The sequence below is a fragment of the Octopus sinensis genome, linkage group LG4 (genome assembly GCF_006345805.1).
Source record: "Octopus sinensis linkage group LG4, ASM634580v1, whole genome shotgun sequence".
Classification (NCBI taxonomy): Eukaryota; Metazoa; Mollusca; class Cephalopoda; order Octopoda; family Octopodidae; genus Octopus; species Octopus sinensis.
Window position 1 is genome coordinate 86,848,446 of NC_043000.1, and position 72,089 is coordinate 86,920,534.

The following is a 72,089-nucleotide window of genomic DNA, read 5'->3' on the forward strand; positions in this document are numbered from 1 at the left end:
ACAGGACAGGAGGAGATATATGGGATGGAGAGTCACTGGAGAGGTCACAGGACATGTGACAAAAGATTTAAAATAAAGGACACTGAAATAAGAACAATAATAAATCTGAAGTGATGAACTAGTATATAGTGCATGTGTTTATTTGGCAAAAAAAAAAGACCATCCCAAAATATAACAATATATATATAAGCTACTACACACATTTTTTCCTCTCCTTGTTTTTTTCTGTGTATCTTTCTGTAGAAGAGCGTAGGCTCGAAACATAAAAGGCTTTTTCTATTCCTGAGCGCTATACTAATACATCTGTTTGTTTGTACACCTTTTGTTTATCTTTTGTTTATTTTCGTAAACTTTCCCTGCACGGCTCAGTGGTTAGAGCGTCGAGCTTACGATCGTGAGGTTGTGAGCTCGAATCCCGGACCGGGCTGCGTGTTGTGTTCTTGAGCAAGGCACTTTATTTCACGTTGCTCCAGTTCACTCAGCTGTAGAAATGAGTTGCGACGTCACTGGTGCCAAGCTGTATCGACCTTTGTCTTTCCCTTGGATAACACTGGTGGTGTGGAGAGGAGAGGCTGGTATGCATGGGCGACTGCTGGTCTTCCATAAACAACCTTGCCCGGACTTGTGTCTAGGAGGGTAACTTTCTAGGTGCAATCCCATGGTCATTCATGACCGAAGGGGGTCTTTTATATATATATATATATATATTTATACATACATACATACGTATATACACATATATATGTATTATATATGGTCTTGAAGAAAACTGAAATAGTGTCTTCTACCTATGAATGCTAAAGACTTTATTCTAGGAAGAAAAATGAAATTACTTAAATATATAAAGTTTATATGCAATTTTTTTATGCAATTTCTGAACAAAAATCTTTTGTAATATTTACATATTCGATGTAAATTGGATTAATAAATTTATTTATTTATTTATTTATTTAATTCATTTCACTAAGAGAAAAGTGAAATTAATTCTTGGTGCAGGCATGGCTGTGTGGTAAGAAGCTTACTTTACAACCACATGGTTCCAGGTTCAGTACCACTGTGTGGCACCTTGGGCAAGTGTCTTCTACAATAGCCTCGGGCTGACCAAAGCCTTGTGAGTGGATTTGGTAGACAGAAACAGGAAGAAGCTCATTGTGTATATATATGTATATATTTGTGTGTGTCTGAGTTTGTCCCCACACCATCGCTTGACAACTGTTGTTGGTGTGTTTACATCCCTGTAACTTAGCAGTTTGGCAAAAAAGACCGATAGAATAAGTACTAGGCTTACAAAGAATAAGTCCTGGGGTCGATTTGTTCAACTAAAGGCAGTGCTCCAGTATGGCCGCAGTCAAATGACTGAAACAAGTAAAAGAATAAGTGTTATTTTCCCCTTGCAATAAGAACCAAACAAGCAATGAATGACTAGCTTACAATGCTACTAAAATTTTTGTGAAACATCTGTGTTCTATGCTCAGAAAAGGTGCAAATTTTATTGTGAGTGTATCTGTACTGAGTGATCTACTATTCAGCTATGTATGTAGAAGTAACATATAGCTGAATTCAGCACTTACAATAGCTAGAATTAGGTATATTTTCCTTATAACAGTACAACTGGAGATGGCTTGTGTAATAACTACAACAACTGTTACAGTTACTTCATCAGGGAAGAAGATTAGTTGGAACTGTTTCAACCAATTTCTATGTTTAAGTGTGTGTAGTGGGGTACAATGATGTTTTCATATGAGTAACATTTATGTTTCCTTACTGCTGAAAGTGACATGATTATCAAATCACTATTGAAGGATATTTTAAGAGTTTCTGTTCATGGAGTCAGTGCAAGTTTGGTGGGTGGTGTCTACTGCTGGTGGATGATGCCTGGTTGGGAAATGCTTGGGAAGCATGAAGGGTAGTATCATTGTACAGATGGCATGAGAGTGAGTGTTGTTGGAAGTGGTAGCAGGTAAATCATTAACATATAGAAGAGAGTGGATGATGAAAGCGAATGCTGGACATAGAGGAACAGAAGGAGCCTGAATATGGGAAATTTCAATCAGAGATCTGCATGCCAGATGGGTCAAAAACTTTGCTGATGTCAAGGGCATCTACATTATTTTCACCAAATGTCTCAAAGGTGAGAGCCCACTGGTAGATGATGCAGGACAGTAGGTCACTAGTGGATCTGGCTTTACCAAAACCATAATAACGGATGTGAAAGGCAAAAGAGACAGATCCAAGTTGTTGGCAACCATCATTGTTAATGATTATTATTGGAAATGAGTGCAATAGTTTCAAAGTTAACATGGTTAGAACATTGCTTTTTGAAAATGGAACATATTGTCTGTGTTTAGGTTCAGAGACTTTGCAGTGCTCAGACATAAAATAAAATATATAGTTTTGATATGATTGACTGGAACTCTTCAATACTATTTCTTTAATCGATTTTGTATCCCTTTGATTTTTTTTTTGTTTTTGTTATGCATTGTTTTCTTCATCTTTCCATATTACTCTTCAGAACTACTTCTCACCCACACATATAGGTTTCAAATTTTGGCACAAGGCCAGCAATTTTGGATGAGGTGGGTAAGTCAATTACATCCACCCTAGTTCTCAACTGGTACATTTTTTTTATCAACTTCAAAAGGAAGAAAAGTAAAGTTGACCTTGGCGGAATTTGAATTCAGATCATAAAGATGGATGAAATGTCACTAAGCATTTTGCTTCGCATGCTAATGATTCTGCCAACTTGCCATCTTTCCTCACATACACATTTAACTTAGATATGTAAACACTGTTTGGCTAAATGGTTAAAAGTTTGCTTTGCAACTGTGGGCTCCAGAAACTGATTCTACTACATGGACAATTGAGCAAATGTCATTTCTGATTATCTCAGATTGTCTCATATCCTGTGTGTGAAATTAGGCTGACAGAAACTGTGTGAAAGTCTGTCAGATGGATTATACCAATATTTCAAAGGTACAGCCTTGTTACACACTGTGAGTGGTTGATCCTGTTTGAGAATTATGTTAAGGGTACATGTAACTGTGGAGTACTCAACTATTTACATATTAATTCAGAAACAGGTAATCAGTTATCGGGCAAGTGACTCATCATCATGGAATGACAGAGAGCCACTTCTAATGTATATGGGACAGTAGGCGAAAGGATCTGTTAAATTGCTCAGGTCTGGTTTGGTACTGATCTCCAAGTGGAGAAATACTGGGACAAGCTAATGGGCAGGGTGGCCAATCTCAGAAATGGCCTGAGAGAAAGTTGTCTCTGAAAGGTTGGGCAAAGATGCATGTAGAGTGCTTGAGCTTTGCTGACTTACGAGTTTATGTTGAACACCTGTTGTCAAATTTAGGACAGATCTGGCTATCAGTTGAGTCCATTATGAAGATCATTCCAATGCCTTCCTTTGGCTGGGAAGGGCAGGCAGTGTCTATTTGTCTGGTGGCCTTAGTGAAAGAGGTTGTGTGGTGGACCAGATTGAAAGATAGATACTTTCCTTTTTGGCCAAGTCACATCAACTTTTCCAAGTTTCACTTGAAAAGGAAGGTGAAGATAAAGAGGGAAGTGCTGCCTCCCAGCAATTTTATTGAAAGGTAGGTGAATGTGGCAAGAATGGTCTGTGTAAGCAGACCTACTCTAAGCATATACCTGTAGGTTGAAGGCAGACAATGTGGAGAGGGTGCTTGTTCTAATGATCAGAGCAACTGTGGTTTTGTGGTGTCTTCACAAGCAGCCCTAGGAAGTCTCCCATTTTTTGGGGAATTTTTCATTTTTAAAATTTATTTTATAATTTTCAGTTTACACACCTCTCTATGTAATCCCACATTGTACTGTATTGTCCTCAATGTTTTTTTTGGCGGTAAATAAAGAAAGTGGTATTAGTAGGGTGGAAAGCTGGTTGAATTGCTAGTATATCAAGTAAGATGCTTGCCAGCATTTTTACTGGCTCTTTCTTTATATTCTAAATTCAAAACCTGCTGAGGTCAACGTTGGTTTTCATCCTTTTATGGTCAATAAAAGAATGTAGCAGTCAGGTTGATGTGATCAACTAGTCCCATCTCCCTCTAAAATTTCTGGCTTTTATGCCAAAATTTGAAACAATTATTAACGACAGGAAGACCAGCTCTTTATGTTCTGAGCTCAAATTCTGCCAAGGTGAGATTTACCTTTCACCCCTTTCAGAGTCAATGAAATAAGGTATCAGTCAAGATTAACCCCTGCTCAATCCTTCCCTCAAAACTGTTGATCTTATACATAAACAAGAGACAATTATTTGTGGACTTTTTTAATAGCTGTCACGATTTCATTTTAATTATGACAGCTGTTCTGAAAGTTCATCCAATTATTAATGGCAAAAATAATCCATTTGCTTTATTTTATTTTATTTTTTTAATTTTTTACCTTCTTGCAGTTTAATTGCCTAGTTCCATTTCAACCAAGTGATGACTAATAATTGTGTTATAATTACGACAATTCCAGATTCTTCTTTAAGTATGTTAAGCTACAAGTCAAGAATGCATTTGAAAGTTTTGTAACTGAATTCTTTCTTGTCTTGCATTCTTCAAATACTTTCTACCTGATGTATCCCATTTTGTGACACTACACATTACATAGTTATTGTTTTTGTTTGTTATTTTTTTTTTCCTTTTTTGTTAATTTTTTCCATGGATTCTTACAACTTGTATCAACTTCATATTACCTTGGTAACTGATTCAATGTTTCTTCTTCTTCTTCTTCTTCTCCTCCTCCTCCTCCTCTCCTCTCCTTTCTCCTTTCCTTTCTCCTTTCCATTCTCCTTTTCCCCTCCTACCCTTACTCTTCATTTTCCTCCTTCTTCATACAGCACCACCCAATTTTTTTACAGAAATATCCCAAAATTTTACCATAGTTTTGCAAACTAAAATTAAATGTAAAATATAGAAATCTTATATATTTCCACACATTCCATAATGTCTTTTTGCAAAGTTTTAAAACACCAAGTCATCATATGAATACTTATATATATCTTTGAGTATTTTAATATAATACCAATTATTTTTGTAGACGCAATAATTATGCACAGTAGTGTGCTTATATATGTGTGCCCATATACTTATACATACATACATACGTACGTATGTGCATGCATGCATGAATGCATGCATACATACATACATACATGCATGCATGAAGACCAAAGCTTTGTGAGTGGATCTGATAGTCGAAATCTGAAGGAAACCATCATATATATATAGTATATATCTGCATGTGTGTGTGGGGTGTGTAGATATGTGTATGTTTATATTTTTAGTGATATTTAAGAGAATTAACAGAGTGACTATTTTGATAAGTGCCAACACACAAAACTCTCAGACCTTGAGTCACTCTGTTACTTCTGCTAAATGTGTGTGTGTGTGTATATATGTGTGTGTGTGTGTGTGTGTGTGTGTGTAGATAGAAATATATGAGTATATGTATATTTTTATTAATATTTAAGAGAATTAACAGAGTGACTATTTTGATAAGTGCCAATATATATATATATGAATGGTTTAACCCACTCACTAGACTTACACCCAAAGACATGTCACTCGCTCACTTTTTTTCTTATGCTCTGACATGAACAATATTCTTCAATGTATCCTTTATGTTTTTTTAAGATGCTACAGTGTGATCTAAGACATATTTGATTGCTATTTCTAGCAGTTAAAGTGATGCTATTAAGAACTCTCTCCTTAACTCATATTCTTGAAATTTAATGTTTATATCTATGCAACCATTAATTAAAAACTGGTACTGACCAAGAATTCTTCACATAGCATTTCAATGAATATAGCTTTCGTCACTGAAATGCCATGTAAAGAAGAATTCTCAGTAGAAATTTCAAGTGACATAATAATGGCACTAATAAAATTGTGATGATCATGAACATAGCAACTTCCTATTTCCTCTCTTTATAAGTGTGTGTGTGTGGCATGGGTGTATTATGTTTGTGTCTATATATGTCAGTCTGTCTGACTGTATATATACATGTGTGTGTGTGTATATATATATGTGTGTGTGTGTGAGAGAGAGAGAGAGAGAGAGAGAAAGAATAAGTTCAAGTAGAACAATTGAAACTTCTGGGGGAGTCCAGAAAGAAATATTTCTAATAAATATTCATCATATCAAAATGATAGCCTGCTAAAGCAAGCAATTAAAATATGAAAATAACAAGTAAAAAGTTTGTTATAGGCATGTATAGGATAAAATCTTATATAAAACACTACTAACAATTATAAAAATGGAGAAGAGATGTTAAAAGTTCAAATTAGAATTTAATTTCCACATACAACCGTTTCAAATAGCAATACAAACATGTAAGAAAAAACATTAATTATAATAATTATAATTTAAATAGTTTGTATTACCATTCTCATCAGTGTAAAAAATTGTGTTATAATTCTCAGTGTAAAAAATTATATTACCAGTTTGTATTACCATTCTCATCAGTGTAAAAAATTGAAGGAAAACATCTTTGTTTTTTCTTCTAAATTATTTTTGGTAATACTTTTTTGATGTTTCCCTTTAATTTTTTACACTGACGAGAATGGTAATGCATAACTATTTTAATTATTATTATTATAATTAATGTTTTTTTTTACATGTTTGTATTGCCATTTGAAATGGTCATATGTGGAAATTAAATTATAATTTGGATGTTTAACATCTCTTCTCCATCTTTATAATTGTTAGTAGTGTTTTATATCAGATTTTATCTTATACATGCCTATAACGAACTTTTTACTATATATATATATATATATATATATATATATATATATATATATATATATATACATATATATGCATATATGTATAAATACACATATATATATGTATGTGTGTGCATGTATATACATACATGTGAATATATGTTTATATAAATGTCTATATATAAATATACATCAAGTAGGTACTGTAAATTTAGGGTGAATACTTGATAAGTGTAAGCACCTGCATATGCCAGATATTTATTTTATATAAATATACATCTGTATGTGTTGTGTGTATTTATATTGATCTATCTATCTATATTTATGTGTGTGTGTCTGTGTATATACACAAGGGGTGCTGAAAAGTTGCTGGCTTTAAGGGCATCCCGAAAGGCCTGGTTGGAGGCCCAAACTTCCGAGTTCTTTTACAGGGCTTAGAAAAACTAAGGGACCACCGCATTAAGCCTGTGAATCTGAGAGGGGAATATGTTGAGTAAAATCGTAATTAATTGATTCTCCTGCATTTTCTTTTACCCAAAGCCAGGAACATTTCAGCTCCTCCCCATGTGTATATATAAATGTGTGTGTGTGTGTGTGTGTGTGTGTGTGTGCATATTTGAGGGAGATTTCACTGGAATTTGTAATAGATCCAGAAGCTACATAGGAGCTCTGCCACTGATTGTTATCTAGCCCCAGGTCAATTCTGACCAAGCAAATCTATGATCACAATCATTCAAGTTATGACCACCCCATCCTTTTGGACAATATCTTTGATCACTACTTCATAAAATACATCCTTCTATGTTTTCTTTTTTTTTTAAATCAGTTGGGTATAATTCCATGGAGATTCAGTTACCATTCCTAATAAGCCAAGTTACAATATTGTGTCAGTTATAAACAATGGTGAGAATCAAACAAAAACATCTACTTCTTGAAAACCTTAATAATGTTTGTTGTGTCGAGGGAGAGTCATTATACCAATATAATTAACACACACTGGTTCAATTGCACTCCTTTTCTTTATTATTAGTCAATTGCTTAAATATCCAACTAACTAATTTGTTTTTCTCTTGAAGTCAATAGTCATTGAAGAGGTTGCTAGTAACAACTGAAGAGCTTTGACAAACAAAAACAAAACAAATTAGCTGGATATTTAACCAATTCACTAATAATAAAGAATAGGAGTGGAATTGAACCAGTGTGTGTGTTGATTTAATTATATTGGTATAATGACTCATGTATTGAAACAACAAAATTTGTTTCAAAACATGAATTCACATAAAAAATCTTGCAAACCAGATACAAAAATGAAGCTTAATAATGTTTCTGTGGAAACATATTTTCCAAAGAAAACTATTCTACTTTTCTTGTTAATGGATATTTTAACTTGTATGATTTAATAGCAATTAATGTTAAATTCCTTTTGTTTTGATTTTGTGTATTTGTTCATCTGTTTATTTCTCTGAGTGTGTTTTGGTTTGATTTATGTTTATCACTATACTCTTACTCTGTGATCTGTTTATACATCTTTGTTGATATACCTCTCAATGTGGACAATTATCTTCTCCTTTAGCACCAGCCTGACAACACCTTGTGTGTGAATTTGGTAAACAAAAAGGAAGCCCATAGTGTGTGTGTGTGTGTGTGTGTGTGTGTGTGTGTGTGTGTGTGTGTGTGTGTGTGTGTGTGTGTGTGTGTGTATGTGTGTGTGCATGTCTGTGTTTGTTTTGCTTTGTCTTGATATCACATGATTGTTGTAAGCAAGCATCACCATCATACAAGCAGTGTCCTTCATTTCCAATCTTCCATGAAGAGCACACTTAGCCATGGTGAAATATTACCTTGCTTTGAAAGAGGTGAGAGTTGGTGACAGGAAGAGCGTTTGGCCTTTAAAAATATCTACTCCACTGAATTTTGTCTGATCCATGCAAACATGGAAAAATGGATATCCAAAAGATGATCATGATGATGACAATGATGGCAGTGGTGATGACATTGATGATGACATTGATGATGATTTAAGATAAAAATAAAAGAACCTACTTCTTGACACTGAGATTATAATATATTTCTTTTATATATACTGTTCAAGAATAGGAACAGCTCAACATTAAAATGGTGAACAGACTTACCTGTTGCATTTGCTACATATTTATATACATGTTTCATATATGCTTCTACACTCATAGAGCACGTGCACATACACACATGAATGTATGCAATTTATCCTTTAAATTCTGGAACAGAACTATCTTATTTCATACCTGCTGACTTACCTACCTAATGGCTTGGCAGCTTTCCTAATTTCTATTTTGTTTCTTGGCTCAGAAGGGTAAGTTAATATTCTGGTGTAAGGAAAGTTTCCTTTGTTCCAATAACTTTGCAATTTAGGTAATCGGCACAAAAATTCCTTTGCCAATTTTTTTGTATTTTTTGTTCTATTTTAATTCATAATCTTTCTTTATGGCTAATGCTTTCTTTTAATGTTAGCAAGTACTTTCTAAGTTATTTTTCTAACATTCAACATTTAAGGCTCCTGTATGATGGGCTTTGTCTTTTCATTAGTTGATGCTTGATACACAAAGATGGAAAATTGGCAAATTTGTTAGGACATTGAATAGTATGCCTAGCAGTATTTGTTCTAAGCTTAAATCCCACCAAAGTCAACTTTGCCTTTTATCCTTTCAAGGTTGATAAAAAAAAAATACCTATTTGAAAAATGAATTACCAGCAATGTTAGAGGAATGAGACAAGATGCTTTGTAGTATCTCTTCTGATTCTTAGTGTTCTGACAGCAATGACTGTCACATCACTTGTCAAACACTTTCCTTGGATGAAAGAGGAGACTTGCATACATGGGTATCTACTTGTCTCCTACAGAAAGTGAAACCTTGCCTAGACGTGCACATATAGGTGTAAAAATACATGACCAACACTGATTGATAGAGACTCTACCTTGATCCAAAGGGATTATTTCTAAAGTTTATAGCCTTAAAGAAAATGAGAAACAATGTTTCTACCTGGATAACATAAAAGTAAGAAGAATAGAACTTAGTACTACCAGCCAGTGAAATATTCATTAATTCTAGTGTAAATTGTCTGACGACAGCAATCAGCAAGTTGAAGCAAAAACTAATGAAATACCCTTTGCATAAGGGCTTCTCAATTTATGAGAAATAATAGCCAAATCTCCCTCTATTTACGCCCTGAAATCATAGCAAAACAGGTGAAGGTTCGCACTAGGAAGGGCTGTTGAAAACCTGCCACTTGACTGCAGAAAATCTGCCTTGATGAACTCTGTCTGACCCATGCAAACATGGGAAAGTGGAAAGTAAAACAATGATCATGGTGGTGGTGGCGATGATGATGATTTTGTCTTATGTGCTTCCAATTCTATCTATGCACTGCCATTGCCAGTCTTTTACACTAATTTCAGAAAGTAACTCTATTTAAATAATATCTACTTTATACACAACACACCTTAAATTACAAGAACTGGTTCTTCTGGTTTATGCTGTGTTGTGCATAAAAATAATATTTCTTGATCAATAACAAACTGTCAAAAGCAAAAATATGCAAATTAGTCTAACCACTTGTATGCTAGCAAAATTTTAGATTTCTTTATATAATAGTTGGTCTATGGTATATTATTTAGTACATGCTCTGAGGAGTGGTCACTAACTTATGGAATAATTTCAGGAGATATGTTCTTTCTTTTTTTTTCTGTGCATCAGTTGTATAGAAAGAATGTATCTATATTTTATATTTAACCCACAGTGAGACTTTATAATATTTAATATCTAATTAGAGGTGCACTAAGCAGTGTTGAATGAGAGCAATCATTTTGAACATGTTCACATACACTTGGACATGGAAATATATACAGTGCAGAAACTGACTCAAGAGGAAAAAATTCTCCTTATTGACTATATATGTGCAAAATACACCATTGTGTTATGCATGATGTCATCAGACTGTAGGACATGTGTTTCTGCCTCCTTTACACATTTGTCTGCTATGAGTACCGAGTTTTCATGCATATCCACTAAGAACTTCTTGTTCTTATATCATAACAGCAATAGTACATTTGCTGATGTGTCCAGCTTTGTCAAACTGGAATTAATTAACTAGAGGTGCACTAAGTAATATTGAATGAAATATAGGTATGTACAATCATATTTAATATGTTCGTGTATGCACAGATATGGAAATAAATACACTACAGACATTGTTTCAAGAAAAAAATTCTCCTTATAAATAATATGCATGTTAGACAGCCATTGGACTATGGATAATGTCAATGGACCATAAAATATATGTCTTCCTGCATCATTACACATTATCAGCTACAAATACTGAGTTATTATTCATAGCCCTAAGCAAAAAGGCAACAAGCTGGCAGAATTATTAGCATGCCAGGCAAAATGCTTATCAGCACTTTGTCCATCTTTGTTCTGAGTTCAAATTCCAGTGAGGTCAACTTTGTCTTTCATCCTTTTGGGGTTGACAAAATAAGTACAAGTTGAATTGACTTAGCCCCTCCCTTGAACTTGCTGGCCTTGTGCTAAAATTTGAAATCTATATTATAACAAGCAATGGTGCATTTGCTGATGTATGCAATGGTGCATTCACTGATGTGTGCAACGGTGCATTCACTAATGTGTGCAAAGTTTTGTTATGTTGGAATTAAATAATTAGAAGCACACTAGATAATTTCTGCAGTGTATGGCTTGCCATGTACACAAACATGCTAAATATGATTGTATACACCTATAATAAATGCTTTACTTTACTTTGGCTGTGCTTCCACCCGGCCCATGAAGACAAAGTCATTTTGCCAAGCATCTTGATCTACCATCACTACCTTCAGTTTGTGAATAGAATCCAATCTTGTGTCCTTTTTCAGATAGCCAATAAATATCAGACAACATCTCCCTCACCATGCTGTAGTTCCCAGAGCACAAGTTTTACCTCTTCTTCTTTCTGGTGCTGCAAGCAATGACCTGATATGCAGAGATGATATTCTCTGATCTTGTTGGCTATTTTTAACCATTTTGCATCCAGGGCCATTCATAGCATCCTTGTATATATTAAATAACTCTATGTATTTGGCAGGCTTAAACTTAATATGAGAGGAGCAAAAAGTTGAAGGATTTCATTTTTTTTTTATTACTATTTTATATATATAGATATATATATATATATCCCTTAATAATTTTGGCCTCTTTCTTTCTTTCTATCTAGAACAATGCTGAAAGGAGTGGCTGATTTTTTCTTTGGAACTGGCTCAGCAGATTCAGAACAGCAATGTGAAGAACTCAATATAAAAACTCATGTGACTGAAGAAGACTGGATTTTTGTTGAAACACAAACTCAAGGTACTCTAGTTTTCCAAGCTCTCATTTAATTCATTCTAATTTATTGAAAGGAAATGCAAGCAATAGAAATTATGATTATAGTGTGGGAGTATTTATATAAATATGTATATATGTATGTGTGTATATCAATATGTATATGTGCACACATAAATATGTGTGTATATGTATGTGTGTGTGTATGTATGTGTGTTTGCATATGTATGTTTGCATATGTATGTATGTATGTATGTATGTGTGTGTATGCATGTATGTGTAATAGGATAACAGCATGAACTGGCAAAACAACTGATATCAGTTAGATTAGGATATTTATATCTTTAAACATGATGGTTGAGTCATCACATAAGTATAGATCATAAGAAGAAAGGAAGTGATAAGGCGTGTAGAAAGTCTCTTTATGCTGTTTGAAGAAATGATGCACAGATGGTGCTGTTCATATAGCAGCATTCTGTTCTATCATTGGAGGGAGAATGAGATACAGCAGCAATCCATTCCATCATTCGAGCTCAGACATACACAGATAGGTAAATTGCAGAATAGTTGAGAGGTTCATTTTGCAATGATGAGCCCCAGATTCAGTTCCACTACCCTGGCATCTTCGGAAAATGTTATTTGTATACTCTCAGGCTAACCAAGACCTTTTGAGTGAAATTGGGTTGAGGAAAACTGTGTACAAGCCTATTGGATGGAATGTGTCAATAATTCAAAGGTTCAGCCTCACTGCTCATTCTACCTATGTATTTCACAGACATTTATACCTTAATTACTGATATAATTCACAGGGTAGATGTGTCTGAGGAATACTCATTCATTTATATGCTGATTCAATGAGTCTGGTAATTTAGTTGATTGACCAACTCATGGTTGGAAATTCTGGCCAAAATCATTAATTAGTAAGTGAATAGAGACTACCACTGTAACAAAAAGACATATGTCATTTGTAAATTTAAAATTTTATCTTTGAAATTTATTTTCTAGTTATTTATTACCTACATATTTAATTCTATTGCTGATTTATATTTCAGATGCAGTCGATGAATCGCTACCATCTGTGACCTTAGAAACTGCTGATAATACTGCTGCAACAACTGAAGATATTCATTTAGATACTGCCAGTTCTAAGCAAGACTGTAGTAACAACAGTAAATGTGATGAGCTGGAGGACATTACTGTGGTTCATCCACATCTAGATTTAGTCCCAATAACAAAAACCTGTACAAGGGACACTGCCCTACCTGCAGAACACTCACTTGTACGGCACTCAGATTATATTTGTATATTCTCGGTCTGTCCAAGTGAGAGCTGGATTGTAGATCCACCAGCTTGCTTCACTGCCAGTCAGAGAGGCTCTGAAGAATCTTCAGTTTTACAAACAACAATGGAAAATCTGTTGATAGAGCATCCTAGTATGTCAGTATATGACTCATATTCTCGAAGCATCAACAGTGATGGAGACGATGATGATGGTGATGATGAGGATGATGATAATGACGAAGAAGAAGGAAGGGTTGTGGCTGATAATGATAATGTTGAGCATATCACTGCTGTTAATCTTCATCCAGTATCATCTTTTAGAAATATTTCACTGCCGTTAACCAGATCTCAGCCTGTACACAACAACCAAACCGGTCGTTGTCATCAAAACCTTACCAATGCTCAGCCACTTCTAACCAAATTAAAAACATACCGTTTGATGTTACAAAAACAATCATATGAACAGAGCCATCATTACAATAAAAAGTACTTAAATAGAAACAATAAGTTGGTTGAATATAGCCACCTTGGCAAAAGGCAACGTCATCGTGCTCGCTACCAGTGCCCAAGTGGTCGTATGAATGGTAGAATTGGACAAAGGAGAGCTTTCTAAACATGAATATTTTTTTTAATAATTCTGTCAGTTGAAATGTACGATTGAATTTTTGAGAACTAGATAAACAAAAATAATGTCTTTATTAATTTAGAGGAGGTAGTGTTTGTACCGTGATGTAGTCTCACTTTGTGAGAGACAGATAAGATAGCATTATTTAGTTTTTAAATATAAATTCATTGATTGATTCTGTGACTTTTTTAAATTTTATTTTTATATCTATACTGCACTGTAACAGAAGGTACAACTGCATAGTTCCTGACACTTTTTTTCTAAAATCTTAATCAAGAGAATTAATCATTATATAGAGAACAATTTAGATAAAGTTTTAGATAAGAAAAATAAAATTATTTAAAAGAAAAAAAAAATTAAAGAAAAATACTTATTCTGTTTGATTTCTGAGTTCATCAGTAATATATTATATATTATCTTAGTTTTGTAATTACTTTATTATAATGTTTTAAACAAATATAGAAATATTATTCATGGAATAACTAAAACAAAAACAAACAAAAAAATGTTTTAATAAGTAATTATTAACATTCTTTAACAGACATCATTTTAATTTGAATAACCCAACTGTAAACTTCAAACAGCTTAAATAACAGTATCTTCTTAGAGTCTTTTTCTTTATCCGCTCTCTCTCTCTCTCTCTCTCTCTCTCTCTCTCTCACTACTTCTACTACAACTACTACTACTATAACTCCTAGATGTGTACTTATTTTAATTCATGTGTTTACATGCATGTTTAAAATAACACACATTTCTGATATGAAAAATTTCATAATTAGAATAAATGTATGTAATTCTTTGAATATTGACACTTCCTGGTATAAGATAAGGAGCCAAAAAAAATCTTTTAACAGAAGACAGCAGTAAATATAAATAAGAGCCCATTTTGACTGTTAATTTTTTTATTTTCATTTCCTCGCAAACTATATATGTATATATACATACACACACACATGTGTAAATATTCATATATATATATATATATATATATATATATATATATATATATATGTATGTATATGTGCATATGTATGTAAGTTGTCTAAAAGTCCATAAGCCAGGAAATAATGGTTACCTCTGATGAGTGCAGGGTTACATAATCGGATTGTTACTTAACACTCCATTGAATCCCTAGCACAAAACCGATTGGTAAGATGAGCTGTAATGGATATATAATACTGTACGCTTTGGATAATATATATATCTATATATAAATTAGGATAAATATTACTTTATATTATTGGTTCCAACATTTCACCATTCAGGTTGCTTGGAAACTTGCATTGAATGTTTCAAGTGCATGTGGATGCTTAACCAGAACAGATCATCAGGGAACACTTCATTGTATTAAGAAGATACATTAGTTCTCTGTAACTTAATGTAATAAAGTGTTTGCTATTGATCTACTCTGGATCACTTGGAATATCCTTATATATACATATATATATATATAAGGGAAGAGAAAATAGTGCTTGAGTAAAAAAATCAAATTGCAAGTTATAACTAATTTCTTCCTGTTGGTGTTTGAAAATATTCTACTGTTATTTATTGCAAATGCATGCAAGCACGCATGCACACACATGAACACACACACATACATATGAAAGAAAGAAAATAAAAAGAAAATAAAAAAAAATTAATAAAAATAATATCTAAAAAGCCAGAAAAATCAAATAAACAAAAAAAAATTATCTAGATTTTTTTCTCGTTTTTTAAGTTATTACAAATTTTCTAAAAGGTTCTTCTTTTCAATATTATAATAATTTTAATGTAAAAGGTACTAGTATAGTTTTAAGCATACTAACACATGAATCTTTGTGCCAAGTATTTGTGAGTTTGTGTTGTTGTTGTTATAATTGTCTGACCCTGAATCAGCTCTGATTGAATAGATCAATCATCTAAGCTGTTTCACTTTCGACAGCTCCTGTCATAATATGTCTTGGATTACATTGTCGAATGTGTCCTTCCTTTTTTAAGATTGTAGTGTTGATTTCAAGGAGATTTAGCTACTGTTTCCAGCAGGTCAAACAACTACATAAATACTCCCTTCTTGGTGTGTGCATATATGTGTGTGTGTGTGTGTATGTATTTGTCTGTACACGTTGGTGTAAATTAGTAATATTTCTGTCATTAAATGAAAATTACTATGGCATAAACATCTCAACACTAACAGTTATCTTAACTATGCAACACTTTTATATATATATATACATGTATGTATATATGTATGTATATATATATGTATGTATTTATGTATATATAAATATAATGATATATATATAAATATATATAAGTATATATATATGTATGTATATATATGTATATATATATGTATATATATATATATATATATATATATATATATATATATATGTATATTATATATGTATGTATATATATATGTATGTGTATATATGTATATATATATATGTATGTATATATGATCATCATCATATTCTCCTTGTCTTGACAAGTGCATACTGATTGTAAACAGTCCCAATGATATCATTTGTTTGCAACCCTCCATATAAACATGACCAGGCTGTTTAAAGTTTGATAGGCTGGAGGATTTATTACCTTGCTTGGAAATAAGTGAGGGTTGCCATCAAGAAGAGAGTCCAGACATAGACAATTCTGCCTCAACGAAGTCTCACGTGGCCCATGCAAGCATGGAAAAGTAGACATTAAAATGACAACAATGATAATACGCGCACACACACATACATATAAATTTATAAACATATATATACATATATCTTCATACATATATGTGTGTATATATATACACACACACATATATATATATATGTATATATATATATGTAGTATATATATATATATATATGTATATATTATATATATATATATATTATATATGTGTGTGTGTATATATGTATGTATATGATGACTTAAGTAAGCATTTACTATTTGTTTTTGTTTTTTACCTTTTTATTACTTTTTGGTGAGGGATACTTAGGTTGATATATTTACTGATTTAGATAATATTCATGTTTAAAACTTCAGTTCAAAATGAAAATAATAAAACAACAGATATATACATATATATGTATTATATATATATATATATATATATATATATGTATATATATATATATATGTATATATATATATATGTTTGTGTGTGTATGAATGTATATTTTTAAAAATGTATTTTAATACGACTTCATTAATCATTAAAATGTTTTTGTAACATTTTTTTTAGTACATTTTGTTTTAAATTTTGAAAAAAAAAGGGAAAGAAAATATACTAGAACATGTTCACCTTTCTCCATTTTCTTTGATTATTATTATTTATTTTTTATATATTTTTTATTATTATTGTTAATTTTATATATTTAATCATCAGTTGGATGATATTCTAGTTATGTTTATTTAAATTTTTCTAGTTACATTTATTTAAATTTTTCATTTATGTGCATGTATATGTGTGGGTGTGTAACCATTAACAGATAATTTAAAGCTGAATCTTGAATGAAAAATTTAGAATGAAAATTTAAATTTTCCTTTTGCTCGTATATGTGAGTCAGTGAGTATTTGTATGAATAAAGCAGAACCAGAAAATGGATGATGTATAAAAGAAAAAAAAAATTGGAAAAAATTAGCACAAAAACAAATCAAAAAAATTCATTCCTTAAAAGAAAAACAATAAAAAACAAACTTATGTTGTCATCAATTATTCATTTCGATGATGATGTTTAACAAAATTTCTTTTAAAAAAGTACATCTCATATCATATTTTATAAATATATATAAATATATATATATAAAAACAAAAAATACGACCATTTTTCTTTTGTATTTTTAAGGGAGATTATCCCAGGATTCCTTTTTGTTCCAATTTTTATTTTTTCTAGTTTATATTTTTTTCTCTAATTCATATTTATTTTTCAAAAACGAAAAAAGTCCATTAAACATAGTAGTTTTCTTAGAAAAATAATTATAATTTAGCTAATTATGATTTGCAAAATTTCTTTGATAAATTTGTTCATTATTTTATTTGTATGTATGTTGTTGTTGTTATTATTATTATTATTATTATTATCATTATTATTATTATTATTTAATTTTTTCCCCTTTGAATGCATGCATGTCTAAAGTATAAATGTTTCTTTTATTGAATGTCACTGAATGTTGAAAAAAAATATGAATTATGAACTTCTGAAATGTAATTCAGTAAACAGGTAAAAAAAAAAAAAGATCAAAACAAAACAAATAAAAAAGAGAAATATAAAATGAATAAACAAAAAGAAAAAAGAGATAACAAACACAAAAAAAAAGAATGAAAAAAATAGCAAAAATGAAAAATGAACTAAAAATGATATAATTCTTTCTTTTTTCAATTTCTTGATACATCTTTCATCGAGTTATGTATCATTGTGCCATAATGATTTCAAATTTTAGAACAAGGCTAAGTTGATAACATTGACCCTGGTGTTTAACTGGTACTTATTTTATCAATCCCAAAAGGATAAAAACAAAGTTAACCTCAGCAGAATTTGAACTCAGAACACAATGAGTCAAAAAAAAAAAAATCCACTTGTCCAACTCTAATAATTCTGCCAGTTTGCTACCTTAACCCTTTAGTGTTTAAACCGGCCATATCCGGCCAAAGTTTTCTACCTATTTTATGCTCAAACTGACCATATCAGGGCTCTCACCCTAACCTACATTGACATTCTAAAAATAAAATCATGTCGTTGAAACCTCAAAGCTATAAGATAATGCATGATTAATTAAAACAATTTGATTAAAAAAATTATACATTTAACAGAGTAATCTGAACACTAAAGGGTTAATCAATAATAAAAATATTATTTATAATAATAAAATATTATTTATACTATAAAATTAATAGTAAAAGTCCAATACCAGCCATTTTGGAGGAAGAAGCAAGTCCAGTGCTTGACTGGTACTTACTCTATTGACCCTGAAATGATGAAGAGTTAAGTCAACCTTGGTGTAATTTGAACATAGAACATGAAGGCTGATGAAATACTGCTAAGCATTTTATCCAATTCACAGCCTTAATTAATAGTTATAATATTAGTTATTGATACTCAATATGAAGGATTATTATAAAGTGGAAAGCTGACAGAATTGTTAGCACACAGAGCAAGGTGCTTAGTGGCATTTTCTCCATCTTCATGTTCTGAGTTCAAATTCCACCAAGATCTACTTTGTCTTTCATTCTTTCAGGGTCAATAAAATAAGTACCAGTTGAACACTTGGGTTGATGCAATTGACTTACCACTCCCCTTACCTTGTGACAAAATTTTAAATCAATATTAAGAATTCTTATTTTTGCAATCTGAGTTTGAATTCTGTCAAGTTTGTTTTTGCCATTCTTCTTTTCAGGATTGATATAAAAAAAGTACCAGTCAACTTTTGCTGTAAATACAACCAACCACCTCCTCCAAATTTTCTGCTCTTCTGCCTCAGCAAGTCATTATTATAAGTGTAGTTAATGTAGCAAAGTAGCAGAATAGCTTGAACATCAGAAAAATTGCTTTGGAATATTTCTTCCTGTTCATTGTATTCTGAGTTCAAATCCTGCTTCAATCAACATTCCCTTTCATCTCTCCAGGATCAATAAGATATAGTACCAGTCAAATAATGGGGTTGTTGATACCACTCCTCTCAAAATTACTGGCCTTGTGTCTAAATCAGAAATCATGAATATAGTTAATAACAAAACCAATGAACAACTGGAAAATGCATAATGGTACAGGTATCCCAAATCCTTGGGATGAAGCATGTTTCAGAATTTAAAATTTTTAGGATTTTGAAAATTGTAGTATAGTATATTCATAAGTAAAATCCTTGATTAAGAGTCATGGTTCTAAGGAATAGCCTAGATGGAAACCCCTGACCCCACTACAATTTTGAAAACAAAATTATGATTTGTTAAGAAATTAACTTCTCAACCACATGGTTACTAGTTCAGTCCCACTGTGCAGCAATTTCAATAAGTTTCTTCAATTGTAGCCCCAAGCCAACAAAAGCCTGGTGAGTGGATTTAAGAGAGGAAACTATAAAAAGTCTTTGTATGCATGTGTGTGTGTGTTAGTTTATGCACATTTGTGTCACCTTGTCTTGACATGTAATAGTTATAAATGAGTATCAATGTCATCCAGTTCCCATATTCTGCAAAATATGAGGAAATATTACTTTATTTCAAAACATGTAAAGGTTGACATTAGGCAGAGCATTTGGCCATAGGAAATCTGCATTCTATAAACTCCATCAAGTATGGGAAAGTGGACAGTAAAATAGTGATGATGATGATCTGGATTATGTGACAAAATGTTCTATGACATTTGATATTGCTTTCTTTGTACATAGGCATTTTAAACTTTGTAATTTTCAAAGTGGAAGAAATTAAAGATGTGTTGTATCTGCCATAATGTTCCTAAATTTTTACAGTCTAAATATGCAATGTAAATCACTTCAACAGGGAGGATTGGAACTCCACTGTGGCCTTGATGTACAACAATGAATAAAATCAAATATAAATAAATCAATGAGAGAGCCAATACATGGTTCATTACTCTCCTAGAAATATTTACCAAATCTCCTTCAAACCACATCTTTCTGTCTTCAAAAACAAAAGATACATTGGATAATCGTCATTGGTATTAACTTGTAATGAGTAGCTAATCTGTAGCAAGTGACTGAGCCTCTTCATCCTGATGGGTGTGAAAGGTGTTGGTGCCTGAGGTGAATGTTCAGGCCAAGGCAGTATAGAAGAGCTGAGGCATTTATCACAGGAGAGGTTCCGGTGGATGCAGAACCGCTTTGACGTCGCGATAATTGTACTATAGGAATATCCTGTTCCATGTCTTTTGGAAATAAGTTGTAATGGTTAGTTATAGCTTGAATACTTTTGATCATAATAGGCTGTACTACTCAGGTGATTTTGGGTTAACGACCACATATCTGAGATCAGCAGCAAGAGCTTCGATTTACCAAAGACTTAGGAGAATGGAGATTTTGAAAGATAAACAGAGCACCAGAGATATCTTTCGTAGTGTACAAAAGAAAAGATTATGCTAGTATTAACTATGTGAGAAGTCTGAAAAGTGATGATAATTGGATTAAAAAGTGTTAAATGATGTAAGAGTCTGCAGAAGAGGATGGCCAGAAGTAGCTAGTGCTGATCTCAGGAACACGCATATATACATACTTGCTTAAAAGCTGCCCAATTAGGTGGCTTTTAAGCTAGCTCCTGTGGAGGGCTCTTCATTAGGCCTTGGGCCCAACAATGACACTTCATGCATTGAGTACATATTAAATTTTATTAAACTTGAACAATATTTTTCAAGCAATGAACAATTTTCATCAAAACAATGATATAATTTGTCAACTTGGAACTTATTGCAAAGCTGCATGATAAACAACAATACCACTAGCATCGCCACCACATCTACCATACAGACACCATTCAGACTTCTGACGCCACCACCATCAATACCTTTGACTTCGCCACCTTGCCCTCCACCACCATCACCACTCTTTCACATTGCTTACTCTCACTGTCATCCCCAACCACCTTGGCTACCACCACCACTGCCAACATCATCACCACCTCCACTTCTATTACAGCTACAGCTCATACTATTACTATCACCCCATTACCATCAGTGTTCAGTATGTTGGTTCGGTCCCTCTTTCTCTTACATACCAACTCTTTCTCTCTTGTTATTACTTCCACTGCCATCATAACACTACTACTTTTAATAAAACATGGATGACATTGATACTCTGAATTTCTTTGTCTCTCTCTCCCTCTCTTTTTCTTTCCCTCTTTCACTGTCTATCTTCACCACTACCCTCACCATCTCTATGTCTACTATTACTCTCATCCCAGCATGAGCAATAGTAGAAGTGTCATTGAACAGTGAGAGATGAGGGTCAAAGTGTGACACACAGAAATTAGATTTTGCATTTATATTAGATATGCATGCATACATATATCAACTGTAGCAGCAATAGTACCAGTTTTGCTTTCACTTTTTCATGATTGCATGGGTTGGATAGGTTCTTTCCAACACAGTGTCTCACTATTTGTTGTACTCCTTTGTCATCCATTTGTGAGGTTTGACATCCTGGGATCAGCTTTAATAATTTCTGTCCTTCTCTTCCTCTTCTACTAGGACTTCCAGGCACTTCTTTGCCCATATGTTATCATCCACATGAATTACATCTCTGTATCAATATTGTCATCTCTCTTGAACACTACAACAGATTCCTCTTATACCCAGTTTATCTCAGCTCATCTTTACCACATCATTCATACATACTAACATTGCACATCCAGAGAAGATTGCTCATTTTGTTTCTCTCCAACACTTAGGCATTCTCTGCGTTCATTCTCATGTCTCACTACCATACATCTTTGCACTTTGTACACCAGTAACATAAAAATTAAACTTTGTTTGAAGAAAGAATGCAATTGTTGCCAACAGAAACAAAAACTCATTGAACTTATTCTAATGTCCCTATTTCAGCTACTAGGCTTTCAAGGCATTCTTCTCCATAGCTAATTAAGATGCCTAGATAAGAGAAGCTATCACCTGCTTCTATTGGAGCCTTTCAAGGATTCAAAGGAATTTATTTTACTACTGCTCTGACTGCAAACTACTCATGTATATCTGCCACATAAAAAGTGTTTATTCACTGTTAGCCTATCATCCCACTAGGTCCCTTGTGCAACCATGGCTTGCACACTGCATTCACTGGAGATATGAGTTGTTTTATATTACTTGAAGAACTATACTTTATATATATATATAAATATATTATATATAAAAAAATTTTCAGAATGAAGTAAAAAACCAAGAGTGTGAAGATTTTAAAACCTTTATAAATAGATGGTCTTACAGCTGTTTCCAGGATATTTATTACATCCCTTCATCGGGGACAGTGTGAGAAATATTTAAACATTTTCTCACACTGTCTCCGATGAAGGGATATAATAAATATCCTGGAAACAGCTGTAAGACCTGTTTATAAATGTTCTAAATTCCTCAAAGATTTGGTTTTTTATCACATTTTGGAAAAAAATTTTTTTTTATATATACCCATGCTGATATATGATCTATGTTGCACTCCTTATTCGCATAATCACCGAACCTGGAGCTTAACTATGGTCTATCCATAGCACTTACTCAGCATTACCTGGCACCCTTGGGTCTTACTGACACCATTACCTCTCATAACATCTCTATATTATATATATATATTATATATTTTATATATATATTATATATATTATATATATATTTATATATATACATACATATATATAATATATATACATAAATATATATATATCTACATATATATATATATTATATAATATGATATATATACATAAATATATATATAAATATAATATATAAGCATATGCATACACATATATAACATATATATATACACACACATAAATATCTAGAAATAACTTAGAAAGGTTTTGGCCATTATTGGCCCAGGCCATGTCTAACTTAATAGCACCACCTGGCGAAGTCTTTCAATTCAGGATTTGGGCACCGAGGCCCATTCGAGCAGAGAGTTATTGTTTGCGGAGACATCTGGGTGTGGGTGGTTTGTCCGGGACTGTTTGAAGGAATTTGTCCAAAGACTTCTTGAATTTTGTGTGGTCAGTTTTTGTTTTGACGTGTCCTGGTGTAATATTGAAGAGAGCGGGTCCAATTGAGGTGAAATAATTGTGCCGTATTGTCGTTATGTGATGCGATTTAGATTTTTGTTGTGGACGGATGGCACGTGGTCCAAGCCTTGGATGTTTTTTGGAGGTGATGCCAACATCATTCGGACAGTGCTGATGGAATATTTTCCACATCATACAGATAATGTAGTGTTCACGGCGTCGTTGGAGTGAATACAGTTTCAGTTTCTCTAGTCTACCCCAGTAGTCAAGGTCTGACATGCCATCTATCTTTTTTGTGATTGACATTTGGGGAGCTTCAATTCTCATAATATTTTGTTTTGTGTAGGGAGACCACAGTGGACAGCAGTATTCAAGGTGGGGTCGGGCAAAAGTGGAGATAATGGTGTGGGAATCTCTCGACTGGAAGGTTCTGAGAATCCAGGAACACATTCTGCGGGCTATATCAACTTTGCTGCTTATATGTGTAGCCCAGCTTATGTTGTTGTCCACTGTTACTCCCAAGTCTCTGATGTTGTTAGACGCCATGAGAATTTCTCCAGAAGGAAAGGAGTATGGGAGTTTCAGAGCATCCTCCCTTCCAAAGTGGATCAGTTTGAATTTGTCTTCGTTTAGCAACATGTTGTTCTTTTCTGCCCATTGGACAACAGCCAGTAAGTCTGACTGAAGGCTTTTTCGGTCATCCACGCCATTGATGACCTTCTGGAGCTTGGAATCATCAGCAAAGGTTCTGATGTTACTGTGTTTGATGGTGTCAGTAATATCATTAATGTAGATGATGAAGAGAAGTGGGCCTAACACAGTGCCTTGTGGGACACCACTGCTGACTTTGGCTGGGCTGGATTTGACTCCTTCGACTACAACATGTTGGGTTCTGTTAGACAGGAAGCACTTGATCCACTGCAGCAGCTTTCCAGTGACACCAATATTGGACAGCTTTCTCAAAAGGATCTTATGATCAACCCTGTCAAAGGCCTTGCTGAAATCAAGGTAGATGACATCAGTGTTGGAACCCTCTCCCAAGGCTCTCAAAATGTCATCAAAATGATGCAGTAGCTGCGTCAGGCAATCTCTTCCATTACGGAATCCATGCTGGTTGGAGTTCAGCATATTAAGACTCTCGAGGAAGTGAGTCATACGCGATCTCAGCACTCTCTCAAATACCTTAATGATATGTGAGGTGAGTGAGATTGGACAGTAATTCACGGCAAGCGATTTGTTTCCTTTTTTGAAAACTGGGACAACAGACTGGGATAGAGTCTTCTGGTATATATCCAGCATCCAGTGAGTTCCGCCACAGATTGGCTAGAGGGGGTGCAAGTTGGTGTTGACACATCTTCAAAACACAAGCAGGGAACCTATCGGGACCTACTGCTGAATTGTGCTTCATTTCCTTTATTGCTGCTAAGACATCAGGAGCGCCAAAGGTTATAATGTGTATATATATATATATATATATATATATATATATATATATATATACACATATATAAATACATATATAACAATATATATGTATGTGTATATATATATGTATATATACATATATTTATATACTCTGTTTTTCTGTTGTAAAAAAATGGTTTGTTCCATGCTTGTTTTTCCGTTTTCATTTCTCGTTGAGTTCTACGTCTAGTTGTGGTGTCCTGTACTTACATATATATTTATATATGCATGTATATGTACATGTAGATGTAGGTACGTACATATATGTTTGTATGTATGCATATATTTTATTTATTACACGATATATATATATATATGTGGACTGATCTAAGCCATTATTTGGGACCTCCTCTGATATGTGGAATTTGGTAAATGAGGGAGTTTGATGCTGCTGCCCTTATCTGTGTTTACGGGAGGTAGGCTTGTCTAGAACCCATATCAATTTTGTTTTAAAGACACTTACATCCACACCATTCAGATCTATCAAGCATTTTAGAAGGATATTAAAGAGCTGTGGGCTCTTGAAGCCCAAGCTGTTGCTATATCTGGTCCAGTATTTTGATGGTGATGCTGCTACACCCCATGCTTGGAATTGCTTTCAACGTTCCACTGGCACAAGTGCCAATCAGGCGGTACTGTCATCGGCCACGTCAGTGATTTTGATTTTGATTTCCCTTGCCCAATAGGTCTTCACAAGCAAAGTTTATTGTCCAGTGAATGAGGGACATTCATAAATAGGCTGGTTACACCCACTGGCATAGACCACGGGCTATAGTCTCACTTGGCTTGTTGGGTCTTCACTAGCACAGCATATCTCCAAAGGTGTTGGTCACTAGTCATTGCTTCAGTAAGGCCCAATGTTCGAAGGTTGTGCATCATCACCTCATCCAGGTCTTCCTGGGTCTACCTTTTCCACAGGTTCACCTCAACTGCTAGGGTGTGACACTTTTTCACAGTTTCCTCACTCATTCACTACATATGACCATATCAACGCAGTCAACTGTTTTGCACACCATATCTAATGCTTCTTAAATCCAAATTTTCTCTCAGGGCGCTTACACTCTGTCGGGTATGCACACTGACATTACACATCCAGAGGTGCATACTTGTTTCATTCCTTGCAAGCTTATGCATGTCCTCAGCAGTCACGGCCCATGTTTCACTGCTAATTAGCATGGCTGTACGTACATATGCGTCATATAGTCTACCTTTTACTCTGAGTGAGAGGCCCTTTGTCACCAGCAGTGTTAGGAGCTCTCTGAACTTTGCCCAGGCTATTTTTATTCAAACACATAAAAACACACATGAAAACACAAACACATGAATATGCAGAATACATACATAGAAATGTACACACATACATATATACATGTGTGCGCACACACATTCATACATGCATACATACATACATACACACGTGTATGTGCACGCACACTAACTCATACACATATGCACAAACAAACAAAAAGAATGCAGCTTGAATAACGGACAGAGTCAATAACTATTGGTAAGGTTGCAAAACGCAATGAAAATTTTAGAAAAATAAATAGTTAAATGAGTGGAAATTTTACCAGTGAGCGTGTTAAATTATAAAGCACTAAAAAAGAATGACTCTCTCCAGACACAATAGAATATGCTTCAACAGACGAACTCACATAAAGAATCTTGCAAGCCAAATCCAAAAACAAAATGTATATATATATATAAATTGATTTTGTTTTAATCACCTGACAAGTACCATGCATGAAACTCTCAACTCCTGAGTTGCTTTGTAATTTCTGCTGATTAAAGAAAAAATAATATTTATACTCATGTACTGAGTTCTATTTATCCCGCTTGTTCTGCTAAACCCACACATACATATAGACATACATATATACATTCACATACACAAAGACAAACACACACATGCACAAATGCAAACACACACACAACACACACATATATATATAATTACCATGTACTGTTGTGTATTTGCATGGTTTTCCATATTATTTTCTATAGACATAAAAACATGACACTAAAAGAAAGAAAAAATATCAAAATTTTTTTTGTTTAATTTTATTAAATAACAATAGTAAGTTGGTAGTACTAGATAAGTATAAAAAATTACTATCACTGGTACTACATTTGTCTTAGGCAGACTATAAACCAATAATAAAAAACAATTTGTTTTTATTATTTCACAGCCACTATATGGAATGATTTTTCTATAATCTGTAATGAATTAAGTTGAAGATAAGTGAATTTTAAGTAATCCACCTTTAATTACCAAATATCTGTGAACTGTTCATTTCCTATTTGGTGTTGTGCGCAGAAAATAATGTAAATACAAAGAAGAATATAAACAAAAGAGAGAGTTTATGACCATGTGGTTAAGAAGTTTGTTTTTCAATTGCTGCATTCAGGGTTCAATCACACTGTACAGAACTTTGGGAAAGTGTCTCCTACTACAGCTTTATAAGTGAAATTTGATAGATGGAAACTGTGTAGAAGCTCAATGGATATCTATATCATTGCATATATATATATATATATATCATTACATATATATATATATATCACTGCCAGATCTGACTGGCCTGGTGCAGCCTTCGGGCTCCCCAGACTCCAGTTGAACCGTCCAACCCATGCTAGCATGGAAAGCGGACGTTAAATGAGGATGATGATGATGATCATCATTGCATATATATATTATATATCATTGCATATATATATATATCATTGCATATATATATATATATATATATATCATTGCATATATATATATATATATATATATATATCATTGCATATATATATATATATATATATATATATCATTGCATATATATATATATATATATATATATCATTGCATATATATATATATATATATATATATTGCATATATATATATATATATATATTATATATATGATTGATATAATTTACTAAAACCCTTGAAAACTGTACACTAAGATGGTCACAGCTCAATGATTAAAACCAGCAAAGGAACATAAATTTAAAATGTGTACAAGTTTCTTTGACTGGTGACTGTTTTGATTTGTAATTATTTACACATTTTCCATGGTGCATTATTTAGCTATTCTGGAGTGACATATTTTACACACACATATATATATATATACATATACATGCAACAAGTGGTAGAGTGAACCCATAACCTTTTGTTGTAAATAGCACATTTGAAAATCTTTGGCCATACTTAGTACAGACAGAAATGTGCCTGTTGTAAATACAGGAATGTGTTAATTTTTTTAAATATCAAAATGAAGTTATACATTTATTTTGAAAAAGTGAACTTCCTAAAAGTGTTGGAAAACTGAACTCACACAATATTATTTCTGTATTCTGATGAAGGAAAGCAGCAATGCTTTCCTTTTCACTAGTGAAACTATTAACAGTATAGAAAGGTACAGAAATAACTGAAATTTAAAAAGTAAACTTTCAATATAAACTTATAAATGCAAAATTTTGTCAATTTTTGTCAGCTTTTGATTTAAGATATTTGGGATAATTTTTGCAAGCTGTGCTCATTTGTGTCAAGAATGCTGGGACAGCCGTCTGAAAAAAAGAATGAAAGAAAATAAATCTAAATAACAAACATCTACTAGAGCAAAAAAAAAAATGCAATTTTATAGCAATTTAAGAATTTACCTTGTTTATTTAATTCATCCTTTGTCTAATTAACCTAATTTATACATTTTACATATCTAATTTGCCTGAGATGTTCTTTATTAAGAATAACAAGAAGCTTAATAATGGCAAAATCATTTTGATAAATTCTTCAAGTTTTCCAAAATTAGTCGAAACAAAAACTAAATTTGAACAGAAATATGACAACACACGGGTTAAGCATTGATGATTTGTTTTACATTTCAGACTCTATCAAAGAATTGTTGGAAAAATCAAAATAACAGATCACAGTCAAAAGGCTCAAAAGTGGTCACAACAAACACAAAAGTTATAGCTAGTTTTAGAGAACTATCCAGTGGAATCTTAATAAGTAAGATGAGACTAAGCAAATACACAATTCTATGTAGTCACTGCAAATGATGTATTCACAAAAAGGTCCTTGGAGATTTCTGGAAAGCCATCAAGGAATCATTCCTGAACCAGGTTTTTAAATGCAGCTGATGAAACTGGAATATCTGGCATTAGATCTTAGTATGTAATGAAGAATATAGCCTGTAGGATATGGCAAATTTATTTGATCACCTCAGTGACATTAACAAGACAGTTCAAATGAAATAGAAATAGTGACACAAGTATTAATAATTTAGAAATTCAGTGAAATGTTACATACAGTAACAACAGGTTTCTCTCTGAACAAAATCTACATATGAAATATGTGTGTATGTACTGTATATAAAGTGTAATATATATATATATATACACACACACACACACACATATATATATATAAAATATATATATATGTATGTATATATATATTATATAATATAATAGAATGCACTCTATGTGAAGTATATATATATATCATATAATACATAGAATATTTATATGTGGTATATGTATATACAGATTATATAAAGTGTATGTATAGATCGAAAGATGTGAGACAAAATGTTAAAGGAACTATTGAGGCTAAAGGAATTTATTTTGAAGGAGGACATTAAAAAAAGCGGTATGAGAATAATAAGAATTCTAAAACACAGTGACATTCATATTGAGAAAGCACCTCATATAGAGATGTAGTGCTAAAAAGTCTGAAAAACATTCAGCACCAGTGGTGGAACTGCTAGTTCATATGAGTTCCGCTTGTTTGCACATCATCTGCAGCTATTGACTATCACTGCATGCTAACCACCTTTTCAAGATGAATACCACCATTTCTTTTAATTTCTTCAATCTTTTGGCTATGTACTGTAGTGAATTATTAGAGTTAGTGGTATACATCTATAAAGCCAAGCCTTTTCTCACCAAAATGCTATACTAACTGCATACCATTCCTACTCAATATACCTGCCTTTCCTACTTTTACCATCCCTATAGTGTTTCACCCCACTAACACTTTATTAATCACTTTTAACAATCTTCCTTTTCAACTATCTTCCTGTCCATATTTCCCTTCTAATCATTAATCTGCAGAAAGTTAATAGGAACACCAACTCAATCCTTCTCACAATTCTAAGAAGGCCCTTAAGAACTGTAAGCATTGTCCCTGTTACTAAGACTAAACTGTAGAAGTTTTAACAAATCAAATAATAAAGCAAATCTGCAAGGAAATGAGCAATAAGATATAAAATCAAATTTCCAGTGCCACACTCTACTTATAAACCATGACTAATATAAATTTCCTTCAAAAACAATGGATATTGAAAAGAACATAGATTAAAAGAAAAAGTATTTTATTTTAATGAAACATTTTCAAAAAATGTGTGAGTTGGAAATGTTATGAATTATGTCAAAGTCTTTGGTTGCTTCTAGATTAACATTCTAATAAAAAGTGTAACCCAATTTGCTGTAATTTTACTTTTTATTTTGAAAATAAATTTGTTTTTAGAATGGATACAAACCTTTGCAGCCCAGTTGATTAACCAAGTTGGGATCATGCCTTTCGGATCATCATAATATTGCATGAAAACTAAAATAGAAGAGAGATATTATAATACAGTATTGCATTTATGTATATGTGTGTATCTGTGTGAGACAGTGAGGAGGGAGAAAGCGGGAAAGAGAGAGAGAAGGACTTTATTGTGCTTTTCAATCAATAATCCTAAATCCTCTGGCCTCTATCCATTCTGTTAATGACTGATTTCATCTATGAACTCAAATTCAAAATTTACCAAAACTGAGACTTGAAGATTTTGTTGAGGTTATAATGTTTTCCCATCAACAAATGAAAGTTTCAAATATTACGAAAAATTTTTTTAATATTTTGTCCAAATCTTACCAATTAGTACCAAAACAAAATAAATAAATAAAAGAGTAAAAGCAATAGGGTTAAGTACAATAAAAAAAAATGTCCCTTTGTTATAATAATTAAAAGATTTAGAAACTATTTAAAGGTTTTAAATTCAAAGATTACTGGAGATTTGAACCTAGTGACAGTATTGTTGTCATCACCTTTGTTGTCAGCATCACCACAAGCACTACCATCCTCCAACCCTCCTCCTCAACATCATATATATATATACATATAAAGGTGACAATTTACCCATCGCACCCTGTATATATATGTGTGTGTATATATATATATATACATACATAAATACATATATATATATATATATATATATATATTATACATCTCTCTCTCTCTCTCTCTCTCTCTATATATATATATATATATATATATATATATATATATATATATATATATATATATATATATATATATATATATATATATATATATATATATATATACGTTTAAATATTTGTTGTGCAAGATCTTTTATGTGAAGTTGTGTGTTGAAACAGATATTATTATATTTCGGAATGGTCATATTGCCAGTTTAGCCAATAAAAACACACGCACTATATATTTGGTGTTATATTGCTTCAGTGATATTTATTTTTTACATTAATCTTAATCTTATTTCGGCCAGAGTTCTTTCGTCACACTCCTTTGACCGCATCAGTGGTCCTTTGTTTTCTTCTCACTTATTTGTGTCTCTCCTTACTAACCGTCAGCCATTTTGTATTTCTATTGTATGTCTTCATTTGCACATGCTTATATTTCTATGTGCGTCTATGTTTATTTAGTGTGTGTGTGGGGGGATGCCTGTAATATTTGTATCTTCTGTTTATATACATTCATGTAATTTGTATTTTGTTTTTGTTGCTTTTGTTCTAATTTTGTTCATGTGTTTACATCCACCCATTATTATCATTACATATGCTTGTATGTATGTATAACAACAATATTAGTAATAATAATAATAAATCTAATCGAAAAAAAAAATACTAATATTGTTGTTATACATACATACAAGCATATGTAATGATAATAATGGGTGGATGTAAACACATGAACAAAATTAGAACAAAAGCAACAACAACAAAAACAAAATACAAATTACATGAATGTATATAAACAGAAGATACAAATATTACAGGCATCCCCCCCACACACACACTAAATAAACATAGACGCACATAGAGATATAAGCATGCGCAAATGAAGACATACAATAGAAATACAAAATGGCTGACGGTTAGTAAGGAGAGACACAAATAAGTGAGAAGAAAACAAAGGACCACTGATGCGGTCACAGGAGTGTGACGAAAGAACTCTGGCCGAAATAAGATTAAGATTAATGTAAAAAATAAATATCACTGAAGCAATATAACACCAGATATATAGTGCGTGTGTTTTTATTGGCTAAACTGGCAATATGACCATTCTGAAATATAACAATATATATATATATATATATATATATATATATATATATATATATATATATATATATTATATATATATATATATTTATATTTATATATACACTACACACACACACACATACAGAAAACATAACCGGCTTCTATGTAGTTTCTATCTACAAAATCCATTCACAAGACTCTGTTTGGCCCAGGGCTATAATAGAAGAGACATGCTCAAGATTGCACAATTGGATATAAGTATAAAAACTAAATACTTTAAAGCTTTTAGTCTGAGACACCACTGTCTCAGCTGTATCCACTTATATGGAATATCATAGTATTTACAAAAATCATATGTTATCTCAAATGTAATGCATCCTGCCACAGCTAAGTGTATCTAAAACTCAGTAAAATAGTCTATCCCCTTTTATCCATACTTTTTTAAAATCTTGAGTGTAATGCTAGTACCCAATTTTGATTGTGATGTTTTGTATTAAATTTCTAGTATTACACACATTTATAATGAAACCAACAAATTACTATATTTGAATACTGCTGTCATTCTACTGACAGAAGGTAGTGTCCAATAACCAATAATCAACTGAAATGATGATAGAACTGTAATTTGACAGTTTTCACCAGAATTTGTGAAACATGAGAACACTTTTAGTATGTCAGAAATCAATTTATGGATCATTTATCTGTCATAAAATAATCATCAAGCTGACAGCTGACACACATAGAATAAGCAATATTCCAAATGTGTTTTAGTTTGTAAGAGTTGGAATTACCATTTTTCTTTTTTATCTTTTTGTCAGAAGGGAAGCCTGTGTCCATGAATCTTTATGAGGCCTCTGAGACAGGTGAAAAGGAGAGAGGGAGAAACCTCTGAATTTTCCAGAGGTATGCAGGGTTGACTGTGTCAGATGCCACCTTGAGGTTGACAAAGGTGATGTAAAGGTATTGATCTTTGTGGAACTCCCAAGATCTTTCAATAATGAGATGAAGGGCAAAAATATGGTTGGTGGTAGATTGATTTGGCAATAATTTGGCTTGTTGTGGGCAGCAACTGCTTCTGATGGTGGAAAGAGCATGGTTGAGGAGGATCCTAGTGAAGAGCTTGCCTGGGATGGAGAAGAGGGTGATACCCCTGTGGTTGCTGCTGAGTTTATTGCCATTCTGTTTCCAGAAGAGGAAGCTAATACCCTAGGTACAGTCATTTGGGAGCTGCTCTGACACTCATACACAGTTAATGATGCAAGTGAGCCACTAGACCATGTTATCTCTGTCCACCTTCAACATCACCACAGAAAAAGTGCAGGTTCCAGGGGCTTTGCAATCATTGAGCTTCTTCAGGGCAGCAGTCTTCATTGGGGGTGACAGGATCAAGTCTGCAAGTGTTGTTCGTTGCAGCTGAGTGTGCAGTGATGATAAGGCTGGGATCAATTGGAACAGGTGGGTGAAGAAGAAAAAGGCTGAAGTGCTCCTTCCAGAGTTTAAGGTGGGCGGTTTCTGTAGTGATGATGTTGCCATTGGTATCCTTCACCAGAGCTGTCTTGAACTAAGGACTGGCATGGGCTCTGTGCAGTATGTTGAACACTTGGCTGAGGTTATTTCTCTTTGTCATTGCTTCCAGGTGCTCAGCTTCTTCCACCCAGAACTTCTCTCAGTTATCTGTAATGGCCTTGTTGCATATTTCATTGAGCCAACAGTACTCAAGTCGCAATGCAGGCAAGCCTTGTTATGACAGTTGATTATCTCCAGCATCTGTAGTGAAATCCAGGATCACTTGGGAAGAGGTCTTGAGTTTACTGAGACATCACATGCAAACTCGTTGATGCTCAATTTGAAGACCTCCCAGTTATCAATCTCATCCTTGACCAGAGTGCTGAAACAATTGATAATAGAGAATGCAAATGCAGAGGCAATATTGGAATTGCAGAAATAGGATGAGTCAGGGTGGGGCTGGTACTGGTGGCAGGGTCCACCAATGACTTCAAGTTGTTAGCACTGCATATATTTTCTTAATCACCCTATTTATTCATACTGTGATTAGTATGGTTATTTCCAATGTTGAATACATTGAATTTAAAAAGTACATACCACAATCTATCACATGTTAAAATATGGATGACAATTTGTGACATAAACTACCATCTTATTCTATGACTTGTAATGTATCTTATCAATAAATTATAATTTCCTATATTTATAGCTGCAAAACAATTATTCCATGTTATTTGATAAATAGAAAAAGAAAATAAGAAAATGAATTACCTTTTGTACCTCCTTCTGGTTGTTTACTAATTACCAAACTTTGGTAGTAATCATCTACTCTGACTGTCATCCATTTCTCAGGGAAACTGATTGAATCATCAACACTTTGAGCAATGATCACATATACTTTGGCTCCTTTCCAGTCAATAATACGTAGCTCTCTCTTATACACATACTGAATATTGGGTTAAGGTTTTTTTAACTGAGTCATATGATAAAATCTAACCTAAGTGACACAACATATTTATTTCTTTGTTGATGGTTACTATCTCTCTCTCTTTCTCATATAAATATAAATACACACACACACACACACATATATATATAGACAGTCAGGCAGAAAGACAGATAGGTAAAGAAGAGAAAGTGGAGTTAATGAGCTTACATTATTTTATCGACACTGAAAGAATGATAGCTAATTCAACCTTGACAGAACTTGAACTCAGAAAGCAAGAGCTTTAAGAAATGCGGCTAAGTATGTTTTCTGACATGCTAATGATTCTGCCAGGCTTGCTGCATTCATGTATAATAATAATAACAACAGTAATAATAATACATAATATATATATATATATATATATATATATATATATATATATATATATATATAATATATATATAAACTGTAATATATTTGAATAAAGAATCTTAATTCCATTTTCTGTTGTTTTTCTTTTATTTGTTTCAGCAATTTGACTGCAGCCATGCTGGAACATCAGCTTTAGTTGAACAAATTGACCCCAGGACTAATTCTTTGTAAGCTTAGTACTTATTCTATTAGTCTTTTTTGTCGAACCACTAAGTTATGGGAACATAAACACACCAACATTGGTTGTCAAGCAATGGTGGGGGAACAAACACAGATACACAAATACATACATACATACATACATACATATATATATATATATGTATACAGCAGGCTTCTTATCACATAGCCACTTTATATAAACTCTACAAATACTATGAAATTCCTGAAGTATATCCAGTACCATGTGCATTTCTACTGTATGATTACATCGGGTGGCCAATAACTACGGACAAGCTTTGTACAGCATTCTACAAGGGTTTTACCTGAATCTCACTATAATATATATATATATATATATATATATATATATATATATATATATATATATATATATATAAATGCATGTGTGTGCATATATATATATAAATATTGTCCAAAACGTATAGTATTATATATCCATCATGGCTGATCTTACCAATTGGTTTTGTGTAAGGGATACAATGGTACGTTAGGTAACAATCAATTATATAACCTTATGCTCATTAGAGTTAGATAGACAATATAATTGGATTGTTACCTAACAGTCTTAGATGACTTACGTATATATGTGTGTGTGTGTGTGTGTATATGTGTATATGTGCGTATGTGTATGTCCCTCTCTCTCTCTCTCTCTCTCTCTCTCTCTCTCTCTATATATATATATAGGAGCATGGCTTAGTTATTGGGATATTTGGCTCACGATTATAAAGTCATGAGTTTGATTTCTGGCAATGCATTGTGTCCTTGAGCAAGACAATTTATTTTCACGTTGCTCCAGTCCACTCAGCTCGCAAAATTAAGTGGTGTCTGTATTTCAAAGAGCCAGCCTTGTTACACAGTGACACACTGAATCTCCCTGACAACTGCATTAAGGGTACACATGTCCATGGAGTGCTCAACCACTTGCATGTTAATTTCACAAGCAGGTTGTCTCGTTGATTGTATCAGCTGGCACCCCCAGTCATAACCGAGTGCTCTTATACATATATATATATATATATATATATATATATAAATTAATTTAGAGATAAAACCACTATTAGGCAACTCAAACAGTGATAGACATAAACCAAAACATAAAAAACAAAAAATAAATATAATTAATATAATATATATATAAAATATAAAATTTTAATAATTAAAATTTAAAATTTTTTAATTTATATTTTTAAATATATATGTATATATATATATATAACATCATATCAAAGGGAAATGGAAATTAATAGAAATTTTCACTTCCAGTGGCCTAGTGTGTAAAAATTTAGTCCATAGACTTTGTATTACAAAATACAGTGTACATTTAAACACATAAGGAATCCACTCGTGGGATTCAACATGCTAGAAAGAACAGCTAAGTTCCAAAACCACAAAAGCCTAGCTGTTTTTTCTAGCGTGATGAATCCCATGAGTGGATTCCTCATATATATATATATATATAATACATAATATATATATATATGGGCCTGACAGTGGCCAAGTGGCTGAGTTCCTTTCAGGCATTGGGCCTCATGGAGGCATAGTGACTGAGTTCCTTTCGAGTGTTGGGCTTTATGAAGGCAATGACCAAGACTTCTGACATTATGTCACGCTTGAGAAGGCCCATCAAGCTGAGCAAAATTGCAGTCGTGGCAGATACTGATGTCAAGCAAATTGGCACTCTTGGTTTCACGCAAATGGCACCTGTAAAAGCACCCACTATGCTCTTTGTGTGGTTGGCATTAGAAACGGCATCCAGCCATAGAAAACCATGCCAAATCAGCGTGCTAGCCCAGTTAAACCATCCAACCCATGGACAACAGACGTTAAATGATGATGATGCTGATGATGATATATATACATATATATTATTCATCACAATATGCTAAAATACATTCATGTATCTCTGGATGATTTGCTGGTCTCTGTAAGTGGTCTGGTATGTTTGTGCCTTATTGATACATATCAGCACCGTACAGACCGAGCTGAAGGCCAGCAGGTCTGCTAGTATATATACGTATGTATGTATGTATGTATGTATGTATACTATTGTAATGCCCATTTTCCTTACAATAAAAGTTGTCTGTCTGTCTTCTGTCTCTTCCCTGCTCTATCTCACTTGATTTTTCTTCCTAACCCCACTTTCTATCTGTCTCAGGTATTTTTTCTCTAGGGCAAAAAAGAGGTAGAGGTAGTGAGAGAGACACACATATACAACCAGAGAGAGTGTGACAGGGAGATAGTGAGAAAAATTGACATATAGACACGGAGAAAGAAGAGGTCTGGCATCTCACTTGTGTTTTTTCTCCATAACCTGCTTTCTCTGAGAGAAAAAGAGGTATAGGCAGGGAGAGAGAGGAACACATATACAACCAGAGAGAGAGAGGGAGATAATGAGAGACATAGAGACACAGAGAGGGACATATAGACAGAGAGAAAGCATAGGTCAAGTGGCGACTTCAAAGGAATAAATGTTATGTATTAAGTTGAAGGTGGATTGAGTGATAGGTGGAGTATTTTTGCATACTGTAAAAAGCACTACAGTGAAATAGACAGTATGTGGATTGCTAGAAATAGGATCCAATAAACTACCAACTTGGCCCCACCATCATTCTGTTTTCAGAAAATAAGTGCACAATGGTCAAATTAATTGAAACAACACATAAAAGCTACTATATTATCAATTTTATTTAGTGTTTTCAGCAGTCAACATACAAACAAACAAACAAACACACAAGCAAACTTTGCTTTTTTTAAGTATATAGATAAGATATATATATGCGTGTGTGTGTGTGTGTATATATATATATATATATATATATATATATATATATATATATATATATATATATATATATATATATATATATGAGGGGAAGTCAAAAATTATCCACACTTTCGCCCGCCATAATATATCTTTATTATTGTCACACTGCCTTCTGCGCATGTGTGCTTATAGTTTGTACTATTGTGGTCACATGATTGAAGTTTGAGCCGGATCATGCAGTTTTTCTTTCTGGCTTTACAGTGTAAGCATGGCTGCTCCACTAGCAATGTGCACCAAAGAACAAACATGCCATACACAAGTGCAAACCATAATGGTAACAGAAAAAATATAGTGAAACATTAACTACACAAAGACGCCTTCCTAACTTGACAAGCACCCCACCAATGGCTGTGTAAAATATAGGAGGTTTTTATGCTGCACCTTGTATTACGAACATTAAAACAAATACTAAATAATAGCCTAGTGGTTAGGGTCTTGCACTCATGACTGTGAGATAATCATTATCATCATCGTTTAGCATCCGCTTTCCATGCTAGCATGGGTTGGACGGTTCAACTGGGGTCTGGGAAGCCAGAAGGCTGCACCAGGCCCAGTCTGATCTGGCAATGTTTCTACAGCTGGATGCCCTTCCTAACGCCAACCACTCTGTGAGTGTAGTGGGTGCTTTCTACGTGCCAGACGAGGCTGGCAGACGGCCACGCTCGGATGGTGCTTTTTACGTGCCACCGGCACGGAGGCCAGGTGAGGCTGGCAATGGCCATGATCAGATGGTGCTTTTTACGTGCCATAGGCACGGAGGCCAGTCGGGGTGGCACTGGCAACAGCCACGTTCAGATGGTTCTCTTACATGCCACAGGCACTGGTATCCCAATTCCTAGACTGGGTGGTGTGTTGTATTCTTGAGTAAAACACTTCATTTCATGTTGCTCTGCAATCACTTTGACATCTGACATGTGGTACACCATGCACCTGTTCAGGCAATGTCAATTTGATGGTGGGAGTGAGCTAAGGTACAACACATACATTTGTTCACTATAAACAAATTATTTGTGCAGGTCATTCAGCAAAAGCTGAACACTCATACATAGTCCTAGATGGGAGAGACCATCACTAAATAATTAATCTGCTATTCTCGTGGACCATAGAATACAGTTTTATAATCATCTTGATTGGCATACCAAAATATTTTGATTGAAAATAAGTATTGGTAGAACATGTATTTTATTCTTGAATACTTTAACCTATACTAACCTATATTTTCTAACTCAAGTGAATTGGATAATTAGTTTCGGTAATCATGATTCTACAACATTTAAATCTGATAGTAGTTACAAAAGATACAAAAATATATCATTAATGATAGTTTCATATTTGAAGGATACATCACGGTAAGACATAGGTTTGGGGAATTTCACTCCCCAGTAGATGAGTTTTTTATTATCTGCTTCTTTTTCATACAGCTCTGTAAACGACATAAGAAAAAGAAAAGAAAAAACAACTAATATTAACACATTTGATGGAACAATTATTTTATTTATTTTTAATTGTTAATATCTTTTATTTTAAGACTAAAAAGTAATTCTGTTCAGTGTTCATAGACTATAGTGTTATAAAATTGTTAACTCTATCAACTTTACATTATATCATATCATTTATAATGCTCATAAACTGACATGTTATAAAACTTTGAAATTAAAATAATAATATATCCTTTCATTCTCAATATTTTCTTGAATATGATAAAATACAACAGCAATCAGCATATTCATGTTCGAATCTGTCAAAATGTATTACGAATGAATAGGTATGTTATTGTTTGAATGCTTGTTGTCCTGTGTGCACCCCATCAATTAATATCTGTTTGGCAGACATCAGCAAATAATTTCATTGTTGATTTCTATAAACAAGAAACTCATGCTCTTGTTATATTCATGAGTCTGGCAAAGCAGCTTTGACTGAGGAGACACACAATAAATTGAAAATCTATTGTATCTCAAAGTTCTTTTACAGTGGTAAATCACATGTATTATGGACACACATCATCAAAAGAGACTAGCTAATCTTCAATGATGAAAAACGACAGCAATCAGATATTCCTATTTGAATTTGCCAGAACATAAGAATGAACAGATGCAGTATTGTTTTGACTCTGTTTTGACTTTCATGCAGCCCATGAATTAAACAATCAACTTTATATCATATATTTTTTACACTTTTCATTATTATAAAACTGTGATGTTAAAACTATCAGTTTTTTATTAGATCTTTTTTTTAACATTATGAGAAATGGTGAATTGGCTAAGAGAAAGTTGATGTTCCAAGTTTCAGTGCAGACAACAAAATGAAACTTATTCAAAAGAAATATATTTTTATACAATTTGATTTTTTTTAAAAACGTAACTTCACATTACTTCCTTAACAATAATAACCTTATTACTGTAATCAAGCAACTGATTCACTCACCATGTACATAGTTGTCCCATGTCTTACGATATTCAAGATCCATGTACACCTGTGAGCATATTTCAGGATCTAAATCCATTTCTCCAAAGACTTTGTACTTGTATAAACCTGAACTCTAAAAGAAATTAGAAATACTGGTAAGAATTTGAATACAAGAGTAGAGTCAAAAACTTCACTGTTAAATGTAAATTTGTCTCTAAACTGATACATATTTATTATTACAATATATATATCATTTTATATATCTATATTATGTATTATTATTATTATGATTATTACTATTATATATAAAGATGGTGAGTCTGACAGAATCACTAGCATGTCAGAAAACATATTTAGCGACATTTCTTACAATTCAGGGTTGATAAATTATAGCATCATTACTGGCCTTGTGCTAAAATTTATAACCATTATTATTATTCTGCCAAAGTTGATTTATCCTTTCATCCTTTCGGGGTCAATAAAATAAGTCCCAGCTAAGCGTTCGGGTTCATATAATCAACAAGCCCCTCCACCAAAATTTCAGGTTTTGTGCCTGTAGCAGAAAGAATTATCGTTATTATCATTATATATTAAGGTGGCAAGCTGGCAGAATCAATAGAATGTAGGAAAAAATTCTTAGTAGCATTTTTCCCAGCTCTTTATATTCTGAGTTCAATTACCTGCAAGGTCAACTTTGCATTTCATCCGTTCAGGGTTGATAAATCATAGTATCAGTCAAGTACTGGGGTGGATATGATTAACTAGCCCTATCCTTCTTGTACTAAAATTTGTACTGGCCCTGTGCTAAAATTTGTAACCATTATTATTATTATTATTATCATTATTATTGTGAAAGCACATGGGTTAATGGTTAGGGTGTTTCACTCATGATCATAAGATTGAGGTTTTGATTCCTGGACTGGGTGATGCATTATGTTCTTGGGCAAAACACTTCATTTCATGTTGCCACTCAACTAGTAAAAATGAGTAATCCTGTAGCAGACAAGAGTCCCATGCTGGCGGGGACAAAATGTATATGCCGCAGAATCTGGGAAACTGGTTTTATGATCTTGCTTGTTTGATTATTATCATTAGGTATGTCAGCACAGTCACATATTTCTAAGCTGATGGCTTAGTCGACTAATGTGGATGAGGCTTCTCTTGATTGTAATGGTGCAAGTGATGTTATTGTTTTTCTCAGGTGCTTACTGCTGATGTTGTTGTATAATGGATCTTTCCTGCTGCTCTTTCTATTGATGCTGTTGATGTTTGGGATACTGCTGCTCTTGGCATTGATGTTGTTATTGCTGGTGCTTTTGATACTGTTGTTGGGGTTGTGTTAAAGGTGTTTGCAATAGCAGGGTTTTTCCTTTCTTTGCATGGGACAGGAAGCCTTTAAATGGCTTGTCTTCCCACAAACGTCATCTTGGCTTTCTGCTCTTTACTGCTACAAATAACTGCATTCCATTAGGGAGGTTGATCAGGCTAGGTACAGCTTTGATAATGCTCAGATCAGAGTGTATCCACATTTCCATATCTGTGCCTGACCAATTTGGCTTTCCCATTTTGTTGACTTGCAGAATTTTTGTTTTGCTCTCTATGCCATATAATATAATCAGCAAGATGTCCACTTTTGGTGGCACCTCCACTACCTTTATTTTGAACACCCTTTGACCAATGTATGCGGGAATTAGGTAGGGATTAGCCTTAATTAACTTTTTTTGGTTAATTCTTCAGTTGAGAATCTTACCCTAACTGTGCCAAAGAGTTTTCCATGGGCAACATAAGTTTTTAAACTCCAGACAGGTCTTGGGCATTTTCAATCTGGATCTGAATTGCTCATTCCTGTTGCCTGTTCTTTATTGAAATACATTTATATACAATGTTTTTTTTTTCTTATTGTTTACCTGTATCTCCTCTGGCATGTTAAGGAAGACTATTCTCCCATTCTTAAATGCACTTTGGTGTTGCTCAGTGTTTTTTTCTGTCAACTCAACTTTTTTCATTTTGCAACAAGCTTGTGAGAAACCATTTCCATTCTGCTTTGAAATAAAACAGCCATTATTGTCATTTTATTAATGCTCCTGTTGGATTTGGTGATGGTGTTGATACTGGAGACAGTGGTGGAGGTTGTGCTTGTGTTATTTTAAAATATATCCTGCTCATCACTACTGTTTATGATGCTGCTGCTGTCTGAGCTTTGTTTCTTGACCATAACAGCTGTTCCAACAGCTACCACTTCCCTCCATTTGGGAAGCCATATTGATATTTTTTGTTTTAAAATGTTAAATTTTTGATTTTAAATCTCAGAATTTTCCCTTAAAGGGCAAATTCTCACCAGACCAGCACATTTCACTTGCAGTGAGCTGGTTTATTTAACAAACAGCTAAAAAACAGAATTGGAATACCAGCTAATAAAACAACAAATTTTAAAGAAAACTTATGAACTACAAACAAGTATCCATTCCTTCCAACAAATTTTGGCACAAGGCCAGTAATTTGGGGGAGGGGTAAGTTGATGAAATCTACCCCAGTAATCAACTGGTACTTATTTTATTGACCCCGAAAGGATGAAAGGCAGAATTTGAATTCAGAACGTAAAGACGTAAATGCCACTAAACATTTTGCCTGGCGTACTCACAATTCTGCTAGCTCAACACATTAATAATAATAATAATAATAATAATAATAATAATAATAATAACAATAATAATAATAATAATAATAACAATAATAACAATAATAATAATAACAATAATAATAAAAATAATAATAACAATAATAATAAAAATAATAACAATAATAATAAAAATAATAATAACAATAATAATAATAATAATAATAAAAATAATAATAATAATGATTTCAAATTTTGGCTCGAGGTCAGCAATTTCAGGGGACAGGGGTAAGTTGATTACATTGACCCTGTACTTAACTGGTACTTATTTTATTGACCCCAAAAGGACAAAAGGCAAAGTCGACTTTGGCAGAATTTGAACATAGAACATGAAGACAGATAAAATGCCATTAAGCATTTCACCTGGTGTACTAACAATTTTGGCAGCTTGCCACCTTAGTAACAACAATAACAACAATAGTACAGTAAAAATAAGAGTACCATGACAAACTACAGCACATACCAAAGGCACACAGAGCTGTGCTCAGTAGTGCAGTGAAAGCATGTCATAAAAATAAGACTGCTAAATATTATAATAATTCTGCTTGTCATTCTGTTACTTAGCCCATCAGTAACACTTTCATGTGATTAGAGAAAAAAAGGGAAAAAGGAAAGGGGGAGAGAGAAGTGCCCATGATGTGAAGTAGAGGGAATGTACTTGTAATGCTTTCACATGATTAGTTGAAGGGAAAGTGAGGAAGAAGAAAAAGGAGAAAAAGAGTATAAGGCAAAGAGTGACACAGAAAGAGGGAGAAAGAAAAAGAAAGGATGGAGATAGAAGTGTCCATGGTGTGAAGTAGGGGGAACATAATATTTATTACATGGTTAAAAAAATTAGATGAAAGTAATGATGATATAGAGGAGGAGAGTTAAAAATATAATTTTAGCAGATGGGTGATGTTCTTATGATGAGTTTAAAGAAAGGCAGAGAGAGAGAGAGAGAGTGAGGAGGGAGATAATGATGATGGTGGTGGTGGTAATAGTGGAGATGGAGGTGGTGGTGGTGATTGGATAGTGAAAAGTGCATTTAAAAAAAAAATTGAAGTAACTTTTTTATATCACATATCACTTAACACATGTGCATAAGTGCAATTCCATGAAATATTCATGCTTATTTACATGGCAGATATTTGCAATTTAACTAAAGGTTGTATCATATGTACAGGATATTTTTTTTTATTCATGGGAAAAATAGAAAAATAAGAGTGCATATTTATTTCATGAGTGCTGTGTATTAAGTCTATAAAATTGTGCATTAAATATATAAAGTGTATATATAAAATGCATTATGTAATCATCGTATTCCAATTTATTTCACTTCTCAATGAGTAGCAAATGAGCAACTATCTTTCCATACAGACACAACATAGGCTACACTTTCAGGTTTTTTAGATAAAGTTTTCAGAAATAACTAGGCAGGTATACCATTAATTCCATGAAATATTCATGGATCCTGCTAGTAATGATAATAATAATAATAATAATAATAATAATAATAATAATGTCTTTAAGAGGGACAAGCAACAGTGCCTAATAATTGATGTGGCAGTGCCAGGAGATCAACATCTTGTCATGAAGTAAAGAGAAAAGCTTCACAAATATGGAGACCTGAAAGTTGAGATCACCAAGATGGGGCAACTGTCAGATTCAAATGTAAAAGCTAGTTCCTGTTGTCATGGCAGCATAGAGTTCAATACCATCTAACTTAAAGAAACATCTGGACACTTAAAAAAGTACACTGGAATCTTGGGTTATTGCTGGAATTGGCTTTACTTGGAACTGCACAGTTACTGCATTAAGTGCTGGCTATTTGTGGTCCTTATGACTTGACAGACAGCAAAACTCCCCAGTACACACAATATCTTCAATCTACTATATCCCAATATTGGATACTGTGCAATGTCTTCAACAACAACAACAATACTAATAATAACAACAATAATAATAATAATAATAATAATAATAGCTACTTTGATGACAATGATCATCATCATCATCATCATCATCATTTAACGTCCGCTTTCCATGCTAGCATGGGTTGGACGGTTCAACTGGGGTCTGGGGAGCCCGAAAGCTGCACCAGTCCAGTCAGATCTGGCAGTGTTTCTACAGCTGGATGCCCTTCCTAACGCCAACCACTCCGAGAGTGTAGTGGGTGATTTTATGTGCCACCGACACAGGTGCCAGACGAGGCTGGCAAACGGCCACGCTCGGATGGTATTTTTTATGTGCCACCGACACAGGTGCCAGACGAGGCTGGCAGACGGCCACGCTCAGATGGTATTTTTTATGTGCCACCGACACAGGTGCCAGACGAGGCTGGCAGACGGCCACGCTCGGATGGTGTTTTTATGTGCCACCGACACAGGTGCCAGACGAGGCTGGCAGACGGCCACGCTCGGATGGTGTTTTTATGTGCCACCGACACAGGTGCCAGATGAGGCTGGCGAACGGCCATGATCGGATGGTGTTTGTTACGTGCCCACAGCACGGAGGCCAGTCGATGCGGAACTGGCTACGGCCATGTTCGGATGGTTCTCTTGTGTGCCACCGGCACTGGTACCACAAAGATACAGATTCCATTGATGTTCATCTATTTTGATTTGTTTTGATTTGATTTTCACTTGCCTCAACAGGTCTTCACAAGTGTCACAAGAAGGAAGGTGTGCACAGGTGGACTGACTACGTCCCAGGTAGGGGCCATGGGTTATGGCCTGACTAGTCTTGCCGGGTCTTCGGATGGTGTTTTTATGTGCCACCGACACAGGTGCTAGATGAGGCTGGCGAACGGCCACGATCAGATGGTGTTTGTCATGTGCCCACAGCACAGAGGCCAGTCGATGCGGTACTGGCTACGGCCACTTTCGGATGGTTTTCTCTTGTGTGCCACCGGCACTGGTACCACAAAGATACAAATTCCATTGATGTTCATCTATTTTGATTTGTTTTGATTTGATTTTGATTTTGATTTTCACTTGCCTCAACAGGCCTTCACAAGTATCACAAGGAGGAAGGTATGCACAGGTGGACTGACTACGTCCCAGGTAGGGGCCATGGTTTATGGCCTGACTAGTCTTGCCGGGTCTTCGGAAGGTGTTTTTATGTGCCACCGACACAGGTGCTAGATGAGGCTGGCGAACGGCCACGACCGGATGGCGTTTGTTATGTGCCCACAGCACGATGGCCAGTGATGCGGTACTGACTACGGCCATGTTCGGATGGATTCTTGTGTGCCACCGGCACTGGTACCACAAGCAGTACTGACTACTTTTTATGTGCCACCGACACAGGTGCTAGATGAGGCTGGCGAATGGCCACAACCGGATGGTGTTTGTTATGTGCCCACAGCACGATGGCGAGTGATGCGGTACTGACTACGGCCACGTTCGGATGGATTCTTGTGTGCCACCGGCACTGGTACCACAAGGATACAAATTCCATTGGTGTTCATCTATTTTGATTTGTTTTGATTTGATTTGATTTTCACTTGCCTCAGCAGGTCTTCACAAGTGTCACAAGAAGGAAGGTATGTACAGGTGGACTGACTACGTCCCAGGTAGGGCCCACGGGTTATGACCTGACTAGTCTTGCCGGGTCTTCGGATGGTGTTTTTATGTGCCACCATGTTCCCACAGCACGGAGGCCAGTCGATGCAGTACTGGCTACGGCCACGTTCGGATGGTTTTCTTGTGTGCCACAGGCACTGGTACCACAAAGATACAAATTCCAAATGATGATGTAAATATTTCATAAAACATTAAAGCTTTAAGTAATGTTTGTTTTGGTTTTTGTTATAAGTAGGAATTGGATCAAAAGAAAGAATTTGCAAACAAAAGCAACAAACTAATTATGTATAATTAAGTAGATAGTCTGACTGCAATACTTTAATAACAGTGAATAAGTTCATTTTCATAAATGAAAGAAAAGCACCGAAACTGAGCCAAAAGATTTTAATTAATTATAATTACACCTGTGGGGAGAAAAGAGAAAAATGAGGACAGTTTTTGCTTTGGTTCTTTATGTTCCCAGTTCAAATCTTGCCACAGCCAACTTTGCCTTTCATTTTGCTGAGGGCTGATGAAACATATACCAGTCAAGTCCTAGGACTGACTTAATCCATTAGCATTTAAAATGGCCATGTCCAACCTAAATATTCTTATTTGTTTTATGTTCAAACTGGCCAAACCTTGGCTCTCACATCTATCTATTCTATAATGTCAATCTAAATACAAAAATATTACATAATGGAAATCTTGAAGGTGTGAGATAATGCATGATTAATTCAAAAGAATGTGAATAAGTGAGCATTACGTTCAGCAAAGTAATCTGAATACAAATAGGTTAATCAACTGTTAATTTAAGCAAATGTGCAATGTGCTAAATTGTTACAAGAGAACTCAAATCTCCACCCACCTACATGTAGGATTCTAAAGACAGATGAAATGACAAATTGGTCTGAGTACATCTCATCACTACTATTATTGTCTTTTTCTAACTCCAACTAAATCATACCTACCCTTTTCTAAAATGTGAGTAAGTATATAGCTACTCTACAGTAAAAAACCTGTTCTGCTCTGGCCCCATCTCTCAATCCCTCATCTCTTAGCATAAAGCTATCTTTCTTAGGGATTTATAGTCTTGCAAGCTGCATGGTAACCTTGCTAGTGACGGTAGCATGAAAAAAGAATCCAGTACACACAGTAAGGTGGTTTGCATTAGGAAAGGCATCCAGCTATAGAAATCATGGCAAAATAGACAATGGAGCACAATTCACCAGATCCTATCAAACTGTCCAACCCATGCCAACATAGAGCATGGATATTAAAGTGATGATGATGATGATGAAGACCCTATATTACTGCCAACCCACACACACTATAATCTACCTGTACACACATACACTCTTTCAAATAGATCTCTTTAAAAAAGAAACGTGCAAAGGTAAAATAAATAATGACAGAAAAATCATCATCTTAATTATTAATTTTCATGAAAGAAAGGTAACAACACTAGAATTAGAATTCATTTTAAAATATGGCATGCAGTCTGAGCTTCAGCAATAATAGACAAAACTCTGGGCATGTTTCACTTTTATTAGATCTCATCAGTGAAACTAGGTTTAACCCAGTGTTTTCCCCCCAAGTTCCCCAAAACCTTACAATTCCAAAAGGTGTTACAAAGTATTCTGCAAGAAACTGTCGTAAACAGTCTAATTATATGTAAGTACAATTTTGAAGCAGTTTTTTGTTTTTATGTCTATTTTTGAATTTTACTTTGAAAAGGTAAATTTATGAAAATATCACTACCAGTGGAAAATTCATGAGGGATATGAAAATTGCTTAAGGCAAATCCATTCTGAACTTAATAATAACAGATGTATGTATGTATATAAAATCTAGGCAATGTTTCGGTATTAGTACATGATGTCAGTCATGAGTGAGTATGTGTGTGAGTGTGCGTTTGACAGTTCAACTCTGTAGAGGCAGTGTAAGACAATGTATCATGCAAACTCTTGACATCATAGACTTTTACCGAAAGAGGGCCAAAATCTGTACATGGACAGTAACTGTTATCTTGTCATTTAGTAAGGCTGAATAATGCTGAATAACATTATTCAACATTATAAAATGACAAGATAACAGTTTCATGAAATTCAAGGTACCACAGCAGCTAATTGTCTTTGATGTACTAGTTGTGTGTGTGAGAGAGAGAGAGTGGGGGATTCAATAATATCAAATCAACAAGGTCTGCGTTTCTCCCAATTGTTTATCTCCCAATCTTGAAATACATTGTTTGAATTTTATTGAAGCTTTCTTTTAATAGCAATGACACCTTTGAGGTGTAAAAATAATTGATATCACACACACATACATACAGTAAAGTCCAAGGCCAGTCAACCTTTCTCTATAAAATATGTACTTTATACAAAAATTAATTTTTCAGAGAAACTACATGAGTAGTGAAAATATTTGTTCGGCAATTTCCGTACATTTTTTTAAATTTCTTTAATTTTTCTTTCCAGCTGAATTGTTTATTTTTAAGTATTTTTTACGCATGTGCGTGTATGTATGTATATTTGTATATGTTTGTGTTTATGTGCATGTATGTATATTGTGTACGTGATCTATTTCTTCAATTTTCCCCAGGTGAATCGCTTATGTTTATGTATTTTTTGTGTACGTATGTGTATTTATGTGGGTGTATGTATACATATTTGTGTGTGCATGTATGTGTATACACATGTATATTTGTGTATGCACATACATACATACATACATACATGCATATACTTACATACACAAATATATATAAATACACACATAAACACATCATACACAAAAATACATTAACATAAGCTGAAAACAAAAAGAAATAAATAAAAAATTTTTACGGAAATTACCGAACAAATATTTTCACTGCTCATATACCTTCTCCGAAAGATTACCCGATTGCCACAAAAGCAAACATTAATATACAATATATGTCTAGCATTATCAGATATTTATGCAGTTTATAGTAACAACAAAAGCAGGAAAATACTGTGAATGTCAAAAAACAGTATAAAATATTGATTAAAAATGACGTATGAATTAGTGCAAAGTCTAATTACATTTCAGATTAGATAAAACTCTCACTAGTGGTAAATTTGATATATTATCTCTCATAAGGTGGCATGCTGGCAGAATAGTTAGCACGCCGAGCAAAATACTTAACGGCACTTCATTCTGAGTTCAAACTACGCCAACATCGATTTTTGCCTTTCATCCGTTCGGGGTCGATAAAATAAATACCAGTTGAGCACTGGAGACCGATGTAATCGATATACCCACTCCCCCGAAATGACTGGATTTGCACCAAAATTTGAAAGCAATATATTATCTACTTCAGTTTGTGAAGGATGTTTGAAGTACAAACGTTAATTTGTTTATAGCAACAAGAATCACCCATTCAAATAAACAAGGACACCGCTAGTAGTTAAATAAGGGCATTCCTACAGATTAGTACCCCACTAATTTAGTTTCTTCATAACTCTTTAAAAAATGCTTGTTTTTAATAGAAGTTTGCAGATATGTATTTTCGATGATGAAGATTACAATTGTATTCAAATCGTTCTTAAGCGCAAATCGCCACGACCAACAATTTCCGCCACAGAAGCATTTACTTTTTTTGGGGGGGTTTTTTTCAGATTTATAAGTTTGAAACAACAAATCATCAACATAACGTAGTATACACTCACCAAAAATATTTCTGCAAAATGTCATTTAAAAATATTCATTTTACAGAAAGTTATGAGAAAACAAATTCGGAAAGTGTGAAACTGATCCGAAACTTCCTTTTACAAAAATTTCAATTTTGTCAACATAATTGTAATCCACACACTGGAAAATGTATCTCTGTAAAGTTTCATTTTTAAAATATACATTTTTCAGAAAGTTATGAGGAAATAGATTCAGTGGGATCCCAAACTGTAGTTATACCTATTAGAAAAGGTTTCTATTCCTCGAAGCCCTCCAAATATTATCACAGATTTATATTTAAAAAATGTACTTGACAGAGTGAAAACAACGATTTATTATTTGAAAAGTATCATAAAAATAAGCTTGTGTATGAGAAAGTAGTAAAACTTAATGTTCGATGTAAACAAAACAGAGGAAATGAAACTGTAATACATAAATAAAGGATTTCTATGGCAATATTCCACACAACGCAGTCAGAAAACGCAGACTTGAATGGTGTATAAATAATTATGTTAAAAGACTACGGAAGCTGTAAGAACAGTAGAGACAAATGTATATGCTTTTATAGTCATGGCAGTTAGTAATTACATATATATATAAATATATGATTTATTGCAATGTAGATATATATGTTGTCCTAAATGGATTTCCATATCTGGGTAGCATGAGGTGACCACCCCAAATATGTCATTTCTGACATTTGTGTGGAAAAAGTTCGTCTGCCAAAATCTGTTTCTATTTACTTCCTCGAGTGACACACGATCAGTAAATTAATTACAATAATTTCAGGTTGGGTGAGATCATGATATTTGCTCAACAAAGTGTGAAGCCTCGCCAAAAGGAATTGTTTTTTGTTGTTTTTTTACCCAACTCATGTGAATCGTGTTTACATATCCAGTAGATTTATTTATATATTTTTGATTTCCTATATAATCATACTCACAGCATTATATGATCTGTAGATTTTCATTCCGTGTGATTCGGTAAAAAATTCCCATTCTTCTAATTTCGGTTCGTCTAATTCCTCACACGCTGCCGTAAATTCCGAATCTTCAAACAATGCCGCCATTTTATGATAAAAGATTAATAAACACTATTTTTTTCTGTTTTTATATCATAAAAATATCTAAAAAAGAAGATCGATATTCTGTGTAAAGCTAAAGAAATTCGCTGTCACGCTGTCAGTAACTTTCACTATCTCGGGTTTCGGTTCAATCCTAGCGCGGCCCCTTCACACACTTCCGCTCTCCAATGTCCGCTCCTCGTCCACTGACAATCGATGATGATTATTTATAATAATTCTTCATTGAAAGTATATAAAAATAAAACAATCTCCGAACCTTTTATTACATTATTCATGTTATATGGTTTGTTATTAAATTAATATGTTGCTTAGCGTTTGTGATCAATGTGTTTACCAGACATAGACCCACTGTTCGCATAAGATAATGTAGGAAAATAGAAAAAAACCATTTCAGTGACATTTCACGTTTTATTGATCAATGAACCTGGAATTGCTATTGTACAGGTAAATTTTTTAAAAGAATTATCTATCGTGTGATACTTGGGGAAGTAATAAAACTATTTGGTATCCTATCTTCGCCTTTCATTCCTTGTAACTTCCCGGATAAAAAAAAAGCATATTTTTTAAATGAAATTATGGAGAGACGACTTTTCCGAATGTATATGTTACAATTATGTCGATAAAATCAAGATATTTCTGCAAAAATATCATTTAAAAACGCGCATTTTAAAAAGAGTTATGAGATGACAATGTCAAAAGAGGGAGAATGATATGAAACTTAAAATTTGTTTTCGTAATATTGTCAACATAACCGTAATCTACACCCTCGAAATCGTGTCTGTAAGATTTCAAAATTATTCATTTTAAATAAAGTTATGTACCAAACTGTTTGGGGTACCAAACTGTACATATTCCATTGTTTATATTATTTCTCTTCAATTCGTAATGTGTATTTCATTAACTACTTTTCTTTATATCTCTTTGTTTCACACTTCTACCTTATTTATTTATCTATTTTTAAAGTCTTCACTCCATCTTTTATTGAAATAATTCTTTAATAACATTTCTATGAATCTTTAATGTATGCCATTGAAGGCCTTAAGTGTCATCGATTTCTTTAGCGCTTTCACATATTTAGTACATGGTGCATAAAAATGTCCCGTATTATATTATTATTTGAAGGTTGTTTCTTTGGGTTAATCAAAAATATATTTTTGTTATGCTTAATTGCTCACAATTTATACTAGTTTCTTTTTAAATGTTATCCTTTATAAGCAGGTTTAATTTAATGCATTTTACTTAACAGTAATACATTAATTGGAAAACCTGCTTATGATATCGATTATTTATGAATAACAAACTAGATAATTAGATTCTAAAGCATATATTAGATTGTTGAATAGGAGTGATGGACAACACTGGTTTGATGCATTCAATCAGAGCATAAAAATATTGGGAAAAAACCTGGAGTAGCACGTTTGTTTAATATTAGTATGACAGATTTTTAAAATCTATAAATCCAATAGCCATGTTCATATCAAGGAACAGAAATATAACCTTCTAGTAAAAAGAGAGGCCTTTCCTCTTGTCATTACTCAGTATTTACAGACCAAGCTATCTAATGACTATTGATAACACTAATAGCGGTTGTGACGACAGACTACCGTCGTTTCAGGCTGAGGATTAAGTTGTTCGATCAATTTGAATTACTTGCTCCTGGATGTGCGTATACAGACATGTGCACTTTTAACGTCTCAGGGAGAATCAACGTGTATCACAAGCACAACCCAGCTGACGAGCTTCTAAAATGTTTCAGTCACGAGATATGAGTTGACCTGGGGTTACAGAAAATTACATTTGCCCAAAAAGCTATGCTGCAGGACGGCAGCTGGGACCTTGTGGTTACGCAGTGAACTTGTTAACCTTTCGCTTACTGATGCTAATATAACGGTTTTTAATTTAGACACAAGGCCAGCAACTTTGAGGAGAGAGGATTAGTTTGATACCATCGATTCCAGTAATTGACTGGTACCGTATTAACTCCAGAGGAGGGGTGGACAAAGGTAAAGTTGACCTCGGCAGGATTTGAACTCGGATCGTAAATAAATCGAATAAATTATTGAAATAATTTTCCCGCCACCCAAACGATTTTGCCCGCAGGTCGCCTCAACTAAATCTAATATATTACTTAAAGCTTTCAACTAATGAAGGACTCAAGTTGTTTTGTAACAAAATATTTACAATTAGATTGCAGCAGTGATTTTAAAACCTACTCCTGTGTACGCCCGAGTTGTTATTTTTTTTTATAGTAATAGACTTTCATAAACTTTCAATAATATGCATATACAAATAATAACTAACCGTTTTACAAAATTTAATTAGAAAATTGGACAAAACAGAGAACACAATTGAAAAAATTAAAGAGAAAAAAACCAAAGCAATTCACCACCTTGGGTTGAATAGTTAGGGGCACTGGGAAACCTATCTAATGGTTATTGAGGCACACCAGCACGCTTGCAGTGTTGCTGTGGGTGATGGCAAGGCCGATGCACTGGAACAGCCAAGCACCCTCATGAGCCTCACCAGTTGCCTCTGCAAGGCAAGTTGCCAGTGAAGACAGTAATCTCGCAGTTAGTGGCCTGACCCCACCAAACATCTCGAACGCCACAGGATGGAAAATGTAGTTGGCCAACAGATGACGGTATTTCAGGATTTTGTTCCACTCGGCCACAGGAGCTGTGGATCTCACCCTGACCACAGCATTTAGGATGTGAGAAGAAGCAAAGGAGTCGCTAACTGTGACATCCCAGACAAGGCATCTGCCTTGCAACTAGATGGTTCCAAAATGGAGGGGGTGTTTGCCTGGGCCAAGCTCCTCTTGAGTATCAGGTTCCCACCTCAGGAGTCCAACAGGGTGACCCACTTGGGCCTGCTCTGTTCGCACTAGGCATTGATGACATCACCAAGTTGGGGGTTGAGCTAAACCTCAACATCTGGTATCTCGATGATGCTTGTTTGGGGGGACCTCTGGACAGGGTTTTTGCCATTGCAAACATGATGGTTGGGGAACTTGGTCACTGGGGTCTCTAAGTAAACAGCTCTGAATCCTCAACCACCCAGCTTCTCAACATCAACCAACTATTGACTTTTTTGCAGAGTCCTTCCCTTCCATTGCAGTCCCTCTCCCATCAGCTTGATGCTCTCTAGGAGCCCCAATCACTAACTTTGCCTTTGAGTCCATCTTCCAGTTGAAGGTGCCTGCTCTTGAGCAATTGCTGAAAAATATTGAAGCTATTGAATACCATCAAGGCTTTTTCAAAACTAAGAATTACCTCTTGATCCCCAAGCTTCTGTACTTACTCAGAATCAGCTCATCTTACTGATTCCCATCGTGCCTCTAATGCTTTGACAACCTAATCTTTGAGAGACTTGTGGGATGACGTCAGCAGCCGGGTGCGTTGACCGGAAGCTGGGGCAAGCGGAAGGGGTCAGCGGTCAGGCATGCGCAGGGAGCAGAAATTGCCCTCTTTCCAACGTGGGTCGTGCAGGTGACAAGACGTGTGAGGACGTCGCTAAGGGTTTGGGCTAGCAGCTGCTATCGTTAGTGTTCGGGTCGGGGCTGTGAGGAAGGACTAGTCATCACTGGAGGGTCTCCATCACTACGAAGAGAAGGTAGGTGCCTCTATATTCAAATCGCGCACTCACCACAAGCTATTTTGGCCGTTCTTAAACATTCACATTTTTTTTCAACACGATGTCTGCAAAAATTAGGATCGCCAGTGACGTCGTCAGACCTTTTAATGGCGAAGGCAATGTAGTGGCCTGGATTCGCAAAATCAGGCTGGTGGCGAGACTGCAGGGCATAAGCGACGTGGCGAGTCTTGTGGCGCTGTATTTGGAAGGGAGCGCGTTGACGCTCTACCTAGAGATGGATGAAGAGGAACGGACCATCAGGCGGCGTTCGATGGTCAGAATATAGAGCGACGCTTGCGTGACGCCTACACGGAATGCAAGTACACAGCTTTCGCTAAGCTAGGTGCAATCAGGTGGACGGGAGGCCAAGTGGACGACTTTGCATCAGAAGCTAGAAGGCTAGCGACTCCGGGTTTGCCGGAGAAGGACTGGAGAGAGCAGCCCGACTGGCGTTCGTGAATGGGTTCCCCGACGATGTAGGGATTCACCTACAACGACTGCCCGGGGTTAAAAAGATGCCATTGAGCGAACTTGTAGCTCAGGCTCGCGCGTTGACGAGACACTCTGGGCGGAAGGCGATAGCGATGGCGGTGACGGAGGCGCGTAAAGACGGACGACGTCCCGAGAAAGAGGTACAGAAGCTCACCGTGCAGCGAGAGCGGCCATTCTCAGGACGGTGTTTTAAATGCCAGAGCGGACATGGCGCGGGACTGTACGCAGCCGGGGCCCGTTTGCTATCGATGCAGGCAGACAGGGCACACTGCCCGTGATTGCGACCAGGGAAACGACCGCGGGGAAGTTGCTGCCTCTCGAACTTTCCCCTCAAACGAGTAGAGGCGCTATTGGAGACGCTGCCATTGATTGACGTGGAGGCCGAGGGGGAGACGTTCAAGGCCCTTGTGGATACGGGCTGTACGACCACCCTGGTGACTTCGAGGGTGACGAAGGAATGGAACGGGGTGAGTAGTGTCCGGGCGGTCGACGGCAGCGAAATCCGTTGCAGAGGCAGCAGCAAGGTAGAGATAGTGGTGCGCGGCGCGACGCTAAGGCTGCAGGCAATTGTGACCGAACGCGTGATAGATGGAGTTGATGTGGTGATGGGGATGGACGCCATCAACTGCCTCGGTGGCGTCAGTGTTGTGGGAAATGAGATCACGTTCGGAAGCGTGAGGGCGTCGTGCACTGCGAGTCAGGATCGCCAGAGAGAGCAGAGCCCCGCGAGGGACTGCGCCGCTTACACCATTGAGGACAAAGACTTTCAGGCGGCGTTCGATGGTCAGCGGTGGACGATAGAGTGGCGATGGAAGGACGAGCCCCCGACGCTGGAGAACAGGGTGAGCTGTTACCAGCATACCCTGAAAGGCCACGCCAGGGTCGAGTTTGAAGACGAGGTGGAGTGGTGGATCGAGGAAGGGGTCCTTGTCCCTTGGAAGGAGGAGATAGCGGGCGGAGTGCTACCCCTGATGGCGGTGGTGCAGCCTACGAAGGGAAAAGTCAGACCGGTGCTGGACTTCAGGGAGCTAAACCAGCACATATCGTGTCACACGGGAGGTGAGGCGACAGACATTTGTGGTGAGGCATTACGTAAGTGGAGACAGTCGACTGAGGCTGCGACGATTGTCGACTTGAGATCGGCATACTTGCAGCTCCATGTGAGCGACAAACTATGGCGATATCAGCTGGTGCGGTACAAGGGCTGGACGTACTGTCTAACCAGGCTGGGTTTCGGGCTGAATTCCGCTCCGAAGATCATGGCGGCAGTGCTTAGGTCCGTCCTAGGGAAAGACGGCAAGATTAGAAAGGCCACCAGCTCCTACATTGATGACATTTTGGTGGACGAAACTGTAGTGCCAGCCGACGAGGTAGTTAGACATCTGGAGAAGTTCGGACTGATTGCTAAGCCACCGGAGTCGATTGAAGGGGGAGCCGCGCTGGGGCTGAAGCTGCGAAGAGATGGATCAGGTGAATTGGTGTTCCGGAGAGGAAATGAAATCCCAGAGCTGAGTTCCAGCGTCAGCAGGAGAGAGCTGTTCTCGGTGTGTGGGAAGTTGGTCGGTCACTACCCGATCGCTGGATGGCTGCGCACGGCGTGTAGTTACACCAAGAGACGAGCAGAAGGAGAGAGGTGGGAGAAGGGACGGTGGCGATGATGCAGGAGATCCTAGAGAAGACAAGAGCGGAAGACCCGGTCAGGGGGAACTGGTACGTGCCCAAGACGAAATGCAGGACCGTCTGGTGTGATGCTAGCAGTATAGCGATAGGGGTGGTGTTGGCAATCGAAGGCACTGCGGTGGAGGACGCGGCCTGGCTTCGGAAAGCAGATGATTTCAACCACATCAATGTCGCCGAATTAGACGCGCTGCTGAAAGGGGTGAACTTGGCCTTGAAATGGGGGCTGCGCACGATTGAAATGCGGACGGATTCGGCCACTGTGCTTGGCTGGGTAGGATCGCTTATCACTGGTGACAGGAGAGTGCGGACGAAAGGTGCTGCGGAGATGTTAGTGAAGCGCCGTCTAGGAGTTCTAGGTGAATTGATCGCTGAATTCGGACTGAAGCTGAACGTGGTTTTCGTGCCTTCGGAGAAAAACAGGGCGGACGTACTGACCAGGGTGAAAAGAGCGTGGTTGGAAGAACCGGAGGAGGCCCGGAAAGGGATAGCTGCGGCGTGTCGGTTGGATGAATCTGAACTGAAGAAACTGCATGCTATGCATCACCTGGGTGTGGACAGGACCCTGTATCTGGCAAAAAAAATTGATGCTGACGTCACTAGGAGAAGCGTCCGGAAGGTGGTCGGGAGCTGCGACAGGTGTCAGTCCATCGACCCTGCTCCGTGTGGGCATGAACAGGGAAGCCTTTCCGTGGAGCAGAACTGGAAAAGGCTAGCTGTGGATGTGACACACTACCGTCAGCGAATGTACCTCTCCATGGTCGACTGTGGGCTGGGCCGGCTGGCCATTTGGAGGGAGTTGAGATCGGGCATTGCTGACGAGATCGTGCAGATCCTGAACGGGATATTTTTAGAGAGAGGTCCCGTGGAAGAACTACTGATGGACAACGGGGCGGCGTTTCGTTCGGAAGCATTGAGGGTTATGCTTGATCAGTGGAATGTGCGACGCTTGTTCAGAGCAGCATATAGGCCGAGCGGTAACGGGATCGTGGAGAGGCACCAAGGCGCTCTCCCGGTTGGATGGTGGAGTACAACATGGAGCGGAGAGATTGTGATCTTTAAGATCAGGGTGGCGTGTGGGATGACGTCAGCAGCCGGGTGCATTGACCGGAAGCTGGGGCAAGCGGAAGGGGTCAGCGGTCAGGCGTGCGCAGGGAGCGGAAATTGCCCTCTTTCCAACGTGGGTCGTGCAGGTGACAAGACGTGTGAGGACGTCGCTAAGGGTTTGGGCTAGCAGCTGCTATAGTTAGTGTTCGAGTCGGGGCTGTGAGGAAGGACTAGTCATCATTGGAGGGTCTCCGTCACTACGAAGAGAAGGTAGGTGCCTCTATATTCAAATCGCGCACTCACTACAAGACTCAAATGCTTAGTTAATGTAAGACTCTCTCCAATGTCCTGCAATTGGGCTGCATTGCCCAAGCGATTTGGAGGTCATTTTCTTTGTAAGTGTTCGTCCCTCTCTCCCCTGCTTCCTTTCCTCCACCCACACCTACTCCATCCTGGTGATCAACATCTCTCCTCTCCAACATGGACCAGTTCCAACAGGGATTTGGATGAAGCTCTCCAACACTGGAGAGAATTGGGCTTGTCTGCTCCTGAGAAGGTGAAGGACTGTCGGACTCAGAGTGCTTGGAACAACATAATTTCGAAGGCCACCTTCAACTCCCTCTTCATCAAGCTGGACCAGTTTTCAAGGTGTCGCTTACTAGTGCCAAATACTCAGGTGACTGGATTGATGCCATTCTTGTGGCTAATGTTGGTGGCCTACTCAGCTTGGACAAACTTTGTGTCTCCATTGCCCTCAGAGTGGAAGCTGACGTATGCACAGGTTTGATCTGTTGTTGTGGCAGGCTCCTCGATTACACAGGCCTCCATGGCCTTTCTTGCCACCTGAATGCTGGTCGCTTCGCACATTATATGGAGTTGAACCTGATACTCAAGAGTTGTTATTACAATTGTGAACAGTAAAATTGTTTTTAATGAAGTATCCAAGTATATGAACATTAAGATACCAGGTGAGTTATTGGGATTGACTTATCTGTTACATGCCAAAAAAAAAAAAGAAGTAACAATCATTTACTACCAATTTAATGTCTATTTTTCCACACTTGCATGGGTCAGATGAAGTTCATTGAAGCACATTTCCTACAGCCAGATGCCCTTTCTGTCACCAGCCCTCACCTTTTTTCCTTCTCCTCATACTCTTCCTCCAGTATATTTTTTCATGCTGGCATTGTTTTACAGCTGATGTCCTTCTTGTTACTAATCCTTACCTGTTTTTCTCATATTTTACATGTCTTCAAAGGCACAAGGCAAAGACATAATTTGTTGACAGTCCCACTGCATGGCACCTTGAGCAAGTATCTTTTACAAGACCTTTAGTGGTATTGGTAGAGAGAAACTAAAGGAAGCCCATTGTAGATATGTATATCATCATCATCATCATAATTTAGTTTTTGCTTTCCATACTGGCATGGGTTGGATGTTTTGACTGGAACTGGTAAGCCAGAGAACTAAACCAAGTTCCATTCTATGGTCAAATTCCTTTCCTAATACCAACCACTCCAAGACCATAGTGGGTGCCTTTCATGTGTCATTGGCATGGGTACCTTTTATGTGTCACTGGTACCAGCTATGACTTCAATTTCACTTGACTTGACATGTCTTCTCAAGCACAGCAAAACACCAAAGATCTTGATCACTTGCCATTGCCTCTATGGGACCCAAAATGCTGGTCAAAACAAAAAGGAGGTTGCTCTTTTTATCTTCTTGTGTTGTTGTTTACTGTTTTGGTCGTATTTGCAGCAGTAAGTCAAAGAGAAAGATAGAGTAACAGTGAATAGAAGAGGGAGACAATGGTGGTATCATTCTGCCTGTCATTTTAGCAGCAGTGGAGAAAGACAAAATGACATTTGCCATTGAAATGTGAGCCAGCGAAAGCTGTATCATAGTTGTCTTCTTTTCACCAACTCCTTTCAGCAACTAACTTGTCCTTGCAGGATCTTAGTATTTATAATTATCGCAGAACAGCAAGAAAGAGAGATTCATATCTCCGAGGACAATGGGGAAAACTGCTTTTGGTGGCATAGAAGAAGTCAAAAAGGTTAAGTGGTAAAGACATAAATTGACTTGGTAAGGCTATGTGTTCAATGTAATTGGTGTCAAGCATTGTTCCTCCATGAGAAAATGCTGTTGTAATTTAAAGGGGAAGTGTATAGATTCAATTTCGAATCTATAAGCCCAAATGAAATCCACTCATATATTCATATACACACACACACATATCACTTGATAGCTGTGAGCAAGTGTCACATCATTCAAGTAGTGTCTTTTGTTTTTAATCTTTTGTGTAAACTTGCTTGGGTTTTCTACTTACTAAAGTCATTTATGAGGCTTTGGTCAGCTGTAGTAGAAAATACTGGCCCAAGGTGCTGCGTAATGAGACTGGACCTGAAACTATGTGGTTGGGAAGCAAGCTTCTTAACTACACAGTCATACCTGTGCCTGCTTCTCTCAGAGAAATGGAAGAAAGGAATACCATCTGGACAGTGGATATCTTGTGAAATCATCATCATCAATGTCTGTTTTCCATACTGGCATGGATTGGATGGCTTGACAGGAACTGGTAAGGCCAGGGGCCACTCCAAATTCCATAGTTTGTTTGTCTTGGTTTCTACAGCTGGATGCCCTTCCTAACACCAACTTTCCCACAGAGTGTACTGGGTTCTTTTTATGTGGCACTAGCGCAGTTGCTTTTTAAGTGGCACCAGCATCAGTGCTTTTTAGGTGGCACCAGCACCCATATCAATGCTTTTTATGTGACACTTTTGTCTTAGGATCTCAATTCCATTATGGTGGGTGGGATTTCTCAAGTACAGCAATACACCACATATCTTATCCCTCTGTCATCTCCTTTGTAAGGTTCAGCATTTTGAGATCAACCTTCAAAAATGATAAAGAAAATTAAAATGAATTTATTTACTAAATGCCAACAATATCTCTGAGTAGGGTTAATAAGTGTACATATAGACCAGATGTCTATAAACAACTAACTTTAAAAATTCTCTCGAGGCAATTGTAAAACTACAACACTTTATCTGTTACACTCAGAAGACTAGTTAATTTCCCAAGTGAATCTAATTTGGTTTTTAGATTATTTCATTTCACACCATCCACACTGAATTTTAAGTATTTCTGAAAATATGTCAGACTGCTTCAACTTTAAATAGGACGTGCTGTTATTTATTTATTTATTTATTCTGACTGAAATTATTTCTGCTGCTGTAAGAAAACTCCCATGATACAAAAATTGAATAAATATTTACAAATGTAAACATAAACTTCACTTATCCTTTCTGCCTATTCTATGTGGTGGTGGTGGTGGTGGTGGTAGGTCAGGGACGTGAACATAGCCTTCTCTTTCACATTAACAAATAGAATTAAAACAAAAACAAAATGTATTAAACCAGATTCAAAAGAAATGCAGAAGCTTAAGCTTAAAACTGCAAACTTTTAATTATATAGAGTTGATTTACAATTAACAAAAACAAATATTTACACTCAAACTACTCATTGACTGCAGTTCAATATCATAAACAACAATAATGATTTGTTTATCAATGATAGAAAGAAGAAAACTATGTCACATATTGATATTCCTAATAATCTTTGCAATCTCTTAGATTGGAACAAATGCTTCACACACACACATACTTGCCCCTATATACATATGTCTAAACAAATTTCATATATATATATATTTATTTTTAGTGGAAGCATGTGGCTTAGTGGTTAGGGTGTTGGACTCATGATTGTAAGAGTTTGGTTTCAATTCCTGGACCAGGTGATGCATTGTGTTCTTGAGCAAAACACTTCATTTCACATTGCTCCAGTCCTGTCCAGGTGGGGAATATATATAATAATAATAATAATAATAATAATAATTGTGCACAGTGCTCAGGTGCACTACAACTCATCTAAAGTGTATATATAATCAGGTGTAGTTTCGGCGGATTTCGGAAAGCATGAGGGCCTTAAAGGATGCAGTGTCATGGCAGTCAACAACTGACGCAGGCAGTTTATTCCATGCTTCAGCAACTCTGAGCGTGAAAAAATGTTTCCGAAAGTCATGGGAGCTGTGTTGTTTTCTGACTTTGTAGGCATGTCCACGTGTGTTAGACACATGGAGATCAAAAAGGTGTTCAGTGTTGTTGTTGGTGAGGTGGTTGATAACCTTGTGGGTGTTTACCAAGTCCGTCGCCAGACGCCGGAGCTTCAGTGAATCCATGCCCAGGGAAACAAGGCGCTCAGAGTATGGTAGGTGTCTGATGGAGGGTATGCGTTTGGTTGCACGTCTCTGGACAGATTCCAGGAGGTCAATGTTCTGAGCAAGATAGGGATTCCAAACTGATGATGCGAATTCCAAGTGTGGTCGTACCATAGCTGTATACAGTTTTAAATAGATGGCTGGAGAGCGGCTAACAAAAGTCTTGCTGAGTGATGCCAAGACACCCTCGGCCTTCTTGACAATTTTAGAGATATGCTTTTCCATATATACTATGGAAACCAGCCCTATGAGTTTATATGACTCAAGAAGGATCTTTATCTTTTTTATATTTATTTCTAGCTGTCTGTCCCCCCACCTCTCTCTCTCTATATATATATATACACACACACACATAAATATATTTAACAAGGGGTGCAGGCATGGCTGTGTGGTAAGAAGTTTGGTTCCAAACCACATGGTTCTGGGTTCAGTCCCACTGCATGCCACCTGGGCAAGTATCTTCTACAATAGTCTTGGGTTGACCAAAGCCTTATGAATAAATCTGCCAGATGGAAATGCCTTATGAATAAATCTGCCAGATGTATATAAACATATACATAACTATGTGTTTGTCTCTCACCAACACTTGACAACTTAGTGGTTCGGCATGAGACTGATGGAATAAGTGTCAGGTTTTACAAAAATTATAAATACTGGGGTCAATTTAATCCACTAAAATTCTTCAAGGCAGTGCCCCAGCATGGCTGCAGTCTATCAACTGAAACAAGTAACAGATAAAAGCTAAAAGATGTATGTATATATATATATATATATATATATATATATATATATATATATATATATATATATATATGGGCAACTTGGGCAAGAGTCTTCTCCTGTAGCCTCGGGCCGACCCAAGTCTTGTGAGTGGATTTGGTAGACGGAAACTGAAAGAAGCCCGTCGTTTATATGTGTGTGTGTGTGTATGTGTGCGCACGTGTGTATATATTTGTGTGTGTTTGTTCCCCCACCATTGCTTGACAACCAATACTGGTGTGTTTATGCCCCCGTAACTTAGCGGTTTGGCAAAAGTGACTGATGGAATAAGTACTAGTCCTGGGGTTGATTTCTTCGACTAAAACCCTTTAATGCAGTGCTCCAGCATGGCCGCAGTCAAATGACTAACAAGTAAAAGAATAAGTAGTATTGAAAGTTTCCATAGAATATCAGAAGTGAAAGAATAAATACTGTTATTAATATAGTCTACTGGTCCAGTTAGGGGTACCTTAGGATTTGAAATCCATATCATAGACAATTATTTAATTGCATACGTTTCTTATGGATCGCTTATCATTCCTAAATAAGACAGCGATGGTAACCTGAAATCATACTATTAAAAGGGACACAATTGGTCAGGGGACATAACTCTTGTTATATTTAGGTTAAAATTTCTTAATTATTTCGTTTTTAGATTTGGTTTGCAAGATTCTTTATGTGAGGTTGTGTGTTGAAGCATATTCTGTTGTGTCTCAGGAGAGTCATTCTCTTTTAGTGCCTTATAACTTAACACACTCACCGGTAAAATTTCCACTCATTTCCTTTATTTTTCTAAAACTTTCGTTGCGTTATGCAACCTTTTCAATAGTTTTGACTGTCCCTTATTCACACTGCGTTCTTTTTGTTTGTACACGTGTGTGTGTGTGCATACACATGTATGTACGCATGCCTGTGTGTGCATGCATGTATGTATGTGCATATGTATATATGTGTGTACATTTGCATGTATGTATTCTGCATATTCATGTGTTTGCGTTTTTATGTGTACGCGCGCGTGTATGTACCTGTCTCCTTGTGTGTGCATGTCTGAGTGTATGAATTTTTGCAACTATGTACTGTATGTATGTGTATCTCCATATGTGTCCCTGTGTGAAGTAAAGTGTGTATATATATGGTCAAATGTTTCAGTCTTCATTTGTGTATATGTGCTTGTCTGTTCATATAACCTATATATCCAGCCGTCTGTATATTTATGTTTACCTTCATATCCATATGCTTATATACATATATACATACACCCCCACACACACATCTATCTACATAGCAGCCGACTAACTATTCTTCTCTACCTGTATAGTCTGTGGGTATGATATCTACTATGTATTTAGTATTGGATAAGTTTCATTTATGATGACATACTCCTGTATTTGTCTGAGTGTTGGTTCCTTTGGGTGCTTGGATAAGATACAGATGTCAAGTTGACCCAGGTTGCCTCCATGTTGGTAGAGTATGGAGGACTGTTTTTTGTTGTCATATTGTCTCAAATGTTCATTTAGTCGTTCTGCAATGCTCCTAGATGTCTCCCCTATGTGTCATGTTCATGTCTTTACAAGCACCTTCTATGCATCTTATGCTGTATACTACATTTCTAGTTCTACAGTTAATGCTTATTAAAATTTTAGTAATTTGTAGATGTGTGATTGGTGTATTGGCTAGTTGTACTTGTTTGTGTATGCTGCATATATATGCTTGTGCAGTTAGTGTGCATGCTTTGTATGTATGTGTGTCAGACTATTATCGTTGTTACATATTATTTGTAGATTGTTAAGACGTGTGTGTAGAAATAATTAATGTAGCTGATTCAGATGGGTATATATTGGTTTGGTGTTGAAATTGTGCGGTTATTCTTCTATATTTTCCTGCAAGAGGTGGGACTTGATGTAGAAGCATCCTCTGAAGATCTCACTTATTATTCAAGTATATTTTATTGGATTTTAATCCCTGTAATATGCAGAACTTTTCAGTTAGGCAAAGATCACATTTGTTTGTTTATCTGATATATAGCTTGGACCTATCCTAAATTTACCACTTGATGTTATATAGTATTCCTTTTACTTTCAATTCCCAGACTCTGCATCATAAAGGCCACTGATGTCCTCTTTTCTGAATGTTTACCGTACACAATATGTGAACAGTACCTGTTGCTTAAAAACTGTCTTGTACCATATTCACATATTTTTCTTCACTCTGGTTGATTTCAAGTGGTGTAAAGTGGTTTCATACAGTATAGATTTCACTTTACATTTTTATTGTAGCAGGTAGTCATCATTTATTCTGAAGAAACATCTTGGCTTTTCTTCAGATTTGACTTTGTGTGTGATTTTTGACCTCATGGAAAGTCCACAGGAATAGCTGATTTTTACTGATTGGCTACTAAATATCTTACTATACTTATGGTGAGGGAGGAAATGCTAATCTATTAGGTTTAAGAAGTTTCTTATTTCTTTATTGCCCCACAAGGGGCTAAACATAGAGGGGACAAACAAGGACAGACGAAGGGAATCGATTACATCGACTCCAGTGCGTAACTGGTACTTAATTTAACGACCCTGAGAGGATGAAAGGCAAAGTCGACCTTGGCGGAATTTGAACTCAGAACGTAAGGGCAGACGAAATACTGCTAAGCATTTCGCCCGGCGTGCTAACGTTTCTGCCAGCTCACCGTCTTTTAGGTTTAAGAAGTTTCTACTAGTGTTACTCTTAAGAAACAGTGCACTCAAGCACCCAGTTGTTTTGCACAGTGTCCTTCCTCCTTTGACTAAAACAAAAGAATATATATTTAAGGTATACAGAACAATAGAATGATGCTCAGAGTGAAAGGTAATTTATTTTGAAATGAGCCAATGACAAAAGTAGAGTACTCTATTTATTCATATATGATACTCACTGATTGGTGATGAAATCCTGAAAAAAAATCTCTTGTATATAATATGCATTGACTTTTCTTTGGCAATTCAATGTATATAAAACAAAACAAAGAAAAAACAAAAGTTTGAAGGCCTGATTAAATATAATTTTATAACAATTCTTCTCATCAGCACAAGGCTGCTAAATTGGAGGGAAAAGATATTATTTTAGAATGTATTATAACAATTTAAATTGACTGCAATACTTGACTGATACTTTATTTTATTGACTCCCAGATGGATGAAGACCACATCAACCTTCAGCAGGATTTGAGCTCATAAGGTAAAGGCCAGCTATTTGGGGGCAGGGTAAATTGATCAGGTCAACCCTGGTACTCAACTAGTACTTATTATAATCAATCCTGAAAAAGGATGAGTAGCAAAGATGACCTAAGTGGAATTTGAACTGAGAATGTGAAAATAGATGAAATGCCACTAAGCATTTTGGCTGGCATGCTAATGATTCTGCTGGCTTGCCACTTTCCTGTAACTAAATATTGTTTCAAGTTTTGACGCAAGGATAGCAATTTTGGGGAAGTGGGTAATTCAGTTACATTGACCCCAGTGCTCAACTGGTACTTATTTTATCAACCGTGAAAGGACGAAAGGCAAAGCTGACCTTGCTAACTAAATATTGCAAGGCATTTTGGCCCAACTCACTAACAATTTTATCAGTTGATCCAATAACATACTTGCTACCTGACACTTTCTTGTTTTTTTGTTTTTTTATCTGGATTATTATTAGTAGTTAGGTTTAAATAGGCTTGCATTCTATATGTTCACACTAATTGTTTCTTATGTGGAAAGCATATTTGGGATACCTATTAGCAAAAATGATTAGTTTTAGAATTTGTATTGATGTGAACATTTTTTTATAGAGTACAAAATGACAGGGAAATAATTTCACTCTAGAGTAAAAAGTCTAGAGTGTAGTCTCTTTGTATTTCAGAGAACTTACTTCAACGGAAAACATTAACTTTTTTTCGTAGCTAGGAAAAAATTAGAGCCAAAATTAAATGAATACAATTAAAGACCATGTGAATGAAGTATAAGGTAGAGAAGAAAAACAATTCAATCCCTTAAAAATCCATTATTAACATTGATGTCCCTTTAATATTCGTTTCAAGTATTTTTTCATATGAATTGAATTAAGAAATTATTTGAAACCCAGTCGAGGTGGATTGATGAATTGATTGAGAGTCGGATAAAATAACTTAAGGTATTAAGTTACGTCCATTTATAAACTGAATTTAAATGCAGCTGAAGTCAAGTTTGCCTTTCGTTCCCATCCAGGGTTGGTAAAGATAAAGTGTTACTCAAATAGAGAAAATTCGACTGATATTCATATAAAGCAACTTTATAAAGCATATGAACGAAATATTAAAAGTGTTCGGCGATTTTTAAAGATATGAAACGGCTTTTTTTCTCCCTACACATTTAAAATAGTGTCTGCAAATAGCATAAAAATAACAACTTTATAACATTACGTTGCATTGTTTTTAATATTCATTAAAAACGATTTTATTCAGAACAAGTGACTTCAGTACAGACTGGAAGGCAAATTTAAAATATCAATTATTTCCCTTAGTTCACCTTTTTTAAAATAGGTAATTATTTAGTGTGGACCGCTTTGAAATTTATCTGGTTCCGTTTGTATATTTACATGTTTAATATTTTGTTTATAGTATTTGGTTTACAATATTCTGTCAACTAATTAGCTCTTACAATGAAACTTTAAAACAATTTTAACATAAGAAACATGTCTGAACGTGGCGTTGGCAGCTCATCGTTTTGGGAGAGTCAAAATTACTACGGTCGATCGGGTGTTCCTTGTGGTCATCCTCGTCGCTACGATAGCGGTAATGTTGTACGTTTACCCTCTGACTCTCGGACCAAACTCACCAACAAATACGATCAAAATACAGAGACAGAAGAAGAACAACAGATTAAATACTTAGCACAAAAGCAACTTGATACTAAACTGACAAAGGAGCAGTACATGTCTCATCAGCGAACTTTCGTTGAAAAGGTCCTTTATAAACCAAAAACAGCTGAATTGAAAGGAATCTGCTCTTTGGACTCTTTTAATAAAATTCAGAAGCAGGTAATACATTTAGATATTACAATTACTAAAATATTGTGTTGCACAATTACTCATGTATACAAAAATTGTGACCGTAAAAGGGGTGCATTCATTCGGCCAGATCAAAATGGTCCCAATACTCTTGAAACACTGTATTAACAGAGTATGTATTTTATCGAATTTAAAGTAACGAAAACGAAGAAGAAAACATTACTTCATAAATTTGATCAGTATTTAGGTCGTTTTTCTCTGACTAATTTAAAGCATTTCAGTGTTTGGAAAGCCTTAATCCAGATACTCTGCTACCAAAGAAAACAAAGAACGGTCAAATGCATACCATCTGCAACAGTGTTCAATGTTGATAGGTTGTATTGTGATTGGAGTTCGATGTGGCTACTATTTTCTGCAGGTTATGCAACTTCCGTAGAGCTGGGGTTGAGAACTTTTTTGCATCTACAGGACTCATCGCCCTTTTTTTAATTGAGTGGATAGTGGGCCGGGTACTACTTAAGAAAAGTGGTTAATATAGGGCGTAACAAATATCAGAAAATCAAAAAAAAAATGTGTGTAATAGGTGTAAAACAACTTCCTATGAACGAATATGAAAAAAAAAATTCGCGCACGCGAAAGGGGGGTGGGGGAGAGGCCTCGGAAAATTCACATCGGGAAGTTCCGAAAGCGTCTGAGGGGCTGACCCGGACACCAAAACAAAAAAAAAAATAGTGTAATATGTGTAAAACAACTTGCTCTAAACGAATATGAAAAAAAAATGCGCTCTCGAGAAAGAGGGGTGGGGGAGAGGCCTCGGAATATTTATATCGGGAATTTCCGAAAGCGTCTGAACCGGGCACAAAAACAAAAACAAAAACAGCGTAATAGGTGTAAAACAACTTGCTCTAAACGACTATCATGAAAAAAATGCGCGCTCGCGAAAGGGGGGTGGGGGAGAGGCTTCGGAAATTTCACATCTTCAGTCCACGGCCTTTAAACTAAGAAAAAATAGTGTAATTGGTGTAAAACTACTTGTTCTAAACGAGTATCAAGAACACACACTCACACATGAATCATAAACTCCGTATTTCGCAAAAAAAAAAAATAAAGAGAAGAAATTCTGGAAAAAGTGAAGAAATGTTGGATCTCCGCCATGTGAATCAAAATACGTGTCAGAAACATCTTGAAATACTACAGAAATTATGTTACGAAAATGATAATGTATACATACCTCTTTGAGTGGTCCATCGATAATGATGATAAAGAAATGAGTTGGATTTGAACTCAGAATATTGACTAACACAACTACATACTACAAGACTCAAAATATTCAGCCAAGTCACCACCCTTTAACTAGCAATAATAATAACATCAATAACATAACAGCCAAAAGATTTATTTGTTCTGAAAATAACAATCATAGTAAATAAATATGTTCTTTAATATTCACATTCATGTGCACAGTTAAACACACTTACATACAAACAGTCACGCATGCATAATACAGAACGGAACACATAAATGAAGGATGCATTACTTAGTATATATTACATCTAGAGAATTTTGATTAATAAGTCAAATATGCAAATTATAAAGATAATTAATTGCTTTACTAAACAGTGTTGTAAAGGTGAAAAAATAAATTTGGGAAAAAAATACACGCCAAAACTAATTAATAAAGGATAATTAGGGAAGGATTGACACAAAATAATAATTTTTTCTGTCTCTTTTTTTCTGATAAATGCATCTTAATAAGTGAGAAGAATTGCATATATCTGAACTATTTCAAAGAAAAGCATAAATTTAATGTTTAAAATAGCTTTAACCAAGGAATGAGATCCAACATTTCTTCACTTTTTCCAGAATTTCTTCTCTTTATTTTTTTTTTTTGCGAAATACGGAGTTTATGATTCATGTGTGAGTGTGTGTTCTTGATACTCGTTTAGAACAAGTAGTTTTACACCAATTACACTATTTTTTCTTAGTTTAAAGGCCGTGGACTGAAGATGTGAAATTTCCGAAGCCTCTCCCCCACCCCCCTTTCGCGAGCGCGCATTTTTTTCATGATAGTCGTTTAGAGCAAGTTGTTTTACACCTATTACGCTGTTTTTGTTTTTGTTTTTGTGCCCGGTTCAGACGCTTTCGGAAATTCCCGATATAAATATTCCGAGGCCTCTCCCCCACCCCTCTTTCGCGAGAGCGCATTTTTTTTTGTCATATTCGTTTAGAGCAAGTTGTTTTACACATATTACACTATTTTTTTTTTGTTTTGGTGCCCGGGTCAGCTCCTCAGACGCTTTCGGAACTTCCCGATGTGAATTTTCCGAGGCCTCTCCCCCACCCCCCTTTCGCGTGTATATTAACCAGAAAAGTGAACCCGACGCGCACCCACGCCAGTAAGTAGACGGACGCGCGTACATGCGCAAGTCAGTGGCACCCCCAATAAAAAAAATCGCCTCCACATGTATAAATGTATAAACAGTAAATCGGGGGTAGGGGGAATTTGTGTACTCCCATCATACTCTTGAATCGGCGTTTTGCATTTTTCCAGTAACATTCAACTGAATTTCTTTGGAGGGAAAAATGTGTGGAAAATGGGGATGAATGTTTTCAGAACATTCTAAGACAACTTTCAGAATAGTTCACTTTTGAATAACGTTTTATCTCATTATTTTCACTTTCCTTTATGACTACTTTTGAGTAAGATTCTATTTCAAAATTTGTTTTATTTTCACTTTTATTTGTAATTATTGGATCTTTACCTTTTGACCGACAGATTTAAAAAATAATTTTTTGTAACTAAACACTTTCAAACTTCGGACACTGGTAGAATGTGTCATATAAAACATCTTCTACTCTTAGCATTTTTGAGAAAAAACTTATATTTACGAAGTTAAAGTTGTCCTATTTTGGTAATTTCAACCAATCAATGACGTGTATTCAGCTGAATAAAATTACTGTTGTTTACCAAGTGTGTGTTTTGTTATATTATTTTACACCAACTATTAATGTACACTTTTAAACTGATGTCTAATATTTCTCTCTTTTAAGGATGAGGAACTTGAATTTCTTCGGCAATGTGGTTTGTCTGAAGATGAGATCTGTCTCAAGAAAGAACATGATTCTGCTGCAGAAGAAATACCAGCCCAGAAACGGAGCAGATATGGTATGAACCCTAGTGTACAAAAAGAAATTATACAGAATATAAATGAAAAAATAAATGAGAAAAAAGCTAATTCTAAAATTCCTAATTCATTTAATGGGGCACGCAATATAAGCCGACTTCGGATGGAATTGGAGAATGCTGTTAGAACTAACAAAACCTCTCTAATGAACTGTTTAATTACCACAAAGACCAAAGACACTGATGTATGTGAAGAACACCCTATTAATCAGTTAAAAGATATTTCTGATA

General features: G+C 35.6%; 3 protein-coding genes across 3 annotated transcripts in view; 2 read left to right on the plus strand and 1 right to left on the minus strand.

Moving 5' to 3' along the window:
• The window catches only part of LOC115210970 (tumor protein p53-inducible nuclear protein 1), a 28,239-nt gene extending 13,478 nt beyond the window's left edge, over positions 1-14,761 (plus strand). The window contains exons 2-3 of the mRNA XM_029779796.2: positions 11,988-12,121; positions 13,147-14,761. Of these exons, the coding sequence (XP_029635656.1) occupies positions 11,992-12,121; positions 13,147-13,988 (972 nt within the window). The 5' untranslated portion in view covers positions 11,988-11,991 and the 3' untranslated portion in view covers positions 13,989-14,761. The remainder of the gene's footprint in view (positions 1-11,987; positions 12,122-13,146) is intronic.
• A 13,603-nt stretch (positions 14,762-28,364) lies between these two features.
• LOC115211088 (phosphatidylcholine transfer protein) lies at positions 28,365-52,197 on the minus strand. The gene is made up of 6 exons (XM_029779977.2): positions 51,646-52,197; positions 40,806-40,920; positions 39,725-39,804; positions 34,786-34,960; positions 30,696-30,763; positions 28,365-28,719 (listed from the first exon to the last, which is right to left on the minus strand). The coding sequence occupies exons 1-6, from the start codon at positions 51,769-51,771 to the stop codon at positions 28,633-28,635; spliced, it is 651 nt and encodes a 216-aa protein (XP_029635837.1). The 5' UTR covers positions 51,772-52,197; the 3' UTR covers positions 28,365-28,632.
• Positions 52,198-68,198: 16,001 nt separating this feature from the next.
• The window catches only part of LOC115210648 (RNA-binding protein 41), a 4,511-nt gene continuing 620 nt past the window's right edge, over positions 68,199-72,089 (plus strand). Inside the window, exons 1-2 of the mRNA XM_029779302.2 lie at positions 68,199-68,704; positions 71,726-72,089. The exon at positions 71,726-72,089 is cut by the window's right edge and continues 620 nt beyond it. Coding sequence (XP_029635162.1) covers positions 68,360-68,704; positions 71,726-72,089 — 709 coding nt within the window. The 5' untranslated portion in view covers positions 68,199-68,359. The remainder of the gene's footprint in view (positions 68,705-71,725) is intronic.

Excerpts from the sequence above, each read along its gene's own strand:
- LOC115211088 (XM_029779977.2), bottom strand. The coding sequence starts at position 51,771 with ATGGCGGCATTGTTTGAAGATTCGGAATTTACGGCAGCGTGTGAGGAA. Across the intron at positions 39,805-40,805 it reads ATGGGACAACTATGTACATG|AGCTGTATGAAAAAGAAGCA; the intron begins GTGAGTGAATCA and ends TGTCGTTTACAG. Across the intron at positions 30,764-34,785 it reads ACCAGAAGGAGGTACAAAAG|TTTTCATGCAATATTATGAT; the intron begins GTAATTCATTTT and ends CTTCTATTTTAG.